Source organism: Somniosus microcephalus, chromosome 10 (genome assembly GCF_052327205.1).
Source record: "Somniosus microcephalus isolate GS21.2 chromosome 10, FLI_Smic_1.0, whole genome shotgun sequence".
NCBI lineage: Eukaryota > Metazoa > Chordata > Chondrichthyes > Squaliformes > Somniosidae > Somniosus > Somniosus microcephalus.
Window position 1 is genome coordinate 237,027,351 of NC_140996.1, and position 60,948 is coordinate 237,088,298.

General features: G+C 50.9%; 1 protein-coding gene across 2 annotated transcripts; it reads left to right on the plus strand.

Annotated features, from left to right (window-relative positions):
* Positions 1–15,314: 15,314 nt before the first annotated feature.
* On the plus strand, positions 15,315–58,969 carry LOC147112197 (hemopexin-like). Of its 2 annotated transcripts, XM_085999848.1 has the most exons (10): positions 15,315–15,422; positions 19,907–19,968; positions 20,467–20,544; positions 24,511–24,653; positions 26,935–27,082; positions 31,854–32,066; positions 34,618–34,728; positions 42,356–42,486; positions 44,261–44,411; positions 58,464–58,969. In XM_085999848.1, the coding sequence occupies exons 1-10, from the start codon at positions 15,358–15,360 to the stop codon at positions 58,688–58,690; spliced, it is 1,329 nt and encodes a 442-aa protein (XP_085855974.1). In that variant the 5' UTR covers positions 15,315–15,357; the 3' UTR covers positions 58,691–58,969. The 2 variants fall into 2 exon arrangements, with proteins under 2 accessions (XP_085855974.1, XP_085855975.1); XM_085999849.1 differs by lacking the exon at positions 31,854–32,066.
* The last annotated feature ends 1,979 nt before the right edge of the window (positions 58,970–60,948 follow it).

A 60,948-nucleotide genomic window follows, 5' to 3' on the forward strand; every position in this document is an offset into this window, starting at 1 on the left:
TGGCACGGACAGTTTAAGCAGACGCCCCCAGCTGGGGGCCCTTTCCTCCAGCAACTTGTTTCTCGCAGGGACAGGCTGCCGGGAGCACTTCCTGTCTGGGGAGTATTTAAGTGGATGCGCGGGCTTTTCCAGTTTCTCTTTGCCATGAGGTTGAATAAAGCAGTTGTGTTTTACTAGCTCTGGTCTCGACTCCCACGTTTGCCGCGGTATCTCAACAATGGAGTATAAAAACGGGGAAGTCTTGCTGCAGTTATACAGGGTACTGGTGAGGCCACACCTGGAATACTGCGTGCAGTTTTGGTTTCCATATTTAAGATATACTTGCTCTCGAGGCGGTTCAGAGAAGGTTCACTCGGTTGATTCCGGAGATGAGGGGGTTGACATATGAGGAAAGGTTGAGTAGTTTGGGACTCTACTAATTGGAGTTCAGCAGAATGAGAGGCGATCTTATCGAAATATATAAGATTGTGAGGGGGCTTGATCGGGTGGATGCAGTGAGGATGTTTCCACTGATGGGTGAGACTAGAACTAGGGGGCATAATCTTAGAATAAGGGGCTGCCCTTTCAAAACTGAGATGAGGAGTAACTTCTTCACTCAGAGGGTAGTAAATCTATGGAATTTGCTACCCCAGAGAGCTGTGGAAGCTGCAACATTAAATAAATTTAGGGTTAGGGTTAGGGTTAAAATGGAGATAGTGTTGAGATACCGCGGCAAACGTGGGAGTCGAGACAGAGCTATTGAAAACACAACTGCTTTATTCTGACCACATGGCAAACAGGAACTAGAAAAGCCCGCACATCCACTTAAATACTTCCCAGACAGGAAGTGCTCCCGGCAGCCTGTCCCTGCGGGAAACAAGTTGCTGGAGGAAAGGGCCCCCGGCTGGGGGCTTCTGCTTAGACTGTCTGTGCCGCCATGAGCGGATTATGTCCAGTGGTGGCGTGTCGCCACAGAGCTCCCCCCAGAATCCGCTTAGGAGGAGTGGACGAGTCGTGACGGTGGTCTAATGGTTCTGCCGCAGCGGCTCTGAGTGGTCGCCGGTCTGGTTGGTTGGGTCGGGCGGTTCGCCGCCGGCTGTGCTGGCTTGCCGGGGGGACGGCCTCTGGCTGGAGGCTGGGCCACGGGGACCTGTTCCCCTGGTTCTGTGTGTGCTGGTTTGAGCCGGTCGATGGAGACTGTCTCGACCCTGTCGCCGAGTCGCAGCTTGAATACCTTGTCCCCGGTTTGTAGTACCTCGTACGGACCGTCGTACGGGGGTCGCAGGGGCCCGCGGTGCGCGTCGTGTCGCACGAAGACGAAGCGCGCCTGCTGTAAATTTGGCGGGACGTGAGGTGCGAGTTCGCCGTGTCGGTTGACCGGAAGTGGGGCGAACTGCTGAGCGGAAGAGAAAGAGTCGAGCCGCTGCTGTTCGGCCGACCAAGACTTGGTAGGCTCCGGAAGGAATTCGCCTGGGACGCGCAGCGGTTGTCCGTAGACTAACTCCGCTGCCGAGGACTGGAGGTCTTCCTTGACCGCGGTGCGTAGGCCGAGTAGCACCCATGGTAGGCGGTCAGTCCAGGTACTGTCCTGCAGGCCGGCGCGGAGTGAGGCCTTGAGTGACCTGTGGAAGCGTTCACAAAGTCCGTTGGCCTGCGGGTGGTACGCCGTGGTGCGGTGGAGCGTCACCCCGAGGTTGCGTGCTGTGGCCGTCCAGAGTTCGGAGGTGAACTGGGCGCCTCTGTCGGAGGTTATGTCGGCCGGTACGCCGAACCTCGCAACCCAGGTGTTAACGAACGCCCTGGCGATGTCGGCTGTGGTGGTGGAGGTCAGCGGCACTGCCTCAGGCCAGCGTGTGTAGCGGTCGACCATCGTGAGGAGATAAGTTTGGCCTTGCGATGGCGGCAGGGGACCGACGATGTCGACGTGTACGTGGTCGAAGCGGCGGCTGGGTACCTCGAAGTCTCCCAGGGGTGCTTTGGTGTGCAGCTGTACCTTAGCCCATTGGCAGGCGAGGCAGGAGGTGGCCCAAGTCCGAACATCTCTGCTAAGGCCGCGCCAGACGAAGTGCTTGGAGAGGAGTTTGATGGATGCGCGGGAACCCGGGTGAGAGAGCCCGTGGAGCGCGTCGAAGATGCGGCGGTGCCAGGTTGCAGGGACGACCGGCCTGGGTTGGCCGAGTGAGACATCGCACGTGACTGCCGTGGCTTCGGGCCCGTGCGCGACCTTGGCTAGGCGTAGCCCTGGCAGGCTGGTAGCCGCCGAGAGGAGGTCTGGGTGCGTGAGCTGGGCCGCTGCTAGTTGTGCGTAGTCGACCGCGAGGTGATTCGCACAGACGGCGGGACGGGAAAGGCAGTCGGCGACCACGTTGTCTCTACCGGAGACGTGCTGAATGTCCGTAGTAAACTCGGAGACGGCCGCGAGCTGGCGTTGCTGCCTAGCGGACCAGGGTTCGGTGTGCTTGGCCATCGCGTATGTGAGTGGCTTGTGGTCCACATACGCGGTGAAGGGGCGGCCTTCCAGGAGGAACCTGAAATGGCGGACCGACAGGTGGAGCGCGAGAAGCTCGTGGTCGAAAGTGGAGTATTTGACCTCCGGGGGGCGCAGTTGGCGGCTGTAGAAGGCAAGTGGCTGCCACGCGCCATTGACCCACTGCTCGAACACGGCCCCGACCGCGTGGTCGGAGGCGTCGGTGGTGAGCGCGACCCGGGCATCGGCCCTCGGGTGCGCGAGCAGAGTGGCGTCGGCGAGCGCATTTTTGGTGGCGTCGAAGGCGGCTGCCGTGTCAGTGGTCCAGGCTACGTCCATCTTGCCGGATTTTCCTCGGAGGGAGTCGTATAGGGGCTTCATAAGGGCTGCGGCTCTGGGGATGAACCTGTTGTAGAAGTTCACCATCCCGAGGAACTCCTGGAGGCCCTTGATGGTTGTGGGGTGGGGCAATTGCTGGACGGCCTGCACCTTGTTGGGCAGGGGGACGGCCCCAGCAGGGGTGATGTGGTGACCGAGAAAATCGATCTCGGTTAGGCCGAATTGGCACTTCGCCGGGCTGAGGATGAGCCCGTGTTGGGCTAGGCGCCCGAACAGGATGCGAAGGTGTTCGAGGTGTTCCTGTTTGGAGGAGCTGGCCACGAGAATGTCGTCTAGATAGACGAATAGGAAGTTCAGGTCCCAGAGGACTGAGTCCATAAGGCGCTGGAAAGCCTGTGCTGCATTCTTGAGGCCGAAGGGCATCCTCAGGAACTCGAACAGGCTGAATGGGGTGATGACGGCCGTTTTGGGGATGTCCGCGGGGTGTACGGGGACTTGGTGGTAACCGCGCACCAGGTCGACTTTGGAAAAGACGGTTCGTCCGGCCAGTCGGGCCGAGAAGTCCTGGATGTGTGGCACCGGGTACCGATCGGGGGTGGTGGCGTCGTTGAGGCGGTGGTAGTCCCCGCAAGGGCGCCAGCCTCCGCCGGGCTTGGGGGCGATGTGGAGGGGCGAGGCCCAAGGGCTGCTGGAGCGGCGGATGATGCCGAGTTGTTCCATATTGGTAAACTCGGCCCGCGCGATTTCCAGCTTGGCCGGGTTGAGTCTGCGGGCGTGGGCAGAAACTGGGGGGCCGGTGGTGGGGATATAGTGTTCCACACCGTGCTTGGCGGCTTTGGCCGAAAAGGTCGGGTTAGTGAGGGCGGGAAACTCAGCTAGGAGTGCCGAGTAGTCGTCCGTGGCTCTGGCGAGGCAGTAGGTCGTCGGGCCGGCCGAACGGGCCGGGGTAAAGGCGCCGGGGATGGGGGCCATAGTGTTGATGTCGACGAGGCGGTGCCTCGGAATGTCGACAAGGAGGCCGTGGGCGCGTAGGAAGTCGGCGCCAATGAGTGGGCAGAGGACCTTGGCTGTCAGGAACTCCCAGCAGTAGCGGCGGCCCGCGAGGTCGAGCGTGACCATGCGGGTGCCATATGTGCGGATGTCAGAGCCGTTGGCTGCAGCCAGTGTGATACCCCGTGTGCCGCGTTGGATCTCGAGGGCGGAGGCGGGGGTGATGCTGTGCTGGGCCCCTGTGTCGCACAGAAATCGGCGGTTGGTTCTGTCGTCAGTGACGTACAGTAGGGGCTCCTTCTGCCCGGCGGCCATCGCGGGGGCCGGTGCGGGGGGGGGTTTGAAGGAACACGGTGGCGTGCAGCGTTGAGCCCTAGCGCCAAAACGGGTGTGGTAGTAGCAGTGACCCGGAGTGGTAGGGCGGTCGGGCCTAGCAGCCCGGGAAGACCGCGTGGTCGTTGCCGTGAGGTCGGGCGCGACGTCGCGAGCGGCCTGTGCAGAGAGCAGCCGGTCGGCCTTTTCGGCTATCTCATTCAGGTCCGTGGAGTCAGACTCCACAAGGAGCGGGCGGATGCTGGCGGGGAGCTGCCGAATGAAAAGCGTGCGAAAAAGGGCGCCGGGATTTTTGTCGTCGGAGAGGGACAGCATGTGGGAAAGCAGGTCTGATGGTGAAGCGTCACCAAGGCCGGGGAGGTCCAGGAGTTGGCAGTGGCGCTGGTAAGAGGACGTTTGAAATTTTTTAAGTAGCGCAGCCTTCAGATGCTCGTACTTGCCCTCCGTTGGTGGATTCTGCAGCGCTGCCCAAACCTTGGGGACTGTAGCGTAGGTGAGCGAGGCGACGAGGTAGTCCTACTTCGTGGCGTCGACTGTAATGCCTTTCAGCCGGAATCTGGACTCAGCTTGAACGAACCAGGCTTCGGCGAGGTTCTCCCAAAAGTCAGGTAATTTAACCGTGACTACGTTTGTATCCGCCATGCTAGCTTAGGATTCGTCCTGAGCGTCGGGGTCACCAGTGTTGAGATACCGCAGCAAACGTGGGAGTCGAGACAGAGCTATTGAAAACACAACTGCTTTATTCTGACCACATGGCAAACAGGAACTAGAAAAGCCCGCACATCCACTTAAATACTTCCCAGACAGGAAGTGCTCCCGGCAGCCTGTCCCTGCGGGAAACAAGTTGCTGGAGGAAAGGGCCCCCGGCTGGGGGCTTCTGCTTAGACTGTCTGTGCCGCCGTGAGCGGATTATGTCCAGTGGTGGCGTGTCGCCACAATAGACAGTTTTCTAGCAGACAAGGGAATTAGGGGTTACGGGGAGAGGGCAGGAAATCAAATCAACTTTTATTGTCATTGTTAGTGCACAAGTGCAGTACAACGAAATGTAGGCTTGCGGACGTGAGTGGACGTGAGTCTGGATTCGGATCAGCCATGATCCTATTGAATGGCGGGGCAGGCCCGAGGGGCCGTATGGCTTACTCCTGCTCCTACTTCTTATGTTCTTATGTTCTTATGTTCTCACTGGGGTACGGGTCCCCTCCTCTCCTGAAGGTGCTGACTCTCACTGGGATACAGGTCCCCTCCTCTCCTGAATGTGCTGACACTCACTGGGGTATGGGTCCCCTCCTCTCCTCAAAGTACTGACTCTCACTGGGGTACGGGTCCCCTCCTCTCCTGAAGGTGCTGACTCTCACTGGGGTACGGGTCCCCTCCTCTCCTGAAGGTGTTGACTCTCACTGGGATACGGGTCCCCTCCTCTCCTGAAGGTGCTGACTCTCACTGGGGTATGGGTCCGCTACTCTCCTGAAGGTGCTGACTCTCACTGGGGTACGGGTCCCCTCCTCTCCTCAAAGTACTGACTCTCACTGGGGTACAGGTCCCCTCCTCTCCTGAAGGTGCTGACTCTCACTGGGGTACGGGTCCCCTCCTCTCCTGAAGGTGCTGGCTCTCACTGGGGTACGGGTCCCCTCCTCTCCTGAAGGTGCTGACTCTCACTGGGGTACGGGTCCCCTCCTCTCCTGAAGGTGCTGACTCTCACTGGGGTACGGGTCCCCTCCTCTCCTGAAGGTGCTGACTCTCACTGGGGTACGGGTCCCCTCCTCTCCTGAAGGTGCTGACTCTCACTGGGGTACGGGTCCCCTCCTCTCCTGAAGGTGCTGACTCTCACTGGGGTACGGTCCCCTCCTCTCCTGAAGGTGCTGACTCTCACTGGGGTACGGGTCCCCTCCTCTCCTGAAGGTGCTGACTCTCACTGGGGTACGGGTACCCTCCTCTCCTGAAGGTGCTGACTCTCACTGGGGTACGGGTACCCTCCTCTCCTGAAGGTGCTGACTCTCACTGGGGTACGGGTCCCCTCCTCTCCTGAAGGTGCTGGCTCTCACTGGGGTACGGGTCCCCTCCTCTCCTGAAGGTGCCGACTCTCACTGGGGTTCAGGTGCCCAGATGTAGAAGTGTATCAGACGTGTGCACTTCACCAAAGTGACAATGGGGCAGCTGTGCCACCAACTGCTAGAGGACCTGCAGCCAGGGTCCTCTGTCCAAACTGCTCACTCTACGAAGGGGACAACCGCACACAACCTGTTTGGCTCAGGTCATTTCAGGCAGCCACGGATGTTCTCTGAGCTTCCTCCCCCACCACCAACATCGTCTCCCTTGTCTTTGTCTTCCTCATAGTTGATGCGTAAGAAGTTCTTCTGCTCTTCCTGCTCCACCTCCTCTTCCTCCTCATCATCAAATCAGTTTACCTTCACCACACGGACTGCAGCCTTACCAGTGACACCCACACCCTGGAGTATTGTGTCCAATTCTGGGCCCCGCACTTTAGGAAGTATGTGAAGGCCTCAGAGAGGGCGCAGAGGAGATTTACAAGAATGGTTCCTGGGATGAGGGACTTCAGTTACGTGGATAGACTGGAGAAGCTGGGCTTGTTCTCTTTCGAGCAGAGAAGATTGAGAGGAGATTTGATGGAAGTGTTCAAAATCATGAGGGGTCTGGACAGAGTAGATAGAGAGAAACTGTTCTCATTGGTGGAAGGGTCGAGAACCAGAGGTCACAGATTTAAGGTGATTGGCAGAAGAACCAAAGGCGACAGGAGGAAGAACTTTTTTACGCAGCGAGTGGTTGTGATCTGGAATTCACTGCCTGAAGTGGGGGAGGAGCCAGACTCAATCACGGCTTTCAAAAGGGAGTTGGTTAAGTACCTGAAGGAAATTTTTTTTGCAGGGCTACGGGGAAAGGGCGGGGGAGTGGGACTGGCTGAAGTGCTCTTGCAGAGAGCCGGCACGGGCTCGACGGGCCGAATGGCCTCCTTCTGTGCTGTAACCATTCTAGGATTCTAGGATCCCATGAACGAATAAAAAAACTGGCTACAGCGTTTCCTACGTTACAGCAGTGACGACACTTCAAAAAGTACTTCATTGGCTGGAAAGCACTTTGGAATGTCCTATGGGAGACAACTGGTTTAGCCATTCACCGTCAGATCTGGTTGGACAACGTAAAGCATTATCGGGCCCTGCTCTCGTCTGCCAAAATTGCTCACTATTCCAGAATCATTCTGGAATGCAAAGATAAACCCCGGTTCCATTCTCCACTGCTAACCATCTTCTTAAACCCTTTCCCCTGTCTCCTCCACACTCACCTCCGACAAGTGTGAGGAGTGATGTGCCTTCAATAACTCAAAGACAAGGAGTTTAAAGGATTCAACTAAAGGCTTTTAATCACTAAGAACATTGCAGCATTGCAGGTCTTCCCACATCGGGTTCGTCTGGTAGGAATGACTCATACAGCTCTTGAGACCTTTATATGGCAAAAGTCAGGGGCGTAGCCAATACACACAATAGGAACAAAAGGGGGCGGTTCACACAATACAAGCAGGTAAAACACATGGGCTGATGAAGGCATATATTTCATCACATTCACCCCTTCTACAGATTTAGTCTGTCCGGGGGTGTGATAGTCCTTCCTGAATGTCGCAACCGTACCTCGGGTTCCGACCGGGAGTCCGTGGTGCCCTCCTGGGCATACCCATGTGCTGGGGGTGTTGCAGGTACTTCTGGGGGTGGTGAGGATACCTCTGGGGATGGTGGAGGTTCTTCTGGGGGTGGTGGTGATGGGTCGTCGTCGTCACTTCCTGCCGAGGCGAGGTCCTTTATGGACACGGTGTCTTCACGCCCGTCGGCGTGCTTGACGTACACGTACTGTGGGTTTGCATGGAGTAGGTGTACTGCCTCCACGAGGGGATCCGTTTTGTGGCCCCTCACATGCTTCCGTAACAGGACTGTCCCTGGGGTGGAGAGCCACGAGGGTAGGGATACTCCTGAGGTTGATTTGCGGGGAAAAACAAACATCTTCTCGTGAGGAGTGGCGTTAGTAGCAGTACACAGTAGCGACCTTATCGAGTGGAGTACGTCTGGGAGGACCTCCTGCCAGCGGGAGGTGGGGAGGCCTTTAGACCTTAGTACTAAGGTGACCGCCTTCCACACTGTCGCGTTCTCCCTCTCCACTTGCCCATTACCCCGGGGGTTATAACTAGTGGTCCGACTCGTGGCTATCCCCTTCGACAGCAGGTATTGGCGCAGTTCATCGCTCATGAACGACGCCCCCCTGTCAGTGTGGATGTAGTTAGGCATGCCGAACGTGCAAAACAGGTTGCCGAGGCACTTGATGACCGTGGCACTGGTCATATCTGGGCAGGGGTAGGCGAATGGGAAGCGGGAGTACTCGTCCACAATGTTGAGAAAGTACACATTGCGGTCGGTGGAGGGGAGTGGTCCCTTGAAATCTAAGCTCAGGCGCTCGAATGGCCGTGTAGCTTTGATCAGGTGGGCTCGGTCGGGCCTGAAAAAACGGGGCTTGCATTCCGCACAGGTGCGGCAGTCCCTGGTCATAGGCCGGACCTCCTCGATGGAATAGGGCAGGTTACGGGATTTTATAAAGTGGAATAGCCGGGTGACCCCCGGGTGGCAGAGGCCATTGTGGAGGCCCTGTAGCCTGTCCCCCTGGATGCTGGCACACATCCCTCGTGATAGGGCGTCGGGGGATTCGTTGAGGGCCCCCGGCCTATATATTATGTCGTACTCAAACGTGGCGAGTTCGATCCGCCACCTGAGAATTTTGTCGTTCTTGATCTTCCCCCTCTGTTTGTTGTTAAACATGAAGGCTACCGACCGCTGGTCGGTAAGCAGGGTGAAGCGTTTGCCGGCTAGGTAGTGCCTCTAGTGCCGCACTGCCTCCACTATGGCCTGGGCCTCCTTCTCTACCGAGGAGTGCCTGATCTCGGGCCCTTGGAGGGTTCTTGAGAAAAAGGCTACGGGCCGCCCATCCTGGTTGAGGGTGGCTGCTAAAGCGAAGTCGGACGCATCGCTTTCGACCTGGAAAGGGATGTTTTCGTCCACTGCCCGCAGCGCGGCCTTCTCAATGTCATGTTTAATGCTGTTGAAGGCGGCGTGGGCCTCGGCCGTGAGCGGGAAGGACGTTGATTTCAGGAGGGGACGGGCCTTGTCGGAATAATTGGGGACCCATTGGGCGTAATAGGAGAAGAACCCCAGGCACCTTTTCAGGGCCTTGGGAGTGTTTGGTAGGGGTAGCTCCCGTAGGGGGCGCAATCGGTCGGGGTCCGGACCGATTTCCCCGTTTTCCACCACGCAGCCCAGGATACAGAGGCACGTGGTGCTAAAGACACACTTATCCTCGTTGTAGGTGAGATTGAGTCTGAGGGCGGTTTTCAGAAATCTCGCGAGGTTCGAGTCGTGGTCTTGCTGGTCGTGGCCGCAGATGGTGACGTTGTCTAGGTATGGGTAGGTGGCTGTTAACTGGTTCTCATCGACCATGCGGTCCATCTCCCGCTGGAAGACCGAGACCCCGTTCGTTACCCCAAAGGGGACTCCGAGGAAGTGGTAGAGGCGTCCGTTCGCCTCGAAGGCGGTGTATGGACGGTCCTCCGGCCTAATGGGGAGCTGGTGGTATGCCGATTTTAGGTCGATGGTGGAAAACACCCGGTATTGCGCAATTTGGTTAACCAGATCCGCTATGCGGGGCAGAGGGTAGGCGTCTAGCTGGGTGTATAGATTAACCGTCTGGCTATAATCTATCACCATCCGCTTCTTTTCGCTACCCTTAACTACTACTACCTGGGCGCGCCACGGGCTGGTACTGCATTCGATGATACCCTCCCGCTTGAGTCTTTCTACTTCCAACGCAATGAACCGTCTGTCCTCCCAGCTGTACCGCCTACTCTTGGTCGCTATGGGTCGACAGTTGGGTACGAGGTTGGCGAACAGAGAGGGCGGCTTGACCTTCAGGGTAGCCAGACCGCACACTGTGAGGGGCGGCTGGGACCCACCGTAGGTAAGCGTGATACTTTGGTGGTGGCACTGGAAGTCCAGACCCAAGATCACGCTCACACAGAGATCTGGCATTATCAATAGTTTAAAATCTCTGTAATTGTTGCCTTTTACCGACATAACCGCGCAGAAACCTGTAATTTTTGAGGTATGAGTCTTATCGGCCATGGCGATTTTGCCCTGTGTGGGGACTATCATTAGTGAAAGTCGTTTTACCAGGCTAGGATGAATAAAGCTTTCGGTGCTCCCGCAGTCAATCAAGCATTTAACCTTGTTCCCGTTTACCTCTATGTCCATCATCGATTTGGACAACGGATGTGGCCTGGATTGATCCACTGTGATCGAGGCCACTAGTGGGTCCTGGAGGTCCGTGTAGTCGGGGCAAGATGGTGGACTCCATGAGGGTGGACAAGATGGCGTCCAAGATGGCCGCCCCCACGGCGCGCACGCGGCGGTGGTGGAGTTGGAGGCGGGGTTCCCTCTGCAGACTTTGCTGAAATGTCCTTTCTTCCCGCATTTAAAACAGGTGGTGCCCTTCGCTGGGCACAGATGCCTGGAGTGTTTGTCCTGGCCGCAGAAGTAGCATTTCGGGCCCCGATGCATCGCGGCAGTAGTGGGGCTCCTGGGTGGAGGCTGGGGCTCCGATGGTGCTGGGCTGGCCTGAGACCTGGGAGGTGAAGATGGCTTCAAAGATGGCGGCCCCCACGGCGCGCACGAGGCGGAGTGGGCCGCGTGGCCTGGGGAACAGGATTCAGAGTTCTTCTGGGCCATATCCAGCGATCGCGCTATATCTATAGCCTGTTTTAAGTCCAGTCCCTCCTTTTCAAACAGTTTCTGCCGAATGTAATTTGAACTGAGGCCCGCAATAAGGGAGTCTCGAATCAGCTCCTCCGTGTACACGATGGCAGACACGGCCTTACAGTTACAGTCTCTGCCCAGTACTTTTAGGCTTAGTATAAAGTCCTCTAGTGACTCACCATGCCGCTGCGTGCGAGTAGTCAGAAGATGCCTGGCGTACACCTCGTTTATTGGCCGCACGTAGTGGGCCTTCAGAATGGAGCAGGCATCCCCGTAGCTGGTGGCATCTTGGATGAGAGGGGAGACCCGATGGCTCACCCAGTTTCGTAGGATTCCCAGTTTCATGTCTCCGGTAGCGGTTGCGGCTGCTATGGCGGTGGATGAGTTTGCAATGAAAAATTCGAAGCATCGGAACCAGTGTCCGAACTGTGTGGCTGCGTCTGAGGCATGGGGGTCCAGATCGAAGCGCTCTGGTTTCAGGAGTCGATCCATCTTGGTGTTTTAGTGATTAAAATTGATGTGCCTTCAATAACTCAAAGACAAGGGCCTAGAAACTCAGTTTGGGCCCGCCAGCTCGCTTGCGCCCAGAAGTTACCGCTGCGCGCGGAGCCACTTGTGCCCGCCGGAAATTCAGTTTGCGCACCCCAAGTCGAAGGCGGCCGCTATTCAAGGGTGTGGCCGCCCCCGCTTGGGGCGCTGAAACTGAATTTCGGCGCGCTAGGTGCCGCAGCGCCACCCGTTGCGGAGCGGCAGGCTGCGGTACTGCAGGCCTTCCTCCCTCTCTTAAGAGGCAGGTGCCTGCAACAGCGAGATCGCCGCTCGCTAATGCCGGCAAATGAGCCCGGCACCACGGAGAAGTGCCGGGCTCCCGGAAAATAGCCGGCAATGCCGCAGGGGGGGTGGTGGTGGAGGCCGGGGAAGGAGGTGCGGGCAGGCGGCCGCCGAAAAAGCGGCCGGCCGCCCCTCCACCTTAACTCGCCCCACTAACGCTACAGGACGGCCCCGTTCTCTGAACGTTGTTTGCGGCCGCTGCGGAAGAGGCGGCCGCTACTCAATATGGCGGTCGGGCTGGTATCGGGGCGGTAGCGGGGCACTGCGCACACCGATGACGTCATCGGTGGCGGCGCAGCGCTACTGGCTAACGCCGCCATTACCGCAGCGCTGAATATATGAGAAATCTCAGCAACTGGCGCAAAAGCCCTCTTTGGGCGAAAAGTGGGCGCAAAGCCTACTGAATTTCTAGCCCAAGGAGTTTAAAGGATTCAACTAAAGGCTTTTAATCACTAAGAACATTGCAGCATTGCAGGTCTTCCCACATCGGGTTCGTCTGGTAGGAATGACTCATACAGCTCTTGAGACCTTTATATGGCAAAAGACAGGGGCGTAGCCAATACACACAATAGGAACAAAAGGGGGCGGTTCACACAATACAAGCAGGTAAAACACATGGGCTGATGAAGGCACATATTTCATCACAAGGAGCTCATGGATTTCTTTGTCTCTAAGATTGAGCCCATCCGTTCAGCTGCCTCTGCCACTTCCCTTCCTTCCCCTAGCCCACCGGGCCAAACTTCCTCGACGGTTCCCCCTGCCCTAGCCCTGAAGTCACATCTTTCTCCAGTTTCTCTCCGATCTCCACTCATGACCCCACCGCGCTCATCTTGTCCATGAGACCCACTTCCTGCTCCCTCAACCCTATTCCCACCAAACTGCTGACCACCCAACTTCCTTTTCTGGCTCCTATGTTAGCTGATATTGTTTACGGTTCTCTCTCCTCGGGTACTGTCCCCCTCTCCCTCAAATCTGCCATCATCACCCCTCTCCTCAAAAAAACAACCTTTGGCCCCTCCATCCTTGCAAACTACTGCCCCATCTGCTTGTCCAACATCCAGTTCTGGATGAGCAAAAATTTCCTCCAATTAAATATTGGGAAGACCAAAGCCATTGTTTTCGGTCCCTGCCACAAACTCCGTTCCCGAGCCACTGACTCCATCCCTCTCCCTAACATCTGTCTGAGGCTGAACCACACTGTTCGCAACCTTGGTGTCATATTTGACCCTGAAATGAGCTTCCGACCACATATCCGCAGCATAACTAAGACTGCCTACTTCCACCTCTGTAACATCGCCCGTCTCTGCCCTTGCCTCAGCTCATCCGCTGCTGAAACTCTCATCCATGCCTTTGTTACCTCTAGACTTGACTATTTCAACACAATCCTGGCTGGCCTCCCAAATTCTACCCTACGTAAACTTGAGGTCATCCAAAACTCGGCTGCCCGTGTCCTAACTCGCACCAAGTCCCGTTCGCCCATCACCCCTGTGCTCGCTGACCTACATTGGCTCCCGGTTAAGCAACGCCTCGATTTCAAAATTCTCATCCTTGTTTTCAAATCCCTCCATGGCCTCGCCCCTCCCTCTCTCTGTAATCTCCTCCAGCCCTACAACCCTCCGAGATATCTGCGCTCCTCTAATTCTGGCCTCTTGAGCATCCCTGATTTCCATCGCTCCACCATTGGCGGCCGTGCCTTCAGCTGCCTGGGCCCTAAGCTCTGGAATTCCCTCCCTAAACCTCTCCGCCTCTCTCTCCTCCTTTAAGATGCTCCTTAAAACCGACCTCTTTGACCAAGCTTTTGGTCACCTGTCCTAATATCTCCTTATGTGGCTCGGTGTCAAATTATTTGTCTTATAATCGCTCCTGTGAAATGCCTTGGGGCGTTTTACTACATTAAAGGCGCTGTATAAATGCAAGTTGTTGTTGTTGTGGAAATGCAAACTCTCTTTATTTTCTTGAATGGGGTTTCCCACAGTGGTTTAAAGGGGCGTAGCATCTATTTTTTAAATTGCCGTTCATCAGATGGTTGATATGGAAACGTACGTTGCCTCACAAAACCGCCATGGCATCATTTGCACAGGACTATTCATGGTCTGACATGACAGGACAAGGGACGTGCGGCCAAGGCGGGTGGATGGAGCTGAGGTACAGATCAGCCAGGATCTCATTGAAAGGCGGAGCAGGCTCGAGGGACTCAATGGCCTCCTCCTGTTGCTCGGCTCCTATGATCCTATGACACGATTATGTAAAATTATTCTGACTCTTTTCCAAGCCCCCCGCTCTCCATGGGATGAAGACACTGTCCCTTTAAATATCCTGGCAGTGCGGGGTCAAGTGTGGCCTTGCTTTGTTGGCAACCCTCAGCCTGGATTTCAACAGTTCCTGAGCCACACTGTGTCTGGTTAAAATGTAATCTATGTGATCATTGAATCAGAGAATCAGACAGCACAGAAGGGGGCCATTCGGCCCATCGTGCCTGTGCCGGCTCTTTGAAAGAGCTCTCCAATTAACGCCACCTTCAAAGATTTGTGTACATACAGACCAAGGTCTCTCTGTTCCTGCACCGCCTTTAAATTGTACCATTTAGTTTTTATTGCCTCTCCTCATTCTTCCGACCAAAAGGAACCATTTCACACTTCTCTGTGTTAAATGTCATTGGCCATGTGTCTGCCCATTTCACCAGTCTCTCTATGTGCTCCTGAAGTCTCTTATTATCCTCCTCACTGTTTACTACGTTTCCCAGTTTCATGTCATCTGCAAACTTTGAAATTATTCCCTGTATACACAAGTCCAGGTCATTAATATACACCAGAAAGAGCAGTGGTCCTGATACCGACCCCTGGGGGACATCACTGTAGACAAACCGTTCACCACTACTACCTGCAGGAATGACGTATGAGGAGAGATTGGGTCGATTGGGCTTATATTCGCTGGAGTTTAGAAGAATGAGAGGCGATCTCAATGAAACTTATAAAATTCTAACAGGACTGGACAGACTAGATGCAGCAAGGATGTTCCCGATGGTCGGGGAGTCCAGAACCAGGGGTCATAGTCTAAGGATAAGGGGTAAGCCATTTAGGACAGAGATGAGGAGGAATTTCTTCACCCAGAGAGTGGTGAACCTGTGGAATTCTCTACCACAGAAGGCAGTTGAGGCCAATTCATTAAATATATTCAAGAAGGAGTTGGATATATTTCTTAAGGCTAAAGGGATCAAGGGATATGGGGAGAAGGCAGGGACAGGGTACTGAATTTGGATGATCAGCCATGATCTCATTGAATGGCGGAGCAGGCTCGAGGGGCCGAATGGCCGACTCCTACTCCTATCTTCTATGTTTCGATGTTTCTGTCCCTTAGCCAAGTCCGTATCCATGCTGCCACTGTCCCTTTAATCCCGTAGGCTTCTGTTTTGCTAATAAATCTGTTATCTGGCAATTTATCAAACACCTTTTGAAAGAGACTGTGAGTCAGGGACTGTTTGTTCTGACTTTGACCTTTCTGCTCCGGCAACCTCTTACGGTCTGTTTGTTTTGAAAGAGGCTGTGTTGAGTGGATGTATATAGAACCCCCAGTCCTGGGCACAACCATCAGTCCAGACACAGACCTGCTGGAGTGGCCATGAAGTTTCTGTTGGGAGTGTTGTGGCTATCTGGAGCTTTGGCCCTCAGCCTCTCTTTGCCCTGGTGAGTACTGCGCTAGTGTGGATTGCTGCAGGATGTCACAGTGTAGATGGTTCGAGTGTCCAGTTAGTGAAAATTAAACAGATGGCAGCAACTGACTATGTGGCTCAGTGAGTGTGTGTCCTGCCTGGTGTGGTACTGAGCCACAAACCAGGAATTATCTGGTGGTTAGAATTAAATGATTTAAAGAACATAATCCACAGGCCTTTTTTTGCGCGATTTCAATTCAAATTAACATCATTCGAATGAAGCAACTTTGAAATACAAGGATGAGACAGTGGACACATTAGGAACAAGAAAGGGAAACTTGTGTTTATGACCTCAGGACGTCTCAAAGTACTTCACAGCCAATGAAGTACCCTTTGAACTGTAGTCACGGTTATAGTATAGGAAACGCAGCAGCCAATTTGCGCACAGCAAGATCCCACAAACAGCAACGAGATGAATGGCCAGATAATCTGTTTTTAGAGATGTTGGTTGAGGGATAAATATTGGCCCCAGGACACCGGGGAGAACTCCCCTGTTCTTCCTCAAAATAGTGCCATGGGATCTTTTACGTCAACCTGAGAGAACCAGGCTAGACCTCGGTTTAACGTCTCATCCGAAAGACGGCACCGCCGATAGTGCGTCGCTCCCTCAGTACTGCCCCTCCGACAGTGCAGCGCTCCCTCAGTACTGCCCCTCCGACAGTGCAGCGCTCCCTCAGTACTGCCCCTCCAACAGTGCAGCGCTCCCTCAGTACGGCCCCTCCGACAGTGCAGCGATCCCTCAGTACTGCCCCTCCGACAGTGCGGCGCTCCCTCAGTACTGCCCCTCCGACAGTGCAGCGCTCCCTCAGTACTGCCCCTCCGACAGTGCGGCGCTCCCTCAGTACTGCCCCTCCGACAGTGCAGCGCTCCCTCAGTACTGCCCCTCCGACAGTGCAGCGCTCCCTCAGTACTGCCCCTCCGACAGTGCGGCGCTCCCTCAGTACAGCGCTCCCTCAGTACTGCCCCTCCGACAGTGCGGCGCTCCCTCAGTACGGCGCTCCCTCAGTACTGCCCCTCCGACAGTGCAGCGCTCCCTCAGTACTGCCCCTCCGACAGTGCGGCGCTCCCTCAGTACGGCGCTCCCTCAGTACTGCCCCTCCGACAGTGCGGCGCTTCCTCAGTACGGCGCTCCCTCAGTACTGCCCCTCCGACAGTGCAGCGCTCCCTCAGTACTGCCCCTCCGACAGTGCGGCGCTCCCTCAGTACTGCCCCTCCGACAGTGCAGCGCTCCCTCAGTACTGCCCCTCCGACAGTGCAGCGCTCCCTCAGTACTGCCCCTCCGACAGTGCGGCGCTCCCTCAGTACTGCACCTCCGACAGTGCGGCGCTCCCTCAGTACTGCCCCTCCGGCAGTACGGCGCTCCCTCAGTACTGCCCCTCCGACAGTGCGGCGCTCCCTCAGTGCGGCGCTCCCTCAGTACTGCACCTCCGACAGTGCGGCGCTCCCTCAGTACTGCCCCTCCGGCAGTGCGGCGCTCCCTCAGTACTGCCCCTCCGATAGTGCGGCGCTCCCTCAGTACTGCCCTGGGAGTGTCAGCCTGGATGATGGGCTCAACTCTCTGGAGTGGGACTTGAACCCAGGACCTTCTGACTCACAGGCGAGGGTGCTGCCCACTGAGCCACGGCGGACAGTTAGGAAGAAGCAGAGTGGAGACACTGGGAGGGTTCCAACGCTCTCGGGACTGAGTTATGAAGCAAAGCTCGGGAGGCTGAACATATTTTCGCTGGGGGAAAGCAAACTGAGAGGAGGACAGATCGATATAGGTCTTTAGAATAATGAACGGTTAAGATAACTCGGGTCTGTCAGTGCAGAACCTGACGGTACAACGATAAATTTCAAAAGTCTGCAGCAGGTTGAGTCAATATTCTGAGCACCTCACTCACTGGCTGTGGGTACAGGGGTGACACAAAGGGTGCTCCCAATCCCTAGATATGAGCGGCCAGTGATGACACCTGTCGGAATCGGAAAGAGAAGCTGTCCCAGCGAGCAATGTGGAACACATTTTCAGGAAAGGAAATTCACTGTTTTTTCTAATTAGCCCTGGGAATGTGGAACTGGATGCTGGAGTTTGATTTGTTGGGCTTCTGTACAGTACGAGTGAATGAGGCACATTTCATTTGGTGTATGGTGGTGTTGTGGTTATGTTACTGGACGGACAAGTAATCCAGAGAGTGGTGAGAATGTGGAACTCGCCACCAGAGGGAGTGGTTGAGGCGAAGAACACAGATGTATTTAAGGGGAAGCTGGATAAACACACGAGGGAGAAAGGAATAGAAAGATATGCTGATAGGGTGAGATGAAGAGGGGTGGGAGGAGGCTCGTGTGGAGCAGAAAAACCGGCACGGACCAGTTGGGCCGAATGGCCTGTTTCTGTGCTGTAAATAAGATGTAGTAATCCGGAGAACGTGAGCTCAAATCCCATCAGGGCAGTTTGAGAATTTGAATTCTATTTTAAGAATCTGGAAATAAAAATCTGGTCTCAGTAAAAGTGACCATGAATCTGTCGGATTGTCGTAAAAACCCAACTGGTTCACTGATGTCCTTTAGGGAGGGAAGCCTGCCGTCCTCACCCAGGCTGGGCCTGTACGTGACTCCAGTCCCACACCAAGGTGGTTGACTCCCTCTGACGTGGCCCAGTGAGACCCTCAGTTGTATCAAGAAGACTTACCACCACCTTCTCCGGACAACTCGGGATGGGCAGTAAATGCCGGCCTTGCCAGCGACGCCCACATCCCGAGAATGAATGGAAAAAGGAGGCCATTCAGCCCCTTGAGCCTGTGATGACCTGCACCTCAACTCCAGTTACTCGCCTTAGCTCTATGTCCAGAAAGCAGTCAATGAGCAATGGCAGGCCTTCAGGGCGGAGATAGTTCGGGTACAAACCAAGCACATTCCCATAAGGAGGACAGATGGGGCATCAAAGGCCAGAGCTCCCCGGATGACAACGGAAATAGAGGTTCAAATAAAACAGAAATAAAGGCGGTTTATGACAAATGTCAGGTACAGAGTACAATCGAAAAGCAGGCAGACTACAGAGAGAGGGGAATGGAAGAAGGAGAGAAGAAGGGCAGAGGGAGATGGTGAGAACAGATTAACAGGTAACATGAAAGGGAACCCAAAATTATTTTGTAAACATATAAAAAATAAAAGGATAGTTAAAGGAATGGTGGGGCCGATTAGGGACAAGAAAAGAAATCTTCTTGTGGAGGCCGAGGGCAGGATTGAGGTATTGAATGAGGACTTTGTATCTGTCTTCACTGGAGAAGAGGATAAAGTTAATGTCGCAGTAGAGAAGGGGGAGTTTATATTGGATATGATAAAAATAGATAGAAAGGATATGCTAAATAGTTTGGCATCACTCAAAGTTAACAAGTCACCCAGTCCAGGTGGGATGCATCCTAGGTTGCTGAGGGAAGCGAGGGTGGAGGTAGTAGAAGCTCCGACCACAATCTTCCAATCCTCCTTGGATATGGGAGTGGTGCCAGAGGGCTGGAGGATTGCAAATGTTACACCACTGTTCAAAAAAGGGGAGCAGGACAAACCTGGAAACTACAGGCCAGTCAGCCTAACATCAGTGGTGGGAAAACTACTAGAGATCATTATCAAGGACAAAATTAATTCTCACTCGGAGAAATGTGGGTTAATAAGGGACAGCCAGCATGGATTTGTTAAAGGCAAATCGAGTCTGACTAACCTGATTGAGTTCTTTGATGAAGTAACAGAGAGGGCTGATGAAGGTTGTGCAGCAGATGTATATCTGGATAAAGTACCACATAACAGACTTATTCAGAAAATAGAAGCACATGGTATTAAAGTAACTTGGGTACAAAATTGGTTAAGGGATAGGAGGCAGAGAGTAGTGGTTAACGGATATTTTTCTGACTGGAGTATGCAGTGCCTTCCCCAGGGGTCGGTATAAGGACCATTGCTTTTCTCTTATATATAAATGACCTGGACTTGGGCGTAGGGGGTACAATTTTGATGTTTGCGGATGATATAAAGCTTGGCAACGTAGTAAATAGTGAGCAGGGTAGTAGCAGACCTCAGGAGGACATATACTGACTGGTGAAATGGGCAGACAGGTGGCGGATGCAATCTAACGTGGGTAAACCTTATTGAATCTCTGTAAAGACCTTGATTAGATCAGTCCTCAATGTTCTAAACCCAAGGAAATACAAGACATGTTTATGCAACTTGTCCTCATAGTTTAACCCTTTGTGAACACAAGTGAGGACAAGATTAGTCTTGGCTGTGATGCCCTCTGTTGCTGAACAGCCTCACATATGAAGAATAGTTATTTCAGCCAGCTACTGGAGGGGGGCAGCCAGCGACGGTGGAACGCTACCTAACTACAGGGCAGGTCGTGTGGAGAGGTTGCGGGAAATCAGGAAGAAAATGGGAGGGAAGGGGAATTGCCAGAGAACCTCTCGGTTAAAGATATTTGCTGCTTTATTCCAGGATGAAGGGCCACGCAAACATCACGCATGACGAGATGAGCCAACCACATCCCAGCATCGCAGGTCAGTATGCTCTCTGCTGCTCTCCTCCACACCTCTCTCTCTGGGCTCTTGGCCTGTTCATTTCCCCATTGACCTCCCCGTTACTTGAGACCATTGATGCTCCACACGCTGACAGCGGGTTCTAGAGGCACATTGAGTGTAATCCCAACCCCGAACCATTCACTCACTCTATAGAATAAACCCCTCCCATCAGTCCAACTACATAAAATCCTAACATACCAAAACCCCTCCCATCAGTCCAACTACATAACATGACTCAAACTGCTCCCATCCATTCCCACTCCACAGAAACTTAATGGATGAAACCCGTCCCATCTGAATAGAATCCCAGTCAAGGAAATCCCTCCCATCCAGTCGCACTGTGTAGAAGGCCAGTGAATGAAGTCCTCTTTACTTGCGTTAGGTAGGCCTGCAGTGGTCTCCAAGTTTCTACATGTTGCCTTGGCCGTCGCACTGGATTAGTCCCCTTAGTAAGGTGCTTGTGATTTATGTTTTCAGGTTATCCCAATCGATGTGATGGTCTCGGATTCGATGCAATCACTCTGGATGAGCAGGGAGTTTCCTACTATTTCCGAGGTAAGTCTAGGGCTGCAGAGTCCGTGATGGGAGAGGTGAATTTCTTCCTACTTTATCCTTCGGCCCAAAACAACGAACCTGGTGTCACTTAATTCCTCTGTCCCACTTGCTTGTGATACCAGCAGACTTTTCAATTGGTGTCAAGGCCAGACACTTCTGACTAGAATCAGAGAATGGTTACAGCACAGAAGGAGGCCATTCGGCCCGTCGAGCCCGTGCCGGCTCTCTGCAAGAGCACTTCAGCGAGTCCCACTCCCCCGCCCTTTCCCCGTAGCCCTGCAATTTTTTTTCCTTCAGGTACTTATCCAATTTCCTTTGGAAAGCCATGATTGAATCTGCCTCCTCCCCCCCTTCAGGAAGTGCATTCCAGATCACAACCACTCGCTGCGTAAAAAAGTTTTTCCTTATGTCGCCTTTGGTTCTTTTGCCAATCACCTTAAATCTGTGTCCTCTGGTTCTCGACCCTTCCGCCAATGGGAACAGTTTCTCTCTATCTACTCTGTCCAGACCCCTCATGATTTTGAACACCTCTATCAAATCTCCTCTCAATCTTCTCTGCTCCAAGCGGAACAACCCCAGCTTCTCCAGTCTATCCACGTAACTGAAGTCTCTCACCCCTGGAACCATTCTTGTAAATCTTTTCTTTTTTAAATTCGTTTATGGGATGTGGGCGTCGCTGGCAAGGCCAGCATTTATTGCCCATCCCTAGTTGCCCTCGAGAAGGTGGTGGTGAGCTGCCTTCTTGAACCGCTGCAGTCCGTGTGGCGAAGGTGCTCCCACAGTGCTGTTAGGGAGGGAGTTCCAGGATTTTGACCCAGCGACAATGAAGGATCGGCGATATAATTCTAAGTCAGGATGGTGTGTGACTTGGAGGGGAACTTGGAGGTGGTGGTGTTCCCATGCACCTGCTGCCCTTGTCCTTCTAGGTGGTAGAGGTCGCGGGTTTGGGAGGTGCTGCCGAAGAAGCCTTGGTGAGTTGCTGCAGTGCATCTTGCAGATGGTACACACTGCAGTCACGGTGCACCGGTGGTGGAGGGAGTGAATGTTTAAGGTGGTGGATGGGGTGCCAATCAAGCGGGCAGCTTTGTCCTGGATGGTGTCGAGCTTCTTGAGTGTTGTTGGAGCTGCACTCATCCAGGCAAGTGGAGAGTATTCCATCACACTCCTTACTTGTGCCTTGTAGATGGTGGAAAGGCATTGGGGAGTCAGGAGGTGAGACACTCGCCGCAGAATACCCAGCCTCTGGGATCCCATATGCTTTTTTAACTGCTTTCTCAATCTGCCCTGCCAGTGTCAACGATTTGTGCACATATACCCCCAGGTCTCTCTGTTCATGCACCCCCTTTAGGATCGTACCCTTTAGTTTATATTGCCTCTCCTCGTTCTTCCTACCAAAATGTATCACTTCGCGCTTTTCTGTGTTAAATTTCATCTGCCACGTGTCTGCCCATTCCACCAGCCTGTCTTCTTGAAGTCGATCACTCTCCTCCTCACTGTTCACTATACTTCCAAGTGTTGTATCATCTCCAAGTCCAAGTCATTAATATATATCAAGAAAAGCAGTGGTCCTACTACTGGCCCCTGGGGAACACCACTGTATACCTTCCTCCAGTCTGAGAAACAACCGTTCACCACTACTCTCTGTTTCCTGTCACTTAGCCAATTTTGTATCCATGCTGCCACTGTCCCTTTTATTCCATGGGCTTCAATTTTGCGGCACTTTATCAAACGCCTTTTGGAAATCCATGTACACTACGTCAACCGCATTGCCCTCATCAACCCTCTCTGTTACCTCATCAAAAAACTCAATCAAGTTATTTAAACACAATTTGCCTTCGAGGTCGATGATCAGCCATGATCTTATTGAATGGCGGAGCAGGCTCGAAGGGCCGGATGGCCGACTCCTGCTCCTATTTCTCAGGACTAGACAGACTAGATGCAGGAAGGATGTATCCGATGGTCGGGGAGTCCAGAACCAGGGGTCACAGTCTAAGGATAAGGGGTAAGCCATTTAGGACAGAGATGAGGAGGAATTTCTTCACCCAGAGAGTGGTGAACCTGTGGAATTCTCTACCACAGAAGGCAGTAGAGGCCAATTCATTAAATATATTCAAGAAGGAGTTGGATATATTTCTTAAGGCTAAAGGGATCAAGGGATATGGGGAGAAAGCAGGGACCGGGTACTGAATTTGGATGATCAGCCATGATCGCATTGAATGGCGGAGCAGGCTCAAGGGGCCGAATGGCCTACTCCTGCTCCTATCTTCTATGTTTATGTTCTTATGTTTAACAAATCTGTGCTGGCTTTCCTTAATTAATCCCTGATTATCGTTTCTAAAAGCTTCCCCACTACCGAGGTAAAACTGACTGGCCTGTAGTTACTGGGTTTATCCTTACACCCTTTCTTGAAAAAGGGTGTAACATTTGCAATTCTCCAGTCCTCTGGCACCACCCCTGTATCTAAGGAGGATTGGAAGATTATGGCCAGTACCTCCGCGATTTCCACCTTTACTTCCCTCAGCATCCTAGGATGCATCCCATCTGGTCCAGGTGATTTATCTACTTTAAGTACAGTCAGCCTTTCTCGTACCTCTTTATCAATTTTTATCCCATCCAGTATCTCCACTACCTCCTCCTTCACTGTGTCTTTGGCAGCATCTTCTTACTTGGTGAAGATGTAAAGTACTCGTTTAGTACCTCAGCCATACTCTCTGCCTCCATGCGTAGGTCTCCTTTTTGGTCCCTAATCAGCCCCACACCTCCTCCTATTACCCTTTTACTATTTATATGCCTATAGAGTTGGAAATTCAGGATGAGGTCTTGAACCAGTTGTGTAGCTGCTCTGACAGCTTTGGATGACCAACACCAATTTAAATCAGGGTCTTAAATTCTCTGATAGATGCCAGACTAGCATTGGACTGCTGACTAAGAGACATGACTCTCATACAAACTTTATTTGTGGTAAAAGAAGGGTTTGGGGGGGATACGGGGAGAAGGTGGGTAGGTGGGGTTGAGGATATGGGGAGAAGGTGGGTAGGTGGGGTTGAGGGATATGGGGAGAAGGTGGGGTTGAGGGATATGGGGAGAAGGTGGGGTTGAGGATATGGGGAGAAGGTGGGTAGGTGGGGTTGAGGGATATGGGGAGAAGGTGGGTAGGTGGGGTTGAGGGATATGGGGAGAAGGTGGGTAGGTGGGGTTGGTGATATGGGGAGAAGGTGGGTAGGTGGGGTTGAGGGATATGGGGAGAAGGTGGGTAGGTGGGGTTGGTGATATGGGGAGAAGGTGGGTAGGTGGGGTTGGGGATATGGGGAGAAGGTGGGTAGGTGGGGTTGGGGATATGGGGAGAAGGTGGGGTTGAGGGATATGGGGAGAAGGTGGGTAGGTGGGGTTGGGGATATGGGGAGAAGGTGGGTAGGTGGGGTTGGTGATATGGGGAGAAGGTGGGTAGGTGGGGTTGAGGGATATGGGGAGAAGGTGGGTAGGTGGGGTTGGTGATATGGGGAGAAGGTGGGTAGGTGGGGTTGAGGGATATGGGGAGAAGGTGGGTAGGTGGGGTTGGGGATATGGGGAGAAGGTGGGGTTGAGGGATATGGGGAGAAGGTGGGTAGGTGGGGTTGGGGATATGGGGAGAAGGTGGGTAGGTGGGGTTGGGGATATGGGAAGAAGGTGGGTAGGTGGGGTTGGGGATATGGGGAGAAGGTGGGTAGGTGGGGTTGAGGGATATGGGGAGAAGGTGGGTAGGTGGGGTTGGGGATATGGGGAGAAGGTGGGTAGGTGGGGTTGAGGGATATGGGGAGAAGGTGGGTAGGTGGGGTTGAGGGATATGGGAAGAAGGTGGGTAGGTGGGGTTAATATATGAAAATGATACTGGGTGCTGCTGATAATTTTTATGCACTGAAGCTAAAAGTTTTGATGTGGGATTTGCAAAGATGCTGATCGCTCTCTCCGGAACTTTCCATTTGACAGATGAGTTTGTGTGGAAAGGTTTTCGTGGTCCCGCCGGGCTCATCAATGAAACTTGGCCCCAACTACCGGAGCACATCGATGCAGCATTCCGTATCCATCACAAAACCTCCCCGGGGCATCACGACAGGATGTTCTTCTTCAAGGTAGGCTCCTCGCCGACAGTATCCATGGTTACCCGATCTCCACCAGACCAGCACACCCGCAGCTTTCAGTCAGGCCCTTGTGTGGTGGGAAAAGCCTGAGCGCGGCCTGGAACCTGCTCACTGGTGCTGAGAGACATTGAACCAGGCCAGAGACACCATGAGGCTGATGGCACTGTGATAGGATTCTGGTTAACGGGCACATCTGGCACATGGAGTGTCCGGTACCAGACCCAAGAGAGTGTGCAATATCAGGGAGAGAGACAGGAGGAGTGGGATAGAGAGGAGACAACAAGAGCTTCCATTTATAGATGGCCTTTAACAAAGAAAACAAGACACAAGGCACATCACAAAGAGATTATCAGACAAAAATGGCAAAGCGGAGATATTAAGAGTGGTTACAGAGGTATGTTATAATGATGGTCTTAAAGTAGGAGAAAGAAGTGAGGGAGCCACTCGAGGCCAGATGGCTCTGGAGGGAGGAAGTATGGGGCTGGAATCATAGAACCATCAAATGATACAGCACAGGAGGCCATTCGGCCCATCATACCTGCACCGGCTCTTTGAAAGAGCTCTCCAATTAGTCCCACTCCCCCCTGCTCTTTCCCCGTAGCCCTGTAATTTTTTCTCCCTTCAACTATTTACTCAATTCTCTTTTTACATTTACTATTGAATCTGCTTCCACCGCCCTTTCAGGCAGCGCATTCCAGATCACAAATTATTTCCTCATCTCCCCTCTGGTTCTTTTGCCAATCACCTTAAATCTGAGTCCTCTGGTTACCGACCCTCCTGCCACTGGAAACAGTTTCTCCTTATTTACTCTATCAAAACCCTTCATTGATTTTGAACACCTCTATCAAATCTCCTCTTAACCTTCTCTGCTCTAAGGAGAACAACCCCAGATTCTCCAGTCTCTCCACCCTGGGGTACCGCAGGGATCGGTCCTTGAACCCCAGCTATTCACAATATATATTAATGATCTGGATGAGGGAACTAGATGTAATATCTCCCAGTTTGCAGACGACACAAAGCTGGGTGGGCATGTGTGCTGTGAGGAGGATACCGAGAAACTCCAGTATGATTTGGACAGGTTGGGTGATTGGGCAGAAGCATGGCAGATGCAATATAACGTGGATAAATGCGAGGTTATCCACTTCGGTATCAAAAACAGGAAGGCAGATTATTATCTGAATGGCAATAAATTGGGAGAAGGGGAAGTGCAACGAGACCTGGGTGTCCTTGTGCACCAGTCGCTGAAGGTAAGCATGCAGGTGCAGCAGGCGGTTAAGAAGGCAAATGGTATGTTGGCCTTCGTAGCGAGAGGGTTTGAGTACAGGAACAAGGATGTCTTGCTGCAGTTGTACAGGGCCTTGGTGAGACCACATCTGGAGTATTGTGTGCAGTTTTGGTCGCCTTATCTGAGGAAGGATGTTCTTGCCATGGAGGGAGTGCAGCGAAGATTCACCAGGCTGATACCTGGGATGGCAGGAATGACGTATGAGGAGAGATTGGGTCGATTGGGCTTGTACTCGCTGGAGTTTAGAAGAATGAGAGGGGATCTCATCGAAACTTATAAAATTCTAACAGGACTAGACAGACTAGATGCTGGAAGGATGTTCCCGATGGTCGGGGAGTCCAGAACCAGGGGTCACAGTCTAAGGATAAGGGGTAAGCCATTTAGGACAGAGATGAGGAGGAATTTCTTCACCCAGAGAGTGGTGAACCTGTGGAATTCTCTACCAAAGAAGGCAGTAGAGGCCAATTCATTAAATATATTCAAGAAGGATTTGGATATATTTCTTAAGGCTAGGGGGATCAAGGGATATGGGGAGAAAGCAGGGACAGGGTACTGAATTTGGATGATCAGCCATGATCTCATTGAATGGCGGAGCAGGCTCGAGGGGCCGAATGGCCTACTCCTGCTCCTATCTTCTATGTTTCTATGTAACTGAAGTCCCTCATCCCTGAACCATTCTAGTAAATCTCCTCTGCACCGTCTCCAAGACCTCGACATCCTTCCTAAAGTGTGGTGCCCAGAATTAGAGACAATACTCCAGCTGAGGCCTCACCAGTGTTTTATAAAGGGTTTAGTATAACTTCCTTGCTTTTGTCCTCTGTGCCTCTATTAATAAAGCCCAGGATCCCATCTGCTTTTTAACAGCCTTCTCAACTTGTCCCGCCACCTTCAATGATTTGTGTACATGCACCCCCAGGTCTCTCTGTTCCTGCACACCCTTAACATTGTACCCTTTAGTTCACTCACTGAATTCTCATTGATTCTCAGGGGAACCAGGTCTGGCAATATTACGGCACTACACCAGAAGGCAAGTTCCTGATCCACGATAAATTCCCGGGAATTCCAGATAATCTGGGGGCAGCAGTAGAGTGTCCGAAGGGCGAGTGCATGCAGGATTCCGTGCTCTTTTTTAAAGGTAAGGCCATTTTATGAAGTGGAATGTTTCAATTCTCTCACTATGGAAATCGATATAGACATATTCAGGTGAAGGGCAGTGGCCGGTCAGAACCTGACCCGTGCAGACCAGTTATTGGGGTTTTAACATCCACAAAATATAGGATCCGGGAGGGAGGGAATTCAGGAGAAACTTGTTTACCCAGAGAGTGGTGAGGGTGTGGAGCTCACCGCTACGAAGAGTGGTTGAGGCTACAGGTATGGATGCATTTAGGGGGAAGCCACGTGAGTGTGTGGGGAGCGGGAGGATGTGTTGATGGGGTTGGTTGGGGTGGGGTGGGTGTGGAGCGTGGGCACCGGCATGGGGCAGTTGGGTTGGGTGTCCTGGTTCTGTGCTGTGCATTCTATGTGGCACCAGGAACAGTCAAAGGAAGGGAATCATCAGAACAGCAGTTATATAGTTTTTTTGATATATATATATATAAATGACCTGGATATTGGAATTCAGAGTAGAATTTCTAAATTTGCCGATGACACCAAACTTGGGGGTGTGGCAAACAGTGAGGATACCAATCGACTGCAACAGGACATAGAAAGGCTAGCAGAATGGGCAGACAAGTGGCAGATGGAATTTAATACAGAGAAGTGTGAGGTGATGCATTTTGGCAGAAGGAACAGGGAGAGGCAATATACACTTAATGGCACAGTTTTAAAGAGTGTGCAGGGACAGAGGGACCTGGGAGTTAATGTGCATCGGTCCCTGAAGGTGGCGGGACATATTGAGAGAGTGATTAGCAAAGCATATGGGATCTTGGACTTCATAAATAGAGGTATTGAGTACAAAAGTAGAGACGTTATGCTGAACCTTTATAAAGCGCTGGTTAGGCCACAACTGGAGTATTGCGTCCAGTTCTGGTCACCACACTTTAGGAAGGATGTGAAGGCCCTTGAGAGGGTGCAGAGGAGATTTACCAGAATAGTTCCGGGGATGGGGGATCTTAGCTACAAGGACAGGTTGGAGAAGCTGGATTTGTTTTCATTAGAGCAAAGGAGGTTGAGGGGTGATTTGATAGAGGTGTACAAGATTATGACGGGTTTGGACAGGCTAGACGGGGAAAGGCTGTTCCCACTAGTTGATGGTACAATGATTAGGGGACACAGATTTAAGGTTTTGGGCAAGAGATACAGGGGGGACGTGAAGAAAAACTTTTTTATGCAGCGAGTGGTGAGGACCTGGAACTCGCTGCTGACGGAAGTGGTGGAAGCGGAGATACTCAGGGCTTGATTTTAACGCAGCCGACAGGCGGGCTTTTAGGCGTGCGGGGGGTTAAAATCGCAAACCCTGGGGGTCGGGACCCCCCCCTCCTGCCTGGTTCCCGCCTCCACGCCATTTTAACCTAGGTGTGTCTGATTGACCCGAATCAATCCCGCCTGCAACAGACGGGACTGGTCTTTAGGGCCCTTGAACAGCACTGATTGGCCTTTGTAATCCCATTTTAACAGGCCCTTGCCTGTTTAACCCTTTTCCCACGTAAAACACGCCTGGTGGGGATCACGCCTGTGAAACCTGGTGGGAGCACTATTGGCTTGCTGACTATCGCGAAATGACACACGCCACGACTGCAGAAGTTGCCATCAGACAACTGATGGCATTTTTACAAAATACACAGCATTTCACCCAAGTGACTACCCTTGTGACTATTTGTGCTTTATTTTCCTCTTACGCGTGCTCCTACGTAGTGGTTCCCCTGTGGCTTCAGCAGATGTGGAGGCCCCTTGCTCACTTTCCTGCTGCTCCTGTCTCAACACCTTTGGTGGGCGTCCTCTGGGATGGTGAGCCTGTGAGGGCTCGCCAGCAGTCTGCTGCTCCTGCGGCTGTGCAGGGGTTGAGACCTCTATCTCCGTTAGGTGTGTACTCCGGCGGGGCTCTGACCGAGGGCTCTGCAGTGGCATGGAAGTGTGAGCGCTTGGAGAGGAGCCCCCACTTCCTTGAGGTCTGCCACCAACCTCCCTCTCATGGGTCAGGTCCCCCTCAGTGCCTGCAAGTGGCTGGAGAGCAGCTTGCTGCACATCAGGGGGGCCATGGGGACCCGTATCTACAATGGCAGTCCTACTCAGAAGGACTTCCATGAAGGTCTGGTTTCTCTGTTCAATAGATGCCCATCGCTCCTCAAGAGATGTCATTCTATTCTGAACACTCACCATGTTTTCCATACCCTGGCGACTAACCTCCTCCATGGCCGTAGCCCTCCTCTCCTCTACCATAGCCAGCCTTACCACGGAGGCAGCAATCATTTCCACGTAGGTAGCCATCCTTTCCGTGTTCATGCGTTCATGCGCCAATGACTCCACAAAGGCTCTGCTCATGTTCGCAATGGACTCCTCCATTCGCTCCACACTTGCAGTGACCCTAGAGACAAAACCTGCCAGAGACTCCTGCATCTGTGCCTGGAGTTCCATCACCTCTGATCTTACAGATGGACCCAGAGGCAGAGGGTCGACATGCAGCTGAGCCGAGCTGGCAGAGTCCTGCGCCCTCCGACGAGGACTCTCCACTGCTGTCCCTGTCTCCACAATCTGCTGATGCTCACTTGTGAGCTGTGATACATCAGGTGACAACTTTACTGTATGTCCCGAAGGTCCCACCGAGGTGTGAGTGTCTGCGCTGGTGCTGGGTGCACTTTATTTCTGATGACGCTGCACCCTCAGGGGTTGCAGATTCCTCTGAGGATTCTGGCTGCTCAGGCTCTTCCTCCTGCAGAGTGGGGACGGGGTCTCTCGATGGTCCTGTGGGGGAGTCAAGGAAAAAGTTAGAGTTGTGATGCCAAGGTTACATGCACACTGCATTTTGCAGATGATCATAAGTCCATATGATGTAGCTTCAGAATCATTATCAGCGACTCATGCAATGCCAATGAGAGAGATGGAAAACTATTCTGTCACCAGCTTGCGGGGATGCTCCAGTCTGTCCTTCCCCAACGTCCACATCTCGGTCAGCCCCGGCAATTTCCAGGACGCCTTCCTCCCAGGGGGTGAGCTGGGCTAATGAGGGCGGCCCTCCTCCTGTCCTGGCTCGCTCTCTCCTGTTGTGAGCTCTCTTTTCCTGCAATGAGGGAGACAAGTGGAGGTTGAGTGAGAATTAAGGGGTGAGTGTAGATATTCCATAGCATAGATACTTAGAAGGAGACAAAGATGGAGTGAGGTTGCAATACCAAGGGCCCTCCCTGTGTGTTGTCAGTTGTGTTCAAAGCATCAGAGTGAGAGGGAGTGTGAGGGCTGCATGGTGGCATAGTTCTGTGAATGTGAGCATAGAGAGAGAGAGGGAATGGGTAAGGGTGCATGGATGTGAGTGTCTAGTGGGATGTGCAGGAAGAGATTGCTAAAGCTGAGTGCTGGTGAGGAAAGGCAATGGGGATCAGATTGAGGGTGATGGAAACATCATACAGCACGTACTTTTCCAGTGCGAAGGTGGTCATGGAATCTTTTCCTGCACTGCAACCACGTTCTTCATGTGAGCCCCAAGCAGTTGACTTGACCTGCCACCTGGAGCCACACAGCCTTGGTCTGACTGGGAGGCCTCTTCCTCCCTGAAGAAGGGAACAGGACCTCCCTGTGGGCCCTAGCACCATCCAGTAATGCCTGCAGTGAAGCCTCGTCAAATTTGGGGGCAGATCTGGCCCTCCCGCTGGCTGCTGCTCCTGCAGGCTCCTGTGCCATCTTAATGGTGAAGTTTGGGAGCCTGCAGAGGAAGCAAGGCTTGCTGTGGCCCTTAAAAGCAGCAGCAATGATGACGTCATATTCTGCGACTTTCTGACTAGAAATACTTAATTGGCCAATTGAGTTAAAATTGCATCAATCTCATAGACCCATTTAGAATCGTGTGGGAATCACTAAATTTGGGGAACCCGCCAATTCCCCGCACCTGAGATAAAATCGATCCCTACGAGTCGGAATGGGGACTGAAGCTAGAGTTTCCCTCAGCGTAAGCGTCTCAAGCAGTGTCCATTCCATCACAGTGCAGCACTACTTTGGATTTCACCGTCACCACTCAGCCAGTCTGCCTTTTATGGGGGAGGGGGGGGCAATTCAGCCTGGGTTCCCGACCCGATCGCTATGCAGTGACTCCTGTACAAAGTCTTTGTGTAGATGTCTGACGCTGGGCTTGCTTGTGAAACATGGTGACACTCACTCACTAACATCAGACATGGAGTATGTCCGACTTCTTTAGAAAGATAGACTTGCATTTCTATAGCGCCCTTCATGACCTCAGGAAGTCCCAAAGTGCTTTACAACCAACAAAGTACTTTTTGAAGTGCAGTCACTGTAAGCACACAGCAAGATCCCACAAACAGCAATGTGATGATAACCAGATCATCTGTTTTTTAGTGATGTTGATTGAGGGATAAATATTGGCCCCAGGGCACCGGGAGAACTCCCCCTGCTCTTCTTCGAAATAGTGGCCGTGGGATCTTTTACGTCCACTTGAGAGCGCAGACGGGGCCTTGGTTTAAAGTTTCATCCGAAAGGTGGCACCTCTGACAGTGCAGCACTCCCTCAGTACTGCACTGCGAGTGTCGGCCTGGATTTCTGTGCTCAAGTCTCTGGAGTGGGACTTGAACCCACGACCTTCTAACTCAGAGGCAAGGGTGCTGCCCACTGAGCCACAGCCTACAGATCCCCATCCTGCAGACTGTTCCTATTCACTTTGTGTTCCCGCACTTTGAAATCCTGCGGTGTCCGAGCCTTCAGGCAAGGAGGGGGCAAAGGAATAAACTCTCTGATTCTCTGTGCAGGAGATACGGTGTACCTGCTGGATCTCAGCACAAACACGGTGAAGGAGAAGACATGGCCAGAGGTTCATCATTGCACGTCCGGAATGAGGTGGATTGACAGATACTACTGCTTCCAAGGAACAAATTTCACTCGCTTCAATCCCATCACTGGCGAGGTTCCTTGGGGATACCCAAAGGATGCGCGGGACTACTTCATGAGATGTGAAGGACGAGGTCAGAGATTTGCTATTGTTTATAAGAACATAAGAAATAGAGCAGGATTCGGCCCCTTGAGCCTGCTCCGCCACACGGCCCCTCGAGCCTGCTCCGCCACACGGCCCCTCGAGCCTGCTCCGCCACACGGCCCCTCGAGCCTGCTCCGCCACACGGCCCCTCGAGCCTGCTCCGCCACATGGCCCCTCGAGCCTGCTCCGCCACACGGCCCCTCGAGCCTGCTCCGACACACGGCCCCTCGAGCCTGCTCCGCCACACGGCCCCTCGAGCCTGCTCCGCCACACGGCCCCTCGAGCCTGCTCCGCCACACGGCCCCTCGAGCCTGCTCCGCCACACGGCCCCTCGAGCCTGCTCCGCCACACGGCCCCTCGAGCCTGCTCCGACACACGGCCCCTCGAGCCTGCTCCGCCACACGGCCCCTCGAGCCTGCTCCGCCACACGGCCCCTCGAGCCTGCTCCGCCACACGGCCCCTCGAGCCTGCTCCGCCATTCAATAAAATCATGGCTGATCTTTGACCTCAACTCCACTTTCCCGCCCGATCCCCATATCCCTCGATTCCCCATGAGTCCAAAAATCTATCGATCTCGGCCTTGAATATACTCAACGACTGAGCCTCCACAGCCCTCTGGGGCAGAGAATTCCAAAGATTCACCGCCCTCTGAGTGAAGAAATTTCTCCTCATCTCAGTCCTAAATGGCCGACCCCTTATTCTGAGACTGTGACCCCTGGTTCTAGACTCCCCAGCCAGGGGGAAACATCCTCCCTGCATCTACCCTGTCAAACCCTGTAAGAATTTTGTTCCTGTTTCAGAGGCAATGAAACATCGAGTTACACAGAATGTACAGCACAGAAACAGGCCATTCGGCCCAACTGGTCCGTGCCAGTGTTCATGCTCCACACAAAACTTCTCCCACCCCTCCCCATCTCACCCGAGCAGCATATCCTTCTATTCCTTTCTCCCTCGTGTGCTCGGAGCAGCACCCCATCTCTCAGTGGGAGTGGCGCTGCAGGGATCAGTAAGACCCCAGGTTTCATTCCTAGTGTCAGCTGATCTCCGCCAGGACCATGGGGGAGGGGGGAGTCGGAGGAGGGAATGGGAGAAAAGCGGCTACACCTGGCCTCAGTGGCCCCGAGTTACTGAGGGTGGAAATATAACATGATTTTCACTCTTGGTCACTGACTGGTGACTCCTGTGTCTGTGTGGACATAGAATCACAGAATCACAGAAACCCCACAGTGCAGATAGAGGCCATTTCGGCCCATCGAGCCTGCACCGACACATATCCCACCCGATCCCCATAACCCAACGTATTTAATCCCCCTAACACTAAGGGTCAATTTATCATAGCCAATCAACCTAGCCCGCACATCTTTGGACTGTGGGAGGAAACCGGAGCACCCGGAGGAAACCCACGCAAACACGGGGAGAATGTGCAAACTCCACACAGACAGTCACCCGAGGCCGGATTCGAACCCGGGTCTCTGGCGCTGTGAGGCAACAGTGCTAACCACTATGCCACCGTGCTGCCCTGGGTGGGGAAAGGCTGGGCAAACCGTAATGGTCCCCACAGTAGAATAGCTGGAGAATATTCATTGTCCCCGCAGGGAAGCTCTTTCCCCGCAGGGTGCTGTCCCCACAGGGTGCTGTCCCCACAGGGTGCTCTTTCCCCACAGGGTGCTGTCCCTACACGGTGCTCTTTCCCCACAGGGTGCTGTCCCCACAGGGTGCTGTCCCCGCAGGGTGCTCTTTCCCCACAGGGTGCTGTCCCCACAGGGTGCTGTCCCCACAGGGTGCTCTTTCCCCACAGGGTGCTGTCGCTACAGGGTGCTCTTTCCCCGCAGGGTGCTGTCCCCACAGGGTGCTCTTTCCCCACAGGGTGCTCTTTCCCCGCAGGGTACTGTCCCTACAGGGTGCTGTCCCCACAGGGTGCTGTCCCTATAGGGTGCTCTTTCCCGGCAGGGTGCTGTCCCTACAGGGTGCTGTCCCTACAGGGTGCTCTTTCCCCACAGGGTGCTGTCCCCACAGGGTGCTCTTTCCCCACAGGGTGCTCTTTCCCCACAGGGGGCTCTTTCTCCACAGGGTGCTGTCCCCACAGGGTGCTCTTTCCCCACAGGCTGCTCTTTCCCCACAGGGTGCTGTCCCTACAGGGTGCTCTTTCCCCACAGGGTGCTGACCCCACAGGGTGCTGTCCCCACAGGGTGCTGTCCCCACAGGGTGCTCTTTCCCCACAGGGTGCTCTTTCCCCACAGGGTGCTGACCCCACAGGGTGCTCTTTCCCCACAGGGTGCTGACCCTGCAGGGTGCTGTTCCCCCACAGGGTGCTGTCCCCACAGGGTGCTGTCCCCGCAGGGTGCTGACCCAGCAGGCTGCTGTCCCCACAGGGTGCTCTTTCCCCGCAGGGTGCTCTTTCCCCGCAGGGTGCTGTTCCCCACACAGGGTGCACTTTCCCCACAGGGTGCTTTTTCCCCGCAGGGTGCTGTCCCCACAGTTGTCAATGTGACTGTTACTAATCCAACTGATTCATGTTGTTGGATCTTTCAATCAAACAGGTCATGGGCACAGGAACAAATCAGCAGCTGGTTCCATCCACGACCGCTGCAGTAACCGATCATTCGACGAGTTCAATGAGGATCAGCTGGGAAGGATCTATGCATTCCGAGGTGAGCGCCACACTCGGGTGATCAGGGGCCCGTATCAATGGGGGTTCGAATGGAGCAAACAGGGAATGATGTCAAAGCACCTGTGTGTCTGAAACTTCACTTTAAGAGCAAAGGACCTGCATCAGTGAGTAAATGCCCCGTCCAGTGTCACCCTGAGCCCGACAGTTCAGGACGGTCCCAGGCAGCGTGGTGGCATAGTGGTTAGCACTGTTGCCTCACAGCGCCAGGGACCCGGGTTCAAATCCGGCCTCGGGTGACTGTCTGTGTGGAGTTTGCACATTCTCCCCGTGTTTGCGTGGGTTTCCTCCGGGTGCTCCGGTTTCCTCCCACAGTCCAAAGATGTGCGGGTTAGGTTGATTGGCCATGATAAAAATTGGCCCTTAGTGTTAGGGGGGATTAAATACATGGGGTTACGGGGTTATGGGGATAGGGCTTGGGTGGGATGGCTGTCGGTGTAGGGACCGGGTGCTAGGGTTTGGATGATCAGCCATGATCTCGTTGAATGGCGGAGCAGGCTCGAAGGGCCGAATGGCCTACTCCTGCTCCTATCTTCTATGTTTCTATGTTCCATCGCTGGCCTGCACTGACAGACGATCTCAGTCAGATCACCAGACTTTCCTCAGCTCCTGGGGTAAGCCATGTAGGACTGAGATGAAGAGGAATTTCTTCACCCAGGGAGTGGTGAACCTGTGGAATTCTCTGCCACAGAAGGCAGTTGAGGCCAATTCATTAAATATATTCAAGAAGGAGTTGGATATATTTCTTGAGGCTAAAGGAATCAAGGGATATGGGGAGAAGGCAGGGACCGGGTACTGAATTTGGATGATCAGCCATGATCGCATTGAATAGCGGAGCAGGCTCGAGGGGCCGAATGGCCTACTCCTGCTCCTATCTTCTATGTTTCTATGTTAAGAAGGGAATATTCAATGTGGTTCCTGTTCCTGGTCACTCTCCAGTGACTCCTGCGGGAAAGTGCACGTCAACGTTCTCTCTAAGCTGCGCGCATGCGCGGCCGAGCAGTAATCTGCAAGGTATGGACAGGCCACTCACAAGCTTTTCCAAGCTGGGTCAAAATCCTGGAACTCCCTCCCTAACAGCACTGTGGGAGCACCTTCACCACACGGACTGCAGCGGTTCAAGAAGGCGGCTCACCACCACCTTCTCAAGGGGCAACTAGGGATGGGCAATAAATGCAGGCCTTGCCAGCGACGCCAACATCCCATATTTTAAACAAATACCGCGCGTGCACAGAAATTTATAGGGACCCCGCATAGAAATAAGCAGGCCACGGAGAACAAAGACAATTTAGAGGGTATATTGGTGCACGTATGTCTGACTAGCATATAGGAGCAGAAAAGAGGAATAAGGTGCATAGAGGAGTGAGTGTGTTGGATAGTACTAGAGAAGAAAGTAGTACTGGAGGCGGAAGTAGTACCATATTAGATAGGAGCAGACTAAGAAAGACTATGAAAAATTCAAAAATGGGTTTAGAATGCATGTATGTAAACACACAAAGTGTGGTGAATAAGGTTGGAGAGCTAAAAGCACAATTGGCCGTGTGGCAATATGATGATGTGGCAATAACAGACACATGGCTTAAAAACGGTGAGGACTGGGCACTTAATATTCAAGGGTACAAGGTGTTCAGAAAAGATAGGGAAGGAAAAAAGGGAGGTGGGTGGCAGTGCTGATTAAGGAAGACATTGTAGTGTTGGAAAGGAAGGATGTTCTTGAGGGGACAAGGACAGAATCCATTTGGTTAGAGTTGAGGAGCAAAAAGGGTATGATCACACTATTGGGGGTATTCTACAGGCCTCCAAATAGTGAGAGGGAGGTAGAGGAGCAAATCTGCAGGGAAATCACAGAGATATGCAACAGCTATAGAGTGCTGATATTGGGGGACTTTAATTACCCAAATATCGATTGGGATAATGCTAGGGGAAAGGGAAAGGAGGGGGAGGAATTTCTGAAATGTGTTCAGGAGAATTTCCTTGACCAATATGTTCTTGGCCCAACTAGGAAGGAGGCATTGCTGGACCTGGTGCTGGGGAATGAGCCAGGTCGACTAAGTGTCTGTGGGAGAACACTTGGGTACGAGTGATCATCGTATCATAAGATTTAGATTAGCAATGGATAGGAGAAAGGAACAATCTAGAGTGGAACTTCTGAAATGGAATAGGGCTAACTTCAATGGGATGCGAAAGGATCTAGCCAGGTTAAAATGGAACCAAAGACTGACAGGAAAAACTGTAACGGAACAATGGGTGATCTTTAAGGAGGAGGTGTTCCAAGTACAGGCTAGGTACATTCCAACAAGAGGGAAGGGTAAGGGAACTAAAGCAAGGGCTCCTTGGATGACGAGGGACATAGAGAAGATGATGAAACAAAAAAAAGAGGGTGTATGATGCATGTCAGGTGATTCTTCAAGACCGAATACAATAAGTTGAGAGGGGAAGTGAAGATGAAAGTAAGATTGGCAGAGACAGAGGGACCTGGGAGTTAATGTGCATAGGTCCCTGAAGGTGGCGGGACATATTGAGAGAGTGGTTAGCAAAGCATATGGGATCTTGGGCTTCATAAATAGAGGTATTGAGTACAAAAGTAGAGAAGTTATGCTGAACCTTTATAAATCGCTGGTTAGGCCACAACTGGAGTATTGCGTCCAGTTCTGGTCACCACACTTTAGGAAGGATGTGAAGGCCCTTGAGAGGGTGCAGAGGAGATTTACCAGAATGGTTCCGGGGATGGGGGATCTTAGCTACAAGGACAGGTTGGAGAAGCTGGATTTGTTTTCATTAGAGCAAAGGAGGTTGAGGGGTGATTTGATGGAGGTGTACAAGATTATGACGGGTTTGGACAGGCTAGATGGGGAAAGGCTGTTCCCACTAGTTGATGGTACAAGGACTAGGGGACACAGATTTAAGGTTTTGGGCAAGAGATACAGGGGGTATGTGAGGAAAAACTTTTTTACGCAGCGAGTGGTGAGGACCTGGAACTCGCTGCCGACGGAAGTGGTGGAAGCGGAGACATCAATGTTTTCAAGGGGAGGCTGGATAGGCACTTGAGGGAAATAAACTTGCAGGGCTCCGGGGATAGAGCGGGGGAATGGGACTGACTGGATTGCTCCACAGAGAGCCGGCACGGACTCGATGGGCCGAATGGCCTCCTTCTGTGCCGTATGACTCTATGGGCAGGATTTTCATTGGGCCGTGGAGGCGGGATTGGAGGTGTGTGGGGGGTTAAAATCCCAAACTCGGGGGACACGAACCCATCCCATTCAGATGAATACGTGGCTAGAGGAATGGTGCAAGGGGGAGGGATTCAAATTCCTGGGACATTGGAACTGGTTCTGGGGGAGGGGTGACCAGTACAAACCGGACGGTCTGCACCTGGGCAGGACCGGGACCGATGTCCTTGGGGGAGTGTTTGCTAGTGCTGTTGGGGAGGATTTAAACTAAAATGGCAGGGGTTTGGGAACCTGAGCAGGGAGACAGAGGAAAGGGAAACAAGGATAGAAGCAAAAGACGAGGAGAAAAACAGTGGGCAGACAGAGAATTCAAGTGTTTAAGCCAAACATGGCCACAGTAAATAATTCTAAACGGTCTAAGAGCGTTAAAAAAACAAGCCTGAAGGCTTTGTGTTTTAATGCGAGGAGCATTCGAAATAAGGTGGATGAATTAGCTGCGGAAATAGAGGTAAATGAATATGATATGATTGGGATTACGAAAACATGGCTCCAGGGTGACCAGGGCTGGGAACTCAACATCCAGGGGTATTCAATATTCAGGATAGGCAAAAAGGAAAAGGAGGTGAGGTAGCATTGCTGGTTAAAGAGGGGATTAACACATTTGTAAGGAAGGATATTAGCTCTGATGATGTGGAATCTGTATGGGTAGAAATGAGAAATACCAAGGGGCAGATAACGTTAGTGGGAGTGGTGTATAGACCCCCAAACAGTAATGCGGAGGTTGGGGGTGGCATTAAACGGGAAATTAGAGACGTGTGCAATAAGGGCACAGCAGTTATCATGGGTGACTTTAATCTACATATAGATTGGGCTAACCCAATTAGTAACAATACTGTGGAGGAGGAATTCCTGGAGTGTATACGGGATGGTTTCCTGGACCAATATGTCGATAAGCCAACTAGGGATCAGGCCATTTTAGACTGGGTATTATGTAATGAGAAAGGATTAATTAGCAATCTTGTTATGCGAGGCCCCTTGGGTCGGAGCGATCATAACATGATAGAATTCTTCATTAAGATGGAGAGTGAAGTAGTTGACTCAGAGACTAGGGTCCTGAATTTAAATAAAGGAAACTATGATGGTATGAGGCGCGAGTTGGGTAGGATTGATTAGGGAATGTCACTTAAAGGGTTGATGGTGGATAAGCAATGGCAAACATTCAAAGATCACATGGATGAACTACAGAATTTGTTCATCCCAGTTTGGCATAAAAATAAAACAAAAAAGGTGACTCAACCGTGGCTAACGAGGGAAATTAGGGTTAACGTAAGATCCAAAGAGAGGACATATAAATTGGCTAGAAAAAGCAGCAAACCTGAGGATTGGGAGCAGTTTAGGATTCAACAAAGGAGGACAAAGGGATTAATTAAGAGGGGGAAAATAGAGTATGAGAGTAAACTTGCAGGGAACATAAAAACTGACTGTAAAAGCTTTTATAGATATGTGAAGAGAAAAAGATTGGTGAAGTCAAGCGTAGGTCCCTTACAGTCAGAATCAGGGGAATTTATAATGGGGAACAAAGAAATGGCGGACCAATTAAATACATATTTTGGTTCTGTCTTCACAAAGGAGGACACAAATAACCTCCCAGAGATGTCGGGGAACATACGGTATAATGAGAGGGAGGAACTGAAAGACATCAGTATTTGCAGGGAAATGGTGTTGGGGAAATTGACGGGATTAAAGGCCGATAAATCCCCAGGGCCTGATAATCTACATCCGAGGGTACTTAAGGAAGTGGCCCTAGAGATAGTAGATGCATTACTGGTCATCTTCCAGAACTCGCTAGACTCTGGAACAGTACCCATGGATTGGAGGGTAGCTAATGTTACCCCACTATTCAAAAAAGGTGGTAGAGAAAAAACGGGGAATTATAGACCGGTGAGCTTGACATCGGTAGTGGGGAAAATGCTAGAGTCCATTATAAAGGATGTAATAGCAGAACACTTGGAGAATAGTGACAGGATCGGACAAAGTCAACATGGATTTACGAAAGGTAAATCGTGCTTGACTAATCTACTGGAATTTTTTGAGGATGTAACTGGTAAAATAGATAAGGGAGAACCAGTGGATGTGGTGTATTTGGACTTTCAAAAGCCTTTCGATCAGGTCCCGCATAAGAGACTAGCGTGCAAAGTTAAGGCACGTGGGATTGGAGGCAAGGTATTGACTTGGATAGAGAACTGGTTGGCGGACAGAAAGCAAAGAGTCGGAATTAACGGGTTGTTCTCCGAGTGGCAGGCAGTGACTAGCGGGGTACCGCAGGGATCGGTCCTAGGACCCCAGCTATTCACAATATATATTAATAATGATCTAGACGAGGGAATTGGATGTAATATCTCAAAATTTGCAGATGACACAAAGCTGGGTGGGAGAGTGTGCTGGGAGGAGGATGCCCTGGAAATCCAGTATGATCTGGACAGGTTGGGTGATTGGGCAGAAACATGGCAGATGCAATATAATGTGGATAAATGCAAGATTATCCACTTTGGTGGTAAAAACAGGAAGGCAGATTATTATCTGAATGGCAATAGATTGGGAGAAGGGGAAGTGCAACGAGACCTGGGGGTCCTTGTGCACCAGTCGCTGAAAGTAAGCATGCAGGTGTAGCAGGCGGTTAAGAAGGCAAATGGTATGTTGGCCTTCATAGCGAGAGGGTTCGAGTACAGGAACAAGGATGTCTTGCTGCAGTTGTACAGGGCCTTGGTGAGACCACACCTTGAGTATTGTGTGCAGTTTTGGTCGCCTTATCTGAGGAAGGATGTTCTTGCCATGGAAGAAGTGCAGCGAAGATTCACCAGGCTGATACCTGGGATGGCAGGAATGACGTACGAGGAGAGATTGGGTCGATTGGGCGTGTACTCGCTGGAGTTTAGAAGAATGAGAGGGGATCTCATTGAAACTTATAAAATTCTGTCAGGACTAGACAGATTAGATGCAGGAAGGATGTTCCCGATGGCCGGGGAGTCCAGAACCAGGGGTCACAGCCTAAGGATAAGGGGTAAGCCATTTAGTACTGAGATGAGGAGGAATTTCTCCACCCAGAGAGTGGTGAACCTGTGGAATTCTCTACCACAGAGGGCAATGGAGGCCAGTTCATTAAATATATTCAAGAAGGAGTTGGATATATTTCTTAAGGCTAAAGGGATCAAGGGATATGGCGAGAAGGCAGGGACAGGGTACTGAATTTGAATGATCAGCCATGATCTCGTTGAATGGCGGAGCAGGCCCGAGGGGCCGAATGGCTGACTCCTGCTCCTATCTTCTATGTTTCTATGTTTCTATGTATCCCGCCCCCAACCCGCCTCCATGCCAGTTTCAAAGGAGGCGGGTACCCGCCCCGTACTGGGACCCGCCTCCCCGAGGCAGGAAGGGGATTAGTGCCAATTAACTGCCTGTTAACAGGCAGTTTTTAGCCTAATCCCTATTTTTAATGTTGAAGTGTGGGATTCCCAATGGCTCCAAACCACGCCAAGTTAGCAAGGCAGACCGTCGGGCTGAAGGGCCTGGAGGGGTCGAGATGTCCGGTGTTCAGGTGAGTGATGGGTGCATGAGTGCAAAGGTAAGTGTGTTTGGTGTGTGTAAAGTGTTTAAAGAAGTTCTACTAACCTTTACTTACCTTTACAGCCTTCCTTCCTTCAGGTCTCGGGAGTCCCTCATCTCACCGGCACAGAAAGCAGAATGGCCGCGAGCTGTCAAAAGTTGCAGCATTCAGCTTTCTGTTCCGGAGAGATCTCTAAATCAGCCTGAGAGGAAGGAATTAACTTAGAGTACAGATTGTCAGTGTTTGATAGCTTCAAACAGCTGTGAAACGCTGATATTTCATCTGTCAAAAGGTCTTGACAGATGAACTATCAATCTGTGACGTCACCTGTTGCCGGGTGGCCCTTAATTGGCCTGCTGAGCCCGCTGGGCAGGCTCAACAAGGTCAATCAAGTCAAAATCATGTGGGTTGGCTAGAACTCGTTGGAGGCGGGACTACAACCCCGAAAGTTGTAGTCCCGCCTCCTACCCGACTCCTCAATGAAAATCCAGCCATATACCTCTATGAAAGGAGAAGGTTCGGTTGTGAGGCCCCTCACAGTCAGATATCCTTGCAGCAGCAACCTCTCCAGGTTCACACCAGAACGGCCACTTGAAAGAGACAGCAGGGGACCCGTGTCCCCCAGCAGGGAGTCAGCATCTTTAGTAACAATGGTGGGGAGAGCAGGGTGAAGCTAGTGAGACACTGAGGCCCAGGGGCCTGCTCCCTAGTGAGCAGAGAGGCTTCTCGCAGGTGCCGGACTCAGTGTGAGCACTAGTCCTTTCATGCCCAGCGTCTCATCTACATTTCCTCTTGGCCACTTCTGCACTAAACTTGTGCTTCTGGTTACCTTCCAGAAAGCTGGTACTTCCGCCTGGACTCGAAACGAGATGGCTGGCACGCCTGGCCAACAAATTCCAGCTGGCCATCCCTGCACGGAAAGATAGACGGAGTCTTCAGCTGGAACATGAACATGTACTTCATCCAGGCAAGTCGCAGGTCCTAGACTGGACACACCTTCGGAGATCTGCAGGATCGGATCCCTGATGTCAGCAGGCGCGTTCGTCACCGTGTGTTCATTTCTGACGCTCCCTCGGTCTCTATTTCTGACGCTCCCTCGGTCTCTATTTCTGACGCTCCCTCGGCCTCTATTTCTGACGCTCCCTCGGTCTCTATTTCTGACGCTCCCTCGGTCTCTATTTCTGACGCTCCCTCGGTCTCTATTTCTGACGCTCCCTCGGTCTCTATTTCTGACGCTCCCTCGGCCTCTATTTCTGACGCTCCCTCGGCCTCTATTTCTGACGCTCCCTCGGCCTCTATTTCTGACGCTCCCTCGGCCTCTATTTCTGACGCTCCCTCGGCCTCTATTTCTGACGCTCCCTCGGCCTCCATTTCTGACGCTCCCTCGGTCTCCATTTCTGACGCTCCCTCGGTCTCCATTTCTGACGCTCCCTCGGTCTCCATTTCTGACGCTCCCTCGGTCTCCATTTCTGACGCTCCCTCGGCCTCCATTTCTGACGCTCCCTCGGCCTCTATTTCTGACGCTCCCTCGGCCTCTATTTCTGACGCTCCCTCGGCCTCTATTTCTGACGCTCCCTCGGCCTCTATTTCTGACGCTCCCTCGGCCTCCATTTCTGACGCTCCCTCGGTCTCCATTTCTGACGCTCCCTCGGTCTCCATTTCTGACGCTCCCTCGGTCTCCATTTCTGACGCTCCCTCGGTCTCCATTTCTGACGCTCCCTCGGTCTCCATTTCTGACGCTCCCTCGGTCTCCATTTCTGACGCTCCCTCGGTCTCCATTTCTGACGCTCCCTCGGTCTCCATTTCTGACGCTCCCTCGGCCTCCATTTCTGACGCTCCCTCGGTCTCCATTTCTGACGCTCCCTCGGTCTCCATTTCTGACGCTCCCTCGGTCTCCATTTCTGACGCTCCCTCGGTCTCTATTTCTGACGCTCCCTCGGTCTCCATTTCTGACGCTCCCTCGGTCTCCATTTCTGACGCTCCCTCGGTCTCCATTTCTGACGCTCCCTCGGTCTCTATTTCTGACGCTCCCTCGGTCTCTATTTCTGACGCTCCCTGGGTCTCTATTTCTGACGCTCCCTGGGTCTCTATTTCTGACGCTCCCTCGGTCTCTATTTCTGACGCTCCCTCGGTCTCTATTTCTGACGCTCCCTGGGTCTCTATTTCTGACGCTCCCTGGGTCTCTATTTCTGACGCTCCCTGGGTCTCTATTTCTGACGTTCCCTCGGTCTCTATTTCTGACGCTCCCTCGGTCTCTATTTCTGACGCTCCCTCGGTCTCTATTTCTGACGCTCCCTCGGTCTCTATTTCTGACGCTCCCTGGGTCTCTATTTCTGACGCTCCCTGGGTCTCTATTTCTGACGTTCCCTCGGTCTCTATTTCTGACGCTCCCTCGGTCTCTATTTCTGACGCTCCCTCGGTCTCTATTTCTGACGCTCCCTCGGTCTCTATTTCTGATGCTCCCTCGGTCTCTATTTCTGACGCTCCCTCGGTCTCTATTTCTGATGCTCCCTCGGTCTCTATTTCTGACGGTCCCTCGGTCTCTATTTCTGACGGTCCCTCGGTCTCTATTTCTGACGCTCCCTCAGTATGTGTCTATTCTGTTTCTCACTGATAACGATGAGGGAGGATTGCTGATTTCCTGGGAATGCTGGGTGAGGCAGTGCTGGAAATAATACAATGAAAATAGTGTCAAACTAGCCCAAGGTGTCGTCTATTCTCACCGCTCCTTTGATTTGCAGGGGTCACAGCTGTTCATATACAAAGCTGAGGCACATTACTCGCTGATTAAGGGATATCCCAAACCTGTCACCGAAGAACTGGGAATTCCTGCTGAAGGTGTCAGTGCGACATTCATCTGTCCAGAAACTGCCCTCCTCTACGTGATCTTGGGTAAGACAAATGTACATGTTGGACAATCTCTGTGGAATATTGCCAGCCTGTTCCCTCAGTTAGCAGCAGTGGGACACTGTCAATGTTCAGGTGGGGAGGAAGGAATTTTCCTGGAGCGAGTTAGGGAGGTAGCGAAGCAGGCAGAGAGCAGATAACCAGCTGACAATTACTTCAATTTTCGGAAATCAGTTGCCGAAGTTCCAGAGGTGAGATTGTAAAGCAATTTCAGGATGGTTGAAGTTTGGCCAATTAGCTCAACTGGACGGAAAATTTTGTCGGCAATAGGAAGTGGCTCAGTGGGCAACACTCTCGCCTCTGAACAGAAGAACATAAGAAATAGGAGCAGGAGTCGGCCATTCGGCCCCTCGAGCCTGCTCCACCATTCAATGAGATCATGGCTGATCATCCAAATTCAGTACCCTGTCCCTGCTTTCTCCCCATGTCCCTTTAGCCTTAAGAAATATATCCAAATCCTTCTTGAATATATTTAATGAATTGGCCTCTACTGCCTTCTGTGGTAGAGAATTCCACAGGTTCACCACTCTCTGGGTGAAGAAATTCCTCCTCATTTCTGTCCTAAATGGCTTACCCCTTATCCTTAGACTGTGACCCCTGGTTCTGGACTCCCCGACCATCGGGAACATCCTTCCTGCATCTAGTCTGTCTAGTCTTGTCAGGATTTTATAAGTTTCAATGAGATCCCCTCTCATTCTTCTAAATTCCAGCGAGTACAAGCCCAATCGACCCAATCTCTCCGCATACGCCATTCCTGCCATCCCAGGTATCAGTCTGGTGAATCTTCGCTGCACTCCCTCCATGGCAAGAACATCCTTCCTCAGATAAGGCAACCAAAACTGCACACAATACTCAAGATGTGGTCTCATCAAGGCCCTGTACAACTGCAGCAAGACATCCTTGTTCCTGTACTCAAACCCTCTCGCTACAAAGGCCAACATACCATTTGCCTTCTTAACCGCCTGCTGCACCTGCATGCTTACCTTCAGCGACTGGTGCACAAGGACACCCAGGTCTCGTTGCACTTCCCCTTCTCCCAATCTATTGCCATTCAGATAATAATCTGCCTTCCTGTTTTTGACACCAAAGTGGATAACCTCACATTTATCCACGTTATATTGCATCTGCCATGTTTCTGTCCAATCACCCAACCTGTCCAAATCATCCTGGAGTTTCTCGGCATCCCCCTCACAGCACACACGCCCACCCAGCTTTGTGTCGTCTGCAAACTTGGAGATATTACATCTAGTTCCCTTGTCTAGATCATTAATATATATTGTGAATAGCTGGGGTCCAAGGACCGATCCCTGCGGTACCCCACTAGTCACTGCCTGCCACTCGGAAAAAGGCCCCTTTATTCCAGCTCTTAGCTTTCTGTCTGCCAACCAGTTCTCTATCCAAGTCAATACCTTGCCCCCAATCCCATGTGCCTTAACTTTACACGCTAATCTCTTATGCGGGACCTGATCGAAAGCCTTTTGAAAGTCCAAATACACCACATCCACTGGTTGTCCCTTATCTATTTTATCAGTTACATCCTCAAAACATTCCAGTATATTAGTCAAGCACGATTTACCTTTTGTAAATCCATGTTGAATTTCTCCGATCCTGTCACTGTTTTCCAAGTGCTCTGCTATTACATCTTTTATAATGGACTCTAGCATTTTCCCCACTACCGATGTCAGGCTTACCGGTCTGTAATTCCCCGTTTTCTCTCTACCACCTCTTTTGAATAGTGGGGTAACATTAGCTACCCTCCAGTCCATGGGTAGTGTTCCAGATTCCATCGAATGTTGGAAGATGATCAGCAATGCATCTACTATTTCTAGGGCCACTTCCTTAAGTACCCTAGGATGCAGATTATCAGGCCCTGGGGATTTATCGGCCTTCAATCCCATCAATTTCCTTAACACCATTTCCCTACAAATACTGATTTCTTTCAGTTCCTCCCTTTCATCAGACCCTACGTTCCCCGACATCTCTGGGAGGTTATTTGTGTCTTCCTTTGTGAAGACAGAACCAAAGTATGTATTTAATTGGTCTGCCATTTCTTTGTTCCCCATTATAAATTCCCCTGATTCTGACTGCAAGGGACCTACGCTTGACTTCACCAATCTCTTTCTCTTCACATAGCTATAAAAGCTTTCAGTCAGTTTTTATGTTCCCTGAAAGCTTACTCTCATATTCTATTTTCCCCTTCTTAATTAATTTCTTTGTCCTCCTTTGTTGAATCCTAAACTGCTCCCAATCCTCAGGTTTACTGCTTTTTCTGGCCAATTTATATGTCATCTCCTTGGATCTTATGCTATCCCTAATTTCCCTTGTTAGCCACAGTTGAGTCACCTTTTTTGTTTTATTTTTATGCCAAACTGGGATGAACAAATTCTGTAATTCATCCATGAGGTCTTTAGTTCTGTAGTTCATCCATTCGGCCCCTCGAGCCTGCTCCGCCATTCAATAAGACCATGGCTGATCTTCTACCTCATCTCCACTTTCCTGCACTATCCCCATATCCCTTAATTCACTTAATATCGATCTCTGTCTTGAATATACCCAATGACTGAGCCTCCACAGCCCTCTGGGGTAGAGAATTCCAAAGATTCACCACCCTCAGTGAAGAATTTTCTCCTCATCTCAGTCCTAAATGGCCGACCCCTTATTCTGAGACTGTGACCCCTGGTTCTAGACTCCCCAGCCAGGGGAAACATCCTCCCTGCATCTACCCTGTCAAGCCCTGTAAGAATTTTGTAAGTTTCAATGAGATCACCTCTCATTCTTCTAAACTCTAGAGAATATAGGCCTAGTCTACTCAATCTCTCCTCATAGGACAATCCCCCCATCCCAGGAACCAGTCTGGTGAACCTTCGTTGCACTCCCTCTATGGCAAGTATATCCTTCCTTAGGTAAGGAGACCAAAACTGTCCACAATACTCCAGGTGTGGTCTCACCAGGGCCCTATATAATTGCAGTAAGACGTCTTTACTCTTATACTCAAATCCATTGTAATAAAGGCCAACATACCATTTGCTTTCCTAATTGCTTGCTGTACCTGCATGTTAACTTTCAGTGATTGGTGTACAAGGACACCCAGGTCCCTCTGAACACCAACATTTCCCAATCTCTCACCATTTAAAAAATATTCTGCTTTTCTATTTTTCCTACCAAAGTGGATAACTTCACATTTCTCCACATTTTATTCCATTTGCCATGTTCTTGCCCACTCACTTAGCCTGTCTATATCCCCTTGAAGCCTCTTTGCATCCTCCTCACAACTTACATTCCCACCCAGCTTTGTATCATCAGCAAACTTGGATATATTACATTTGGTCCCCTCATCCAAATCATTGATATAGATTGTGAATAGCTGAGGCCCAAGCACTGATCCTTGCGGTACCCCACTAGTTATAGCCTGCCAACCCGAAAATGATCCGTTTATTCCTACTCTCTGTTTTCTGTCCGTTAACCAATCCTCAATCCATGCGAGTATATTACCCCAATCCCATGAGCCCTAATTTTGTTTAATAACCTCTTGTGTGACACCTTATCGAATGCCTTCTGAAAATCCAAATACACCACATCCACTGGTTCCCCCTTAACTATTCTGCTAGTTACAATCTCAAAAAACTCTAATAGATTCATCAAACACGATTTCCCTTTCCTAAATCCATGTTGACTCTGCCCAATCCTATTATTATTTTCTAAGTGCCCTTTTAACGCCTTTTTAATAATAGATTCTAGCATTTTCCCTACTACTGCTGTCAGACTAACTGGTCTGTAGTTCCCCATTTTCTTTCTTAAACGGTGGGGTTCCATTTGCCACCTTCCAATCCGAGGGAACCATTCTAGAATCTATGGAATTTGGGAAAATGACCACCTCTTTCAAAACCCTAGGATGTAGACTATCAGGTCCGGGGGATTTATTGGCTTTCAGTCCCATTAATTTCTTCAGTACTATTTTTTTACTAATACTAATTTCTTTCAGTTCCTCATTCTCGCTAGACCCTTGGTTCTCCACTATTTCCTGGAAGTTTTTTGCGCCTTCTTCCGTGAAGACAGACACAAAGGGCAGGATTTTAGAAACATAGAAGATAGGAGCAGGAGTAGGCCATTCGGCCCTTCGAGCCTGCTCCGCCATTCAATGAGATCATGGCTGATCATCCAAATTCAGTACCCTGTCCCTGCCTTCTCCCCATATCCCTTGATCCCTTTAGCCTTAAGAAATATATCCAACTCCTTTTTGAATATATTTAATGAAGTGGCCTCCACCGCCCTCTGTGGCAGAGAATTCCACAGGTTCACCACTCTCTGGGTGAAGAAATTCCTCCTCATTTCAGTCCTAAATGGCCTATCCCTTATCCTTAGACTATGACCCCTGGTTCTGGATTCCCGGGCCATCATAAACATCCTTCCTGCATCTAGTCTGTCCAGGCCTGACAGAATTTTATAGGTTTCGATGCGATCCCCTCTCAATCTTCTAAACTCCAGTGAGTATAAGCCCAATCGACACAATCTCTCCTCATACGTCATTCCTGCCATCCCAGGTATCAGCCTGGTGAATCTTCGCTGCACACCTTCCATGGCAAGAACGTCCTTCCTCAGGTAAGGCGACCAAAACTGCACACAATATTCAAGGTGCGGTCTCACCAAGGCCCTGTACAGCTGTAGCAAGACATCCTTGTTCCTGTACTCGAACCCTCTTGCTACGAAGGCCAACATACCATTTGCCTTCTTAACCGCCTGCTGCACCTGCATGCTTACCTTCAGCGACTGGTGCACAAGCACACCCAGGTCTCTTTGCACTTCCCCTTCTCCTTCTCCCAATCTATTGCCATTCAAATAATAATCTGCCTTCCTGTTTTTGCCACCAAAGTGGATAACCTCACATTTATCCACATTATAGTGCATTTGCCATGTTTCTGCCCAATCACCCAATCTGTCCAAATCGTACTGGAGTTTCTCGACATCCTCCTCACAGCTTACCCTCCCACCCAGCTTTGTGTCGTCTGCAAATTTGGAGATACTACATCCAATTCCCTCATCCAGATCATTAATATATATTGTGAAAAGCTGGGGTCCCAGGACCGATCCTTGCGGTACCCCACTAGTCACTGCCTGCCACTCGGAAAACGACCCGTTTATTCCAACTCTCTGCCTTCTTGTGGTGTATGTGCCTTTAAGAGCAATTATGGTGTATGTGCCTTTAAGAGCCCCAGGTGTGCGTAATGCCGGTAATTGCCACTTGGGCTATATAAGCCTGTGTATTGTGTATATCCTTTAGAAACCACCCCCCCCCCCCCCCTAGAAACCACCCCCCCCCCCCCCCTAGAAACCACCCCCCCCCCCCCCCCCCAGACTTGCTTAGTAAATACCTATGAACCAACTCCTGTCTTAAGTGTCTTTATCTACACACGGACACTACACTTCTGTCCGCCAACCAGTTCTCTATCCAAGTCAATACCTTGCCCCCAATCCCATGTGCCTTAATTTTGCACGCTAATCTCTTATGTGGGACCTTATCGAAAGCCTTCTGAAAGTCCAAATACACCACATCCACTGGTTCTCCCTTATCTATTTTACCAGTTACATCCTCAAAAAATTCCAGTAGATTAGTCAAGCATGATTTACCTTTTGTAAATCCATGTTGACTTTGTCCGATCCTGTCACTGCTTACCAAGTGCTCTGCTATTACATCTTTTATAATAGATTCTAGCATTTTCCCCACTACCGATGTCAGGCTTACCGGTCTATAATTCCCCGTTTTCTCTCTACCACCTTTTTTGAATAGTGGGGTAACATTAGCTATCCTCCAATCCATGGGAACCGTTCCAGAGTCTATCGAGTTCTGGAAGATGACCAGCAATGCATCTACTATTTCTAGGGCCACTTTCTTAAGTACCCTGGGATGTAGATTATCAGGCCCTGGGGATTTATCGGCCTTCAGTCCCATCAATTTTCCTAACACCATTTCCCTACAAATACTGATTTCTTTCAGTTCCACCCTTTCATCAGGCCCTATGTTCCCCGGCATCTCTGGGAGGTTATTTGTGTCTTCCTTTGTGAAGACAGAACCAAAGTGTGAATTTAGTTGGTCTGCCATTTCTTTGTTTCCCCATCAGTAATTCCCCTGATTCTGACTGCAAGGGACCTACGCTTGACTTCACCAATCTTTTTCTCTTCACATATCTATAAAAGCTTTTACAGTCAGTTTTTATGTTCCCAGCTAGCTTACTCTCATATTCTATTTTCCCTTTCTTAATTAGTCCCTTTGTCCTCCTTTGTTGAATCCTAAACTGCTCCCAATCCTCAGGATTATTGCTTTTTCTGGCCAATTTATATGTCGTCTCCTTGGATCTTATGCTATCCCTAATTTCCCTTGTTAGCCACGGTTGAGTAACCTTTTTTGTTTTATTTTTCTGCCAAACTGGGATGAACAAATTCTGTAGCTCATCCATTCGGTCTTTGAATGTTTGCCATTGCCTATCCACTGTCAACCCTTTGAGTGCCATTCCCCAATCAATCCTACCCAACTTGCTCCTCAGACCATCGTAGTTTCCTTTATTTAAATTGAGGACCCTAGTCTCTGAGTCAACTACTTCATTCTCCATCTTAATGAAATTTATTGGGCCATGGAGGCAGGATTGGAGGCGTGTGGGGGGTTAAAATCCCGAAATCGGGGGGCATGAACCCATCCCGCCCCCAACCCGCCTCCATGCCAGTTTCAAAGGAGGCGGGTACCCGCCCCGCAATGTGACCCGCCTCCCCGAGGCGGGAAGGGATTAGTGCCAATTAACTGCCAATTAACAGGTAGTTAACAGGCAGTTTTTAGTCTAATCCCTATTTTCAATGGTGAAATGTGGGATTCCCGACGGCTCCAAACCACACCAAGTTAGCGAGGCGGGCCGTCGAGATGAAGGGCTTGGAGAGGTCGAGATGTCCGGTGTTCAGGTGAGTGATGAGTGCAGAGGTAAGTGCGTTTGGTCTGTGTAAAGTGTTTAAAGAAGTTTTACATACATGTACTTACCTTTACAGCCTTCCTTCCTTCAGGTCTCGGGAGTCCCTCATCTCACCGGCACAGAAAGCAGAATGGCCGCGATCTGTCAAAAGTTCCAGCATTCAGCTTTCTGTTCCGGGGAGATCTCTAAATCATCCTGAGAGGAAGGAATTAACCTGGAGTACAGATTGTCAGTGTTTGACAGCTTCAAACAGTGTGAAACACTGATATTTCATCTGTCAAAAGGTCTTGACATGTCAATCTGTGATGTCACCTGTTGCCGGGTGGCCCTTAATTGGCCTGCTGAGCCCGCTGGGTGGGCTCAACAAGGTCAATCAAGTCAAAATCGCGTGGGTTGGCTAGAACTCGATGGAGGCGGGACTACAACCCCGAAAGTTGTAGTCCCGCCTCCTAAATGAAAATCCAGCCCACAGTATTTGTTTAATTTCTCTGCCATTTCCTTATTCCCCATTATAATTTCTCCTGTCTCAGCCTGTAAGGGACCCACATTTACTTTCGCTAATCTTTTCCGTTTTGCATACCTAAAGGAGCTTTTACAGTCTGTTTTTATGTCTCTCGCTAGTTTACTCTCATATTCTATTTTCCCTTTCTTTGTCAATTTCTTCATCCTCCTTTACTGAAATCGAAAATCCTCCCAATCCTCAGGCTTCTTGGCAACATTATCAGCCTCTTCCTTTGATCTAATACAATCTTTAACTTCTCTTGCTAGCCACGGTTGGACCACTTTTCCTGTGGGGTTTTTGTGCCTTAAAGGAATGTATATTTATTGCAAATTATGTATTAATTCTTTAAATGCTAGCCCTTACTTCTGTACCATCATATCTTTTGATGTAGTTTCCCAACCTACCTTAGCCAACTCGCCTCTCATGCCTACGTAGTTTGCTTTGTTTAGATTTAAGACCCTAGTTTCGGATTTAACTAAATCACTTTCAAACTCAATATAAAATTCTATCATATTATGGTCACTCTTCCCTAAAGGCCCCTTTACTACAAGGTTATTAATTAACCCTTTCTCGTTGCACAATACTAGATCTAAAATAGCCTGTTCCCCAGTTGGTTCCTCAACATACTGATCTAGAAAACTATCTTGCATACATTCCATGAATTGGTCCTCCACACTATTACTGCAAATTTGGTTTGCCCAGTCTATATGTAGATTAAAGTCCCCCATGATTACTGTATTACCCTTGTTACATGCGCCTCTAATTTCCTGATTTATACTCTGCCCTACATTACAACTACTGTTTGGGGGCCTATAAACAACTCCCACCAATGTTTTCTGCCCTTTGCTGTTTCTTAGCACCGCCCAAACTGATTCTACTTCTTGATTTTCGGAGCTAAGATCCTTTCTCTCTACTGTCTTTATCCCATCCTCTATTATCAGGGCCCCTCCTCCTTTTCCATTTTGCCTAACTCTTTTAAAAGTTAAGTATCCTGGAATATTTAGTTCCCAACCTTGGCCACATTGCAACCACGTCTCCGTAATGGCTATTAGATCAAACCTATTAATTTCTATCTGCGCTATTAATTCATCTATTTTGTTGCGAATGCTTCACTCATTCAGATACAGTGCCTTTAGCTTTGACTTATTTCTATTTTTCCCTGATGTCCCCTCAGTCACTGATGCCCTATGACCTTTGTTACTCTCCCTGTCCCTTCCTGACCCACTCTGCTTATTTTTACCCAAAACTCTGCTCTGCTCTCGAGCCTTGACATTTCTCTCATTGCTTTTAAATTTACTCTTTCCTGAACCCTCGCACCACCCCCCCCCCCCTTCATTAGTTTAAAGCCCTGTCTACTGCCCTAGTTATTCGGTTCACCGGGACACTGGTCCCAGCCCGATTTAAGTGGAGCTCCCTCTTTCCCCAGAACTGGTGCCACTGCCCCGTGAACTGAAACCCCTTCCTCCCACACCACTCTTTGAGCCACGCATTTAAACCTCTAATTTGTTTGTCACTATGCCAATTTGCGCGTGGCTCAGCTAACAATCCAGAGATTATTACCTTTGAGGTTCTGCTTTTTAATTTAAACTTCCTCAGCAGAACCTCATTCCTAGTTCTACCTATGCCGTTGGTTCCTACGTGGACCATGAAACTGGATCCTCCCCCTCCCTCTCCAAGTTCTTCCCCAGCCGTGAGGAGATGTCTTTAACCCTGGCACCGGGCAGGCAACACAACCTTCGGAACTCCCGGTCGCGGCTGCAGAGAACAGTATCTATCCCCCTGACTATACTGTCCTCTACCACAACTACATTCCCTTTCACTGCCCCCACTTGAATGGCCTCCTGTACCATGGTGCCATGGTCAGCTTGCTCATCCATCCTGCAGGCTTTTCCCTCAACCACACAGGCAGCAAGAACCTCATACCTGTTGGACAAGGGCAAAGGCTGAGGTTCCTCCAGCACTTTACCTAGGGTCCTCCTACCTGAGTCAGAAGGTTGTGGGTTCAAATCCCACTCCCGGTGCCACGTGCTAGTAAGTATAGGAATAGGAAGATAGAACAGATGAATGCGTGGCTAAAGGGATGGTGCAAGGGGGAGGGCTTTAGTTTCCTGGATCACTGGGTCTGCTTCTGGGAAAGGTGGGACTTGTACAAGTCGGACGGTTTACACCTGAACCAGGGGGGAACCAATATCCTTGCGGGGAGGTTTACTAGCACTGCTGGGGAGGGTTTAAACTAACTTGGCAGGGGGTTGGGGTACAGAGTGGAGCTATAGTAGGGGGTGATTTACGGCCAAATACAGAGGGAAAAACAAGTCAGCTGGGAAGGCAGAGCAAATATGTGAAGGCAAAAGAGAATATGGCAGGGCTGGAAGGCATTTATTTTAATGCAAGGAGTCTTGCAAATAAGGTGGATGAACTGAAGTTGTTGTTGAACACATGGGAGTACGATATTGTTGCTATCACGGAGACATGGTTGAGGGAGGGTCAGGACTGGCAGCTCAATATTCCGGGGTATAGAATCTTCAGGCGAGACAGAGGGGGGTGTAAAAGGGGAGGGGGTGTTGCAATATTAATTAAGGAGTCAATTACTGCTGTAAGGAGGGATGATATATTAGCGGGTTCCTCTAATGAGGCCATATGGGTAGAACTTAAAAACAAAAAGGGGGCAAGCACTTTGCTGGGAGTGTACTATAGGCCCCCAAACAGTCAGGGGGAGATAGAGGAACAGATATGTAGGCAAATCTCCGAGAAGTGCGAAAATAATAGGGTAATAATAGTGGGGGATTTCAACTTCCCCAATATAAATTGGGACAGTCAGAGTGTGAAAGGCTTAGAGGGTGCAGAATTCTTAAAGTGCATCCAGGAGAGCTTTTTGAGCCAACATGTAGAAAGTCCTACAAGAGAGGGGGCGGTACTGGACCTAATTCTGGGGAATGTAGCCGGGCAAGTGGTGGAAGTGTCAGTAGGAGAGCATTTTGGCGACAGTGACCATAATTCGGTGAGATTTAAGGTGGTCATGGAAAAAGACAAAGACGGCCCGGAAATAAGGGTTCTAAATTGGGGGAAGGCCGATTTTAATATGATAAGGCAGGATCTGGCCAAAGTGGACTGGGAGCAGCTGCTTATAGGAAAATCCACATCAAAACAGTGGGAGACTTTCAGAAGGGAAATAGAGAGAGTACAACGCCAACATGTTCCTGTAAAGGTCAAGGGTGGGACCAACAAGCAAAGGGAACCTTGGATGACAAGGGATATACAAAAATGCATTAGAAATAAGAGGGGGGCTTTTGGCAGTTACAAAAGACTAAAGACAGAAGAAGCCCTAGAGGAGTATAAAAAGTGCAGGGGCATACTTAAAAAAGAAATTAGGAGGGCGAGGAGGGGCCATGAAATAACACTGGCGAGCAAAATAAAGGAAAATCCTAAGATGTTTTATAAGTATATTAAGGGCAAGAGGATAACCAGGGAAAGGGTAGGGCCCATTAGGGACCAAAGTGGCAATCTGTGTGTAGAGCCAGAGGATGTAGGCGGGGTTTTAAATGAATTTTTTGCATCTGTGTTCACTATGGAGAAAGACGATGCAGACATAGAAATCGGGCAAGGGGACTGTGACATACTTGAACATATTAGCATCGAGAGGGAGGAGGTGCTAGCGGTTTTAGCAGGCCAAAAAGTGGATAAATCCCCAGGCCCGGACGAGATGTATCCCAGGCTGCTGTGGGAGGCAAGGGAGGAGATTGCAGGGGCTCTGACACTAATTTTCAGAACCTCTCTGGCCACAGGGGATGTACCAGAGGACTGGAGAACAGCTAACGTAGTACCATTATTCAAGAAGGGTAGCAGGGATAAACCAGGGAATTACAGGCCAGTGAGTCTAACATCTGTGGTGGGGAAATTATTGGAAAAAATTCTGAGGGACAAAATTAATCTCCACTTGGAGAGGCAAGGATTAATCGGGGATAGTCAGCATGGCTTTGTTAAGGGTAAATCATGTCTAACAAATCTGATCGAATTTTTCGAGGGGGTGACTAGTGGGGTGGATGAGGGAAATGCTGTGGATGTGGTGTACATGGACTTCAGTAAAGCTTTTGACAAAGTCCCGCATAGGAGGCTGGTCAAGAAGGTAAGAGCCCATGGGATCCAGGGTGCCTTGGCGCGTTGGATCCTAAACTGGCTGAGTGGCAGGAGGCAGAGGGTGATGGTCGAAGGTTGCTTTTGTGACTGGAAGCCTGTGTCCAGTGGGGTACCTCAGGGATCGGTGCTGGGTCCCTTATTGTTTGTGATCTACATAAATGATTTGGATGAAAATGTAAAAGGTATGATCAGTAAGTTCGCAGATGACACGAAAATTGGTGGGGTGGTAAATTGCGAGGAGGAAAGCCTCCGGCTACAGGACGATATAAACGGGTTGGTCAGATGGGCGGAAAAGTGGCAAATGGAATTTAACCCTGAAAAGTGCGAGGTGATGCATTTTGGACGGACAAATAAGGCAAGGGAATACACAATGAGTGGTAGGACCCTAGGAAGTACAGAGGGTCAGAGGGACCTTGGTGTACATGTACATAGATCCCTGAAGGCAGCGGAGCAGGTAGATAAGGTGGTTAAAAAGGCATATGGGATACTTGCCTTCATTAGCCGAGGCATAGAATATAAGAGCAGGGAGGTTATGATGGAGCTGTACAAAACGCTGGTGAGGCCACAGCTGGAGTACTGTGTGCAGTTCTGGTCGCCTCACTATAGGAAGGATGTGATTGCTTTGGAGAGGGTGCAGAGAAGATTCACCAGGATGTTACCTGGGATGGAGTGCCTCAGCTATGAAGAGAGGCTGGACAGGCTGGAGTTGTTTTCCTTGGAGCAGAGAAGGCTGAGGGGGGACCTGATTGAGGTGTACAAAATAATGAGGGGCATAGATAGGGTAGATAAAGAGGAACTTTTCCCCTTAGTGGGGGGGTCAATAACAAGGGGGCATAGATTCAGGGTAAGGGGCAGGAGATTTAGAGGGGATTTGAGGAGGAACTTTTTCACCCAGAGGGTGGTTGGAATGTGGAACTCAATGCCTAAAAGGGTGGTAGAGGCAGGAACCCTCACAACATTCAAGAAGCATTTGGATGAGCACTTGAAATGCCATTGCATACAAGGCTATGGACCAAATGCTGGAAAATGGGATTAGACTGGACAGGGATGGATGGGCGGCGCAGACACGATGGGCCGAAGGGCCTCTTTCTGTGCTGTAAAACTCTATGACTCTATGACTCCAGAGACTTGAGCACAAAATCTAGGCTGGCACTACAGTGCAGTACTGAGGGATCACTGCAGTCGGAGGTGCCGTCTTTTGGATGAGACGTTAAACCGAGGTGGCTGTAAAAGATGTAGTACCTCTCTCGAAGGGGAAATAGTACCAAAAGATTGTGAAGTGAAATAAACTAAATAACAAAATCACATTAAAATAGAATGCCCTTGTGTTGCCCTCTGGCCTCGGACACTGCACGTTGCTATCAGTGGTCCCTCATGGGGCGATCCGGTTTTATATAAGCCCATTAGGAAAGGCGGAAAAGGAACAGAATGTGGGTGTCATTACTGACTATTCACCGACAGGGGCAGAATTTAGTCTTTACCTGTGTGTGGATTATTGTCTGTGTGGAGCGGGACGTCAGTGGGGTGTGTACTGCACCCTTTACAGAATCCTCAGGAATTTCTCTCCATTTATTGAAATAGAAGGAAATTTAGAATAGTTGTATTACCGGCAGAGATTCCGACAGAATTTCCTTTTTCTGTTTAGTGCTTGGGTGATAAAAGGTGAAAATCTACCCCATAATATCCACTCAGTATGTAGCTGGTACCAACTCGGCCAATCACACAACCAGTCACACGCTGAGATACGTCATGCGGCCAATCACACACTTTTATTATTTGTTCCTGGGATGTGGGCGTCACTGGCTATGCCAGCATTTATTGCCCATCCCTAATTGCCCTCGAGAAGGTGGTGGTGAGCTGCCTTCTTGAACCGCTGCAGTCCGTGTGGTGAAGGTGCTCCCACAGTGCTGTTAGGAGGGAGTTCCAGGATTTTGACCCAGCGACGATGAAGGAACAGCCGATATATTTCCAAGTCAGGATGGTGTGTGACTTGGAGGGGAACTTGGAGGTGGTGGTGTTCCCATGCGCCTGCTGCCCTTGTCCTGCTAGGTGGAAGAGGTCGCGGGTTTGGGAGGTGCTGCCGAAGAAGCCTTGGCGAGTTGCTGCAGTGCATTTTGAAGATGGTACACACTGCAGCCACGGTGCGCCGGTGGTGGAGGGAGTGAATGTTTAAGGTGGTGGATGGAGTGCCAATCAAGCGGGCTGCTTTGTGCTGAGATACATCACACAGTTACTTGATAGCCCGCCCGCACTGAGAGGGTCATTGCTGTTTGTGGGATCTTGCTGTGCGCAAATTGACTGCCACATTTCCTACATTACAACAGTGACAACACTTCAAAAAAGTACTTCATTGGCTGTGAAGCGCTTTGGGATGTCCTGAGGTTGTGAAAGGTGCTGTAGAATTTCAAGCTCTTTCTTTCTAACCTTCCTTACGCTCTGATGTTGCAGGTAATCATTTGCAGAGCGTCAACCTGGAAGAGACGCCCAAGGTTCTGGGCCATGGCATCCGTATCAGCCATTCCCATGTCGACGGGGCGATGTGTAACACCAAGGGGGTCTACCTGTTTGTGGGCTCAAAGTACTATAAATACGATTCACCCGATCAGCTCGCTGCATGGTCGAGTACCCCCAAACCACAGAGCATCAGCAAGGATTTCATGGCCTGCGTACACTGAGAGGACAGGTCCAACAGACCTCAACAGCTCGCGGGAGACTTTCAGTGGCACTAGACAACCTGGCTTCACCTGAGCATCAAGTGGGAATATCCTCACCTGGTCAAAGCACACCTGTCCTGAACCACACCTGTCGAATCTCAGCTATTCCCAGTGAAGCTCGTCATAAAATGCAAACTCCTTTCTGCCCACCTCACTGCATAAAATAAACAGCAGCAGTTCTATGGATTCCCAGTGCTTTGTAACCTGTCATCCCTCTAATAAACCGACTGTTGTTCCAATGCTCGTTGTCTGTCTGATTTTCAACAACACCCTGCACTCTCTCTGGTTCATAGGCTGAATGTGCACAGGTCACTCTCCAAATTTATCACCCACACCTTCCATGTTTTAGCAGCTGCCGATGTTGAGTGTGTGGGGGCACGACCCGTGTGTGGGGGCACGACCCGTGTGTGGGGGCACGACCCGCGTGTGGGGGCACGACCCGCGTGTGGGGGCACGACCCGCGTGTGGGGGCACGACCCGCGTGTGGGGGCACGACCCGTGTGTGGGGGCACGACCCATGTGTGGGGGCACGACTGACCTGTGTGTGGGGGCACGACCCGCGTGTGGGGGCACGACCCGTGTGTGGGGGCACGACCCGCGTGTGGGGGCACGACCCGCGTGTGGGGGCACGACCCGCGTGTGGGGGCACATAAGAACATAAGAAGTAGGAGCAGGAGTAGGCCATACGGCCCCTCGGGCCTGCTCCGCCATTCAATAGGATCATGGCTGATCCGAATCTAGACTCAGGTCCACCTCCCTGCCCTATCCCCGTAACCCCTAATTCCCTTATCTGCTAGGAAACTGTCTATCTCCGTTTTAAATTTATTTAATGTTGCAGCTTCCGCAGCTCTCTGGGGTAGCAAATTCCATAGATTTACTACCCTCTGAGTGAAGAAGTTTCTCCTCATCTCAGTTTTGAAAGGGCAGCCCCTTATTCTAAGATTATGCCCCCTAGTTCTAGTCTCACCCATCAGTGGAAACATCCTCACCGCATCCACCCGATCAAGCCCCCTCACAATCTTATATGTTTCGATAAGATCGCCTCTCATTCTTCTGAACTCCAATGAGTAGAGTCCCAACCTACTCAACCTTTCCTCATACGTCAACCCCCTCATCTCCGGAATCAACCGAGTGAACCTTCTCTGAACCGCCTCGAGAGCAAGTATATCTTTTCTTAAATATGGAAACCAAAACTGCACGCAGTATTCCAGGTGTGGCCTCACCAATACCCTGTATAACTGCAGCAAGACTTCTCTGTTTTTATACTCCATCCCCCTCGCAATAAAAGCCAAGATTCCATTGGCCTTCCTGATCACCTGCTGCACCTGCATACTAACCTTCTGTGTTTCATGCACCAGGACCCCCAGATCCCTTTGTACTGCAGCACTTTGCAGTTTCTCTCCATTTAGATAATAACTTGTTCTTTGATTTTTTCTGCCAAAGTGCATAACCTCACACTTTCCAACATTATATTGCATCTGCCAAATCTCTGCCCGAGTGTGGGGGCACGACCCGTGTGTGGGGGCACGATCCGTGTGTGGGGGCACGACCTGTGTGTGCTCCTGGCCCGTAGACCAGAAGGTCTCTGGATAACTCCCTGTCTGTGCGGTTAGCGACGGCGGAGTGGAGAGATTAACTCATTGCCCCTCGCTAAATGATCACTGTTCCTCACTGAGTATCTATTAGTCTCAGTGCCCACTGGGTGACTGAACTCTACACAGATCCTCTACTCCCCGAAGCAATGGATTCCAATCACATTGTTCCAATAGGCAGAATCTACTTGGGTTGCTCAATATTTGGTTCATGGACGTTGCAGTGAAATACAGGACACAAGACAAATTAACAACAACGCCAATATATTGTGCACGCTGTTCATTACACCATCAGCATCTCTTTCTCCCCAGCCTTTCTTGCTCTCCCCGTTTCCCTCTCCCACACTCTCTCACCCTCTCTCCGTCTGTCTATCCTTCCTCACCCTCCCGTATTCACAGCCTCCCCCCCCATTCCTCCTTCCATCCAGAGACTCACAGAATTTTACAGCACAGAAGGAGGCCATTTGGCTCATCGTGCCTATGCCGGCTCTTTAGAGGAGCTGTCCAATTTAGCCTGACACCCAAGCTTTTTTCCCCAACAAGTTATCTGGTCATTATCACATTGCTGTTTGTGGGAGCTTGCTGAGCGCTAATTTGCTGCTGCGTTTCCTACATTACAACAGTGAC

Excerpts from the sequence above, each read along its gene's own strand:
- LOC147112197 (XM_085999848.1), top strand. The coding sequence starts at position 15,358 with ATGAAGTTTCTGTTGGGAGTGTTGTGGCTATCTGGAGCTTTGGCCCTC. Across the intron at positions 20,545-24,510 it reads AGTTTCCTACTATTTCCGAG|ATGAGTTTGTGTGGAAAGGT; the intron begins GTAAGTCTAGGG and ends TCCATTTGACAG. Across the intron at positions 27,083-31,853 it reads TTCCGTGCTCTTTTTTAAAG|GAGATACGGTGTACCTGCTG; the intron begins GTAAGGCCATTT and ends TTCTCTGTGCAG.